Source organism: Akebia trifoliata, chromosome 3 (assembly GCF_017979445.1).
Source record: "Akebia trifoliata isolate Shusen 1 chromosome 3, ASM1797944v1, whole genome shotgun sequence".
Taxonomy (NCBI): domain Eukaryota; kingdom Viridiplantae; phylum Streptophyta; class Magnoliopsida; order Ranunculales; family Lardizabalaceae; genus Akebia; species Akebia trifoliata.
The window spans coordinates 12920080-12992168 of NC_141377.1; the positions used below are offsets into that span (position 1 = coordinate 12920080).

The window sequence follows — 72089 nt, forward strand, 5'->3', positions numbered from 1 at the left end:
TCCTATAAACTACGCCCGAGAAACGTGACTTAGTAAGTTCGAGTTCGAGAAACGAGACTCCAACTTTTTGAATCATAGAATGAATAGACTTTTTGAAGTGCCTACAAACCTAAGTTCCAGTCTGAGAAACGAGACTCCAACTTTTTGAATCATAGAATGAATTGGCTTTTTGAAGTGCCTACAAACCTAAGTTCGAGTCCGAGAAACGAGACTCCAACTTTTTGAATCATAGAATGAATTGGCTTTTTGAAGTGCCTACAAACCTAAGTTCGAGTCCGAGAAATGAAACTCCAACTTTTTAAATTATAGAATGAATAGGCTTTTTGAAGTGCCTACAAACCTAATTCGAGTCCGAGAAACGAGAAACGAGACTCCAACTTTTTGAATCATAGAATGAATAGGCTTTTTGAAGTGCCTATAAACCTAAGTTCGAGTCCGAGAAACGAGACTCCAATTTTTTGAATAATATATAGGCTTTTTGAAGTGCTTATAAACATAAGTTCGAGTCCGAGAAACGAGACTCCAACGTTTTAAATCATAGGCTTTTTGAAGTGCCTGCAAACCTTAGCTCGAGTCCGAGAAACGAGACTCCATATTTAATAGGATTGTTTAAGTTCCTGTAAACCTTAGCTTGAGTCCGAGAAACGAGACTCCAGCTTTGTTTGAATCATATTGAATTAACAGGATTGTTAGCGTGGCTACAATAGGTTCGAGTCCGATAAACGAGACTCAAACTTTTTCGAACTCTAAAAAAGAATTTCAAATAGGATTTAACGAAGTTCCTGCATTGTTATGACTCCAATTACTTTATTGTTCAACCTTGCCATGATTGCTTTCGTTGCATAAGCACATTTCAATTTTGAATCATTATTGTCAGTGAGAGAAGATCTCTGGGACCTGACACATTTTTACTCAGTTTCACACAGTACACACACCCACACTTACACTTTTTAGTCAAGGAGAATTCTTTAAAATTCAAGGATCTGACATTATCAGTGAAAACTCACGCTTGAGGACCTGACAACATTTTTGTCCGGGGAGAGTTTTACGCTCAAGGATTCGAACGCCCTGACGAATTGCTAAATCAAGCTGCAAAATGAACTGTCACTAGCTTTGGTATTCAGATATCGCATTATCTACCAAAATAGATTTGCTATCTAGTTTGCTTCAACCCTCTGCCAAAGAGGGGCATCTGTAGATACCCCATTTTTGCATTCGCCTGATTAATCAACTCGTCAACCTGATCGCAATGATTCCCAATGATGGATGTGTATTCCATTGCTTTATTTTGTTACCAGATGTGTTTCAGAAATCCGGATGAGGTATCTCGAACTGACAAAACTTTAGAAACCACGCTACGCTAGGAAAATACGACTCCAGAAACATAGAAATCATCATCTTGTAGACCAAAAAGAAGCTTCACAATAAAAATCACTAAAAATGACTAAATTACCAAAATACCCCTAACATCAAAACAACCCTAGAGCCTATGTTACGATTAGAAAAACCCTTTCGAACAGATAAAATAACAAATCAAAATCAAATAAATCATTTCGCCAATTTTAACAAAATTTCACACAAAAAATTTCATAAATGACACAAACTAATATTTCCATTGAATTCCTTACGAAAAATCGATTCTAAAACATCCTATAACATTAAAAACTGACTTAAAACGTGAAAAGTCCTCTCCGAGGGTAAAACGGTAATTTCACAATTTTCATAATAAAAAAATTCGAAATTAATAAATAAAATATTAAATAATTAAATTGAAACATTAATGAAATTAATTTAAAATTTTAAATTAAAAAATCGATCAATCGGGCTTTCAAAAAAAATTGTTGAGGGTTCGTGAGATATTTCTTTAAGGACCCCTCCATTTGGGGGTCCAAAGAATTAAAGATATAATAGAGGGGGGTTCTCCAAAAATTTAAAATCAATCAAGCAAGACTAAAGTCAATGTATTAAAGTTAATCAAGTAAGACTAAAGTCAAAATTAAAGTCAATTAAGCAAGACTGAAATCAAGATATTAAAAGTCAATCAATTAAGACTAAAGTCAAAACATTAAAAGTCAATCAAATAAGACCAAAAGTCATAATAGAGTTCTAATTAAATAATAACTCAATCTAATAGAGTTCTAACTTAAAAACAATTCTACCTAAAATAATTCTAATTAAAACACAATTCTACCTAAAACAAGTCTAACCAAAACACAACTCTAATTAAATACTAACTCTATCCAAATCAATCCCTAAAAACATCTATAAATAGAGGTGCCCACACCCTATTTTCGTATCAAATCATAAATCCTAAGGAAAGTAGGTCTAAAAGCCCCAACTCCTTACCTAACATCCCTCCTTCGATTTTAACCTAAGAAACACCTAAAAGCCTTCCAAAAACATCCTAAAATCCACAACAAATTCGAAGAGTTCAGATCCAAAAATAAGGAGATACCTTGCCTCGGAGATCCGAAATCAAATCCGGAAACAGAACGAAACAAGGGAGTACGGTACAAGGAGCTATTTTTGTCGAATCTGAGAGAACAAAGTCTTTGCTATCAGAAAGGTATAACTTTTTTTTATTATTTTTTATCTAGGTTTTTAGCAATGTAATTTATTTGGGAAGTTAGTAGAGACCGGCTTTGACCGGGGGGGGTTGGTGCCTAACACCTTCCAACCCCGTAACATGATCCCCGAATTCAGTTTTTTTTTCGGTTCTAGATTAATTTTTTATCTATTTAGAGTCATTGATCGGTTCCTAGACCGTAATAACTAGGTGGCGACTCCCAAACCTCAAGGGTCAAAAGCGGATCCGCGCACCCCGCGGATCGAGGGCACTTTCAAGTTTGTCGAATTTCTGTGCCCCCTTCTTGATTTTGCTCCAGAGAAGCAGCCAACGGCAGAAAAATGCTTGCAACATCCGTGGCTCAATATTGAAAATTCCACCCCAAGTGTGGAGGTTGGGGTGAATAAACTTCAGATTAAAATGGGTAAGTAAAGAAGGGATTCTGAGGATTTGGCATACACCACCTAAACTATAAGCATTCCTATTTCCTTCTGTATGGGTATTATTTGTTATTTATTTTTGGGTTTGTAAAGTTTAAATAAAGATTCATTTTTTATTGATGAAGGGAGTGTAGAATATCCAATATAACAAAGAACGAAATGGTTCAATGAACACAAGACTCATACAATGATAATGGATTTCGAGCACTAATGTTTGCAAAAGAGATGCTAATCACGTTATAAGACTTAAGCATTGAATTAGGAGGAATTGGTAACAATCCGAAATAAAAAGAACTCATCAAGTCGATTTACAACAAAATCAGTAATAAAAATAAACAAATTAAAAAAAAAAAGCAAATTAAAAATTGAAACCTTACTTGGTCGTTAATGGCGGAAAGCAAATGACTTGATCTGCCGTTATAGAAGAGGTCGTTAATGGCAGTATATAATGAGATGAGATTTGTTGTCTACTATTAGGGCTTTTCTTTTGGTTAGTTGTGAGGAAAAGATGAGAGAGTTGATCGTCGATAGTCAACCGTTTGATCGAACTTGCTGGAGAAGATGAAAAACGTAAAATGTTTCTCGATTTTTGTAACGTGAGGGATAGATGAGATAAGGGAGAAAGGTTGACAGTCGATCGGGTTGAAGGAGACGAAGCTGAGAGAGAATGGTTCGATTCTCTTTCGATTTTAGGTTATAACTTGGTTGGAAATTTAATTAAAGGTGAGGGGCATTTGGGTAATTGTACTTCAGTCGTTTTTCGGTAATGAGCTTCGCGCAAGAGCCGAATGAAGAAGTGGGCACAGAGAGACTCTTAAAAAGAGCAATTTTTTGGTTTTTTTAAAAATCTATTGAAGTTAAAAAAGCTGAAACAAACATGCATTAGTTGGCTTTTTAGGCTTACAAGCCAAAAAAGCTAAAAAAGCCGGCTTCACAAACCCAAACGAACAGGCCCTAACTTTTCTTTCCATTTAGTCATTGAATTTTGCGGGTTATCAAAATAGTCCATTTAGTAAATCCCTCTTTTCAAAATAGTCCCTAAGCCTCACTTTAGATATTTCTTACTGTAGACACCCGAATTTGAGCGGGCCCTCGACGTAAGATGCCCCCAAAAATCAAAAATTGGAATGGGCCCTGAAACCCAAACCTACACAAAACCCGTTGCATTTTCCATTAATAAATGTTCGAGGCCATTTACGTAGCCCATGGACCCGCACACCTCACCACTCTCATATATCCTTAAAATCAACCCAAACTATTTTCCTACACCCAATTCAACGTAAACCCAACTCAACACTATTCTATCCAAGCCCACAACCCTACCCAATCCATTATCTAAGCCCACAACCCTACCCAATCCATTACTAAAGCCCAAAGCCCAATCCACTACCCAAACTCAATCTAACCCATCATCATCTCATCAAACCAATCACCAAGAGATGACACATGTCATCATCTCCTTCCACCTCCCTCATCTAATCAACTCAACCCATAACCCTACCCTAACCTAACCTACTCCCCATCCTCTCATCATCAACAACCCATAACTCAACCCATAACCCTACCCTAACCTAACCTATTCCCCATCCTCTCATCATCAACAACCCACAACTCAACCCATACCCTATACACCCTAACCTATCCCTCATTCTTTAACCACCCACATCACAACCCATACCTATCCATCACTTCCCCTTAAAACACTCCCATAAAATCACCTCAACCCATACCTCCCATACTCTTCTCTTAATCATCTAACCACCATCACCAATCAACTAATCTCTCCATCCCTCCATTTGCCACATGTCATCATCCCTTCAATCCTCTCAAAATCAAACCAATCACCACTCATCTCTCCAAATCAAACACCATACTTCTTCAACCATCTCAACACTCCTTCTCCAAACAACTCCCTTACACCACCACTCCTCCCATCAACCATCACTCATCTCACCCCACCAAACACTCTACCCAAATGGATTTGGGTAAGATCCAAACCATTTGGGTTAAAACACAACCCATTCCATCATTACAAAAATACCCTCATTTTCATCTCAAATTTCATACCCTTCCTCTCAAACCCATGCCATTAACCACTACTCTCATCCTTCACCCCATTATACCCTTAAAAAAACCTCTCAACCTCTATAAAAACCCCTCCATTCTCCCCATACAACACCTAATGATTTTTGAGAAAAAAATCCTAAAAACACTACAACTCTCTACTTTACTCTCTTCACTACACTCAACCCTCTCTCATCTCATCTCAACACTCTACTCTCAACTCCACTCAATCTTCCACAACTTCAAGCAAGTCCAAGTCAACTCAAGGGAAGCACATTTGAAGATCAACTCGAGGACAAGGTGGGTTCAACAAAAGGAATACCCCCTCCACATCCCCTCTTCTACTTTCCCCTTTCTTACACATTTGCACCCACCACCATGGGCTAGATCACCAAAGGGCCCCTTCTACATAAGGGTGCCCTTAATGATTGAAGCCAACATTGAAAGTCCCTCACACTTGAGGGCACACATCGAACTCTCCTTCGATTCTATCTTTCTTTATTTTAAAAAATGACCGAATTCGAGGTTACCACGTTACGTGGATGGAGTAGGGTGCCTAACACCTTCCCTACTCCATAAATGGACCCCCTTACCTTGAATCAAAGGTTGGACCATGTGCATTATCCTACGAGAGTCATCACATCAAAAATAATTTAATTTTCAAAAAATGAGACATCGGGTGACCATTCACACCCAATTCCATATTTGAATGGTGGCGACTCCAAAACACCCCAAAGTGGAGGGATGTTTGAAAAACATTCGAAATCCCGTGTCCACACTTACGATTTAAATGTCGATATCGCCCTAACCATTCAAACTCACAATTTTTCATCACAAAAAATGGGATTTCTAGCATCCATCGAGTTTTAGAGATCCCATTATAATGAAAATGATTTGAGAAGGAAAAATAAGCCATTTTCAAGGGGTTTTTTTTTTTTTTTTTTTTTTTCATTTTTTTCAAGCATTTTGAAGATGTATGTAAAAAACTAGGGTTTTTCAATTGTTTTGCTTTCTTTTTGGATGAAAATCGATTGAGGATGGCTCTTTTGGTTTGAAATCATCTACACAAGTAGTTATGTCAAGTTTTAAGAAGATCTTTCTATGTATTTTAGTTCGAAAAACTTGAAAAAACAAAATCGGGTGGGTTTTATACCATTGAGGTCGACAATTGTTTTTTTAATTTATTGTCATGTTTATCAATTTTTTTATTATTATCGACCTCACCAATAATTAAAAAAAAAAAAATTTCGACATCGACAATAAAAAAATTGGTGATGTCGACAATAATTAAAAAAAAAAAAATTGTTGACCTTGATGCTATAAAACCAATTCGATTTCATTTTTTTTTTCCAAGTTTTTCCAGCTAAAATACAAGGAAAGATTTGATAGAACGATTTGTGTAGATGATTTCAAATCAAAAGTGCTACCATGATCGATTTTCATCCAAAAAGAAAAGAAAATAATTGAAAAAAATCATAGTTTTTTTATAAACATATTCAAAATACTTGAAAAAATTCCTTCTCAAATCCTTTTGATTGGAATGGAGTCTCCAAAACTTGATCAAGAGGTTGAAAATACAAATTTTTTGGACGAAAATAATGAATTTGAATGATTAAGACAATTTCAAAATTTCAATCATGAGAAATGTCTAGAATGGGGTTTAAGGACTGTTTCAAATAAAACAAATTTATTAAATGAACTATTTAGATAACCCACAAAAATTAAGAATTAAAAAAAAAATTAACGTTAGGAACTATTAAATAATTTTTTCAAAATAAAAAGTTGATTTTTTTCTTCTTAAAATATGTCGTTTTCAATCTTTTTTACACCCACTCATCACTTAAGTCTTCAAAAAAGAAAAATTAATGTTAGGAACTATTAAATAATTTTTTCAAAATAAAAATTTGAATTTTTTCTTCATAAAATCTGCCGTCTTCAATCTTTTTTACACCCACTCATCACTTAAGTCTTCAAATGCCTTCACCTCTAGCTACCCTTGTGAACCGGGTTCATTCTTGAGTGGTAAATCATGAATTGCGGTCCCGAATTCAAACCAAGTGAACCCAGCCAACATAGGATGTGATCAATGAGTCTTGTAACTTTTTGTGGATATTATTCTCCCGATCGTTGGCGAATAGAATATCTTTAAAAATTCGTGAAAATTTCAAGAATTAAAGTGATTTATTAATTTTTGTTTTGTTTTTTTGCCAAGTGCCACGCGCGCACGATAGCGTGCGACCACTCCTCTTCCCAGACACCTATATATATGCAACCTCTCTCTTTCCCGCCACCATCCAAACCTTCCCGCCATTTCCGACCCCTCTCTCTCTCTCTCTCTCTGGCTGAGTGCTTCGCTTGACCTCATCAATGGAGGAAAACTTAAAGGAGCAGGACAAACTACCCGAACTAAAACTAGGTGAAGTAAAATCCCCCATCTTTACTCTCTCTCTCTCTCTCTCATTTCTTCTGTAATGCCATTTAAATGTATGTTTGGATTACAATAAGAATATTTTGTCTTCTGTATCAACTGTAGATGCTAAGCAAGCTCAAGGTTTTATCGCATTCTTCAAAACCCTACCCCATGTAAGTCCTTTTTATTTTATTTTTTATATAAGGTTCTATTCACTTTGCCTTAACTTCCACTCTTTTTAATGCCCTACTATTAACTCTATCTATCCATCGATGCCTCAGGACCCCAGAGCTATTCGATTCTTTGATCGCCGGGTTAGTTTTTTAATTCTTACCAACTTCTTGAGAGTTCTATTGTCTTTTTCGTTTGTTACATTTTTTCAATTTCATCTTTAATTTGGGTAACTGATTCAAGGTATTGAAAAGTTATTTATTTATGTTTTAATCTGTGAGTTTCGTATAATGTACGTGCATTTCACTTCAATACTTCAAGGAAATCATACCGACCATTCGTATGTACCCCTAAAGTCCTAAACAAAGATGATCCTCACTCTGTGCCTCTTTTCTCAATCATCCATAAATGGAACCAGAGTTGTGTTGGCATCATTGTAGTAAATAGTTGTTTTATTACTCATAGTCAGCCTCAATCTTTGGAATAAGGCTTCGATGGCGATGAGTTGATTTTAACTCATCAAAGTTTTTCTACCATTTTGTTTTGAGCTATCTGGACTTTCACCTGTCTACAAAAGTCTCCGGGGTGGGTTTTTTTTTCTTTTCAAAAGCATATGAAGTACTCTCTCTCTCTCACACACACACACACACACACACACACGCACACACGCACACTTAACTTTTATCTTAGTTCCCTTACCAATTAAGTTTGTCTTCTATAATGGGTTAAACATGTTTTTCTCAGCCAGAATTTTGTTCTTGGAACTTCCACCAAAATTTACTAAACATGATGACTTTTCATATTGGAAACATGAAGGAAAATGAGCGACAAACCTATCAATAAACAATAATGAAAATGATCTACAATCTCACACACCTATTATGACTTGCTCAAAATTGTATATTATGATTTTTTTTCAATCAGGACTACTACACTGCTCATGATGAAAATGCAACTTTCATTGCAAAGACATACTACTTCACCACTACCGCTTTGCGACAACTGGGTAGTGGTTCTGATGGTATTTCCAGTGTGAGCGTTAGTAAAAACATGTTTGAAACAATTACTCGTGATCTTCTCTTGGAGAGAACAGACCATACTTTGGAGCTCTATGAGGGTAGTGGATCGAAGTGGAGGTTATCAAAAAGTGGAACGCCAGGCAATCTTGGAAGTTTTGAAGATATTCTATTCGCCAACAATGAGATGCAGGATTCCCCAGTCATTGTTGCATTACGTCCAAACTTCCGTGAAAATGAGTGCACTATCGGACTGGGTTTTGTAGACCTAACTAAGAGAGTAATTGGTTTGGCAGAATTTCTTGATGATAGCCAATTCACAAATGTGGAATCTGTCTTGACTTCTCTTGGCTGCAAGGAATGCCTCCTACCAATAGAGAGTGGAAAACCACCCACTGAAAGCAGAGCTTTACACGATGCACTATTGAGATGTAGTGTGCTTCTGACTGAGAGAAAGAAAACAGAATTTAAGTCAAGGGATTTAGTTCAGGATCTCAGTCGGCTCGTCAAAGGTTCTATTGAACCAGTTCAAGATTTGCTTTCTGGTTTTGAGTACGCATCTGGGGCTCTTGGTGCATTATTGTCTTATGCAGAATTACTCGCAGATGAGAGCAATTATGGGAATTTTACTATCGAAAAGCACAATCTCGACAGCTACATGAGGTTAGATTCTGCTGCTATGAGGGCATTGAATGTCCTAGAGACCAAAATGGATTCAAACAAGAATTTTAGCTTGTTTGGTCTGATGAATAGAACCTGTACAGCTGGCATGGGAAAACGGCTACTAAATAGGTGGCTGAAACAACCTTTACTAGATGTAGATGAAATCAATCGTAGGTTGGATTTGGTCCAAGCGTTTGTGGAAGATGCTGCATTACGTCAAGATTTGAGGCAGCATTTGAAAAGGATTTCTGATATTCAGCGTTTGATTCATAATCTTGAGAAGAGGCAAGCTAATTTGCAGCATATTGTAAAGCTTTATCAGGTATTCTCCCAATTCTTTCTATCTCTATTTTTTTGTGATATATTGTTCAGCAAAAGTCACCTTGTTCCCCAAGTTATTTCATAGAAAAATTTTGTATGAAGCAATCTTATATTAACCTATTAGAGAAAGATAAACCTATATATGTATGTATATAATGATTTTTTGATCTCGTGGTATCCTCACCCTTTGGGTGGGACTAATCCAACGGTCACATGCACCACCCCCTCGGAAAGTCCTACGTGCAACAAGTTGAGTCAAGGGTCAACAGGACCCTGGAGGGTGGCCCCAAGACATTCATAGCTTCGTGGGCTTTCGAACACTCGACCTACTCTTTGCTGAGGAGGTTATCAAGGCTCAGCTTGCCACTAGGCCAACCTGTTGGGGTTAAAAGATAAACATATACGGGGAGCGTTCGACTGATAAAATGGAGCCAAAACTTTTGTCCTAAGTGGGTTAGAAATTTCGGATTGAACTGATTTTTTGTGAGGATGATCTCTATGGTGAGGGATCATCCTCACCAAAAATCAGCCCAATTTGAAACTTCTAACCCAATCAAAATTATTTTAGAATTGTGCACCGTCGATTTTTTACTGAATTTGTAAACCACTTTTGATGGACTTGGAAGTTTCAGATTGGGCTGATTTTTGGTGAGGATGTTCTCCTCACCGTAGAGATCATGATCAATTCGAAACTTTTAAGCCATATAGGACAAATTTTGTCAACAAACATTGTTGGCCTAAGATTGTCAGCCGAACGCCCCCTATATATATATATAATTTTACTTGCTTTAACTTCTTTAATAACTTTTATTCCATTACCCGACCCAATGTTGCATGTCTTGGAGGTTCATGGAGATATTGAAATAAATAGAGATTCATTTTGAATGAGATGTGTCTATATGTCTCTTTTTATACGAAAGAATGTCAAGATCATCAATAATGATTAAATGTTGTTGTACATCATAGGTTGGTCAATAAACCTCTGATTTACTGTTTCCTCTACTTTATTTATTACTGTTGCACCTCTTAAATAGTTCTTTTATGAATGCAGTCAAGCATCAGACTTCCTTACATCAAAAGTGCGCTGGAACGGTATGAAGGACAATTTTCATCACTTATCAAAGAAAGGTATTTGGATCCCTTGGAATATTGGACTGATGATGATCACCTGAATAAGTTTATTGGTTTAGTAGAAGCTTCTGTCGACCTCGACCAACTTGAGAATGGGGAGTACATGATATCATCTGATTATGATTCCAAATTGTCTGCATTGAAGGACGAGCGAGATCTTGTGGAAAAGCAGATACACAATTTGCACAAACAAACTGCTAATGATCTTGATCTTCCTGTAGACAAGGCTCTGAAGTTGGACAAAGGGACACAATTTGGTCATGTTTTTAGAATTACAAAGAAGGAGGAACCAAAAGTTAGAAAGAAGCTCACTACCCATTTTATTATTCTCGAAACTCGGAAGGATGGGGTAAAATTTACAAATTCAAAGCTTAAAAAATTAGGGGATCTGTATCAAAAGCTACTTGATGAGTATACAAGTTGTCAGAAAGAGTTGGTGGTTCGAGTGGTTCAAACTGCAGCAACTTTCTCTGAGGTATTAAACTGTATGTTTTACTGGGAAACTTCTTTGTTTTTTCTATGTGGTTATTATTCTGGGATTCATGTGCAGTTTCTTTCATGTAGGTGTTTGAGTCTTTAGCTGTGGTTCTTTCTGAATTAGACGTCTTGCTTAGTTTTGCCGATTTGGCTACAAGTTGTCCTACTCCCTACATAAGACCAGACATCACTCCCTCTGTAATGATGGCCTTTCTTTGTCTCCCACTTTACATTATTTGCTGCAATTTGATTTTTTTGTTTTTGTATTTGTATTCATTATTAAGGAAAATATTCTTTGTTATGAACATGTTATACTTGGTTGAGGGATTACAGGATGAAGGAGACATTATACTTGAAGGGAGTAGGCACCCTTGTGTGGAGGCTCAAGATGGGGTGAATTTTATTCCGAATGACTGTACTCTTGTGAGCATTTATGCGATTTAGTGGAAATGATTTTTTAGTCTTTTTTCCATTGAAATGTCTTTAATCTTTTTTATTTTTTTCCTCTTATTTGACAAATCAGGTAAGGGGAAAGAGTTGGTTCCAAATCATCACGGGACCTAACATGGGTGGAAAATCTACTTTCATTCGACAGGTTTGATGTTTATCGTTTGGTGAATTTATATTAATTCTTTTTCCCTTTTACTTCATATCCTGTTTTAATTTTTTTTTGTAGACATATATATATACAAATATATCCATAGAAATTCATCTAATATATTATTTGCTGAGGCGAGAGTTGATAAAGTTTCTTTACTGAGAACCAGGATGAATTCTTTGTCATGCAATATAATGAATAGATCTAGGTTATTGGTACTTTGGGTATTGGTACTTTGGGTAAAACTTATTTAACAGTTGAAAATATTGTGTATTAACCTGTGATGCCAAGCTAATGCTTACTCCTGATATGAAACATATGTCAATATTGCCATATCTTCCAATACATTTTCCTTTTGCTGTTCTTTTCCATCCCACATTTCCTTCCTGTCATGATTTAAAATATTTCATTGGCAAGCTATGAAGGAATTATATTGTACTACAAAATTCCACATACATGTGCTGACAATCACTACTCTCAATATATTACTTCGGCAAGACATTTGCATCACATATATCATACGACTTTCATTTGGAGCAATGGATGCGAGTCAACCCAAATCACTGTACCATGTATTTGTCTGATAGTAGCTATCATATGAAAGGATGTGCAACAAGTTAAGTCTTCTTGGGAAGACCAATATAGGAAGTGGAAGTGGACTGTCGCATGATTTCGAAAGGGGCACTTGTTTTTTGTGCAGTTCTGTTTCTCACGTATGAATCTTGTGGTAAAAAAATGTAGTCCAGGACAGTTAAGTTGTGCAGTCAACACATTCTTGGTAAATACATTCTACTGAGATTGTATCTATTGGAATTTTTTTGACAAACGGAAGTGGTACATTTGAAATAGAAAGAGATGTAGAGAATTTATAAAAAAAAGAAAAAAAGAAAAAAAGAAAAAAAAGATATGGAGAACCACATAATAGTCAAGATAATCTATACTTGGTAGAAGATAATAGGTACACCAAAGCAAAAGATACATAATAGTATACCCATCCCCACATCAGTATTTCCCAATTAAAGACAAAATCCTCAAAGAAAATCCATTTGAATGGATCTTGGCCAAGGGAACAAGTATGCTTTTGCCATCAAAATGGATTTATGAAGGATCACATTCTTTCCCTTCAAATGTTTTGCTATGTAGTGTTGTCAAATGCGATCGCATATGCTATTCTCTATGAGTAAATTGCACATGCCATGATGGCATAGGTGATTTAGGGTTTTTGGTTCATTATGCAATAGCATACAAAAGTATGTGATGGCATATTACTCCAATAGGCAATGATTTGATTATTGGAGCATTAAATTGAAGTTTTTTTTTATAAAATCTATATTCTCCTACAACTTCCCTATTTCCACCCCCTATTCATGCATTATTCTAAGCTATTTCTTTTATTCTTTTACTCGCATATATTCTCTTTAAATTTATTTTTGCTTTATTTTTTCAAAATATCGAGTTTATCCATTCTAACATAAGATCATAGTATCCAATGATTAAACTATAAAAGTAGAATCCACTTTAATATCTAGAACTACAACTTGATAATTAAAGTAGGCCACATTCGTATCATGAATAATTGATATATTATTGACTATTTAGCTTCTTGAGTTCTTTGATTCTTGTTACTAAATGACTAATTGTAATCAATTTTATTCAATTTGAAAAATAAGTGCTATTCAAAATCCAAATATATTGTTATAGGTTTGTTTTTATTTTCTTATATTTTTTAAATATTTTCCCTCTTTTTTTTCTTAATTTTTACTGTTTTTATTTAATTATTTTTAAAGAAAAAATATTTTGTGCAATATGCAAACGCATATGCGCACATCATACGCTATTTGATAACATTGCTGTTATTCCTTGCTTTCCAGCTACTCCAATAGATTGCAAAATGGTAGCATTATTTAAGAATTTTGACTTCAAGATTAAATGCGTGGGAGGACGAACTAATAAAAAGGGATATAATCTAGAAAACAAGGTTCCAGATTATGCTTAAGGAGAATAAGTGAGACCAAATCTAAGTAGCTCGGAACAATGAATTGCGAGATCATTGACGATCTCACATCTTTTTTCACGACAGCTAAATCAACTACAACTCACTTCTTTGCAATTAGATGACCGCTAGTTATATTTTATCAAGTGTAGACACCAAGCAAAGTAGGTGACTTCAGATGAGCACTTTTACTCCCAATTAATATTAGGGTTGTCATTGGATTGGATCATACCCTAAATCAGATCTGTTCTGATCCAATAGCTTAGGGTCAAAATTCAATCCATTTTTATCGATCTGGTTCCAAATTGACCTTGATCCAATTTGAAATTGATCTGTTGACAACCCTAATTGATGACCTTGGAAAGTTGCATTGTTCGGTTGGGCGATCGTTGAGTGGAAATATTTTAATGAGAAATCTGTCACCTCTCCTCCTAAAAGCCTATTTGAGGACATTCAGACTTGCTGCAAATTCCCCCCAATCATTCATTTTTCTTACCCCTAGGCCCTGTTTTGGTCTCCTAGACCATCCAATGCCTATGTCCCACGGGGTTTGAAAAAAATGGGGTTAAAATCGTAATTTTATTTAATAATTTTTTTTGTAGAAATTATTAGAAATGATTAAAATCGTAATCAATTTTAGAACATAAAGATCTCTCAAATATTCACCCAAACTTAGAAGGGCATATATAAAATTTAAAGGCATTTGAGAGGGGGCGTTTAATCGCTTGAATATTGATGATTACATGGTTTTCAAATGTTGGTTGTATTGACTTACCAGCTTGCTTGGTAGTTGGTATTATCTTGCTAATAGAAAATATATATATATATATATATATATATATATATATATATATTTTTCTCTTTTTTTATTGCATGACCTTTTCTTCATATAGAAAATTGAATCACTTAGCTAAAGAAATTAATATAGAAAATTGAATCATTAATTTGCTTTGCCACTCCCTAGAAGGGCCAAATTCATTAATTTTACTCGAATTCCTAATCTACTAATCTTTTGGGGATACACACCTTTTTCTTTTGATCGGTAAGCCTGTTTTGAATGAGTTCAGTAACTCAGATGCACACTTTTCCTATTTGATGAAGTGTACTTTGGCTTCTCCTTATCATTTTCACCATGCAATATCGAGCAAGTGATTTAATACAAGTCATACTTAACACGTCTAGTTGGGTGATCGACCAGTTGTGGGAGGATTTATTCCATCCGCACATGAATTAGCTGTTGTTTCTTGGATTGGGGAATAAAATATGAGCTTAGAAATTTTTTTTTGATTGGTTGAACTTAGATTTTTTTTTTATGGGTAAACAAATTTTATTAAAAGCACAAACAAGTGGTCGAAGTGACCGGCCTGAGAAGGAGTACAAACCAGCAACACCTTAGTCAGTCACAAGGTGTCTCATCTAAAAGCAACCCCCCTTAAAATTCCAAATCTAACTTACACCAATAAAATAAACATCCTAAAATGCGCAAAATTAAGTCATGAAGAGAGCTATCGACGCTTTTGAAGATTCTCCTGTTTCTCTCATTCCAAGTATGCCAGTAGATAGCAAAAGGTAAAAGAGCCCAAAAAGTTCTTTTCCTACCAGTAAACACATTCTTAGCTCAACAAGGAAACAAAGTTTTAACTGAAGAAGGAAAGACCCAAGAAATTTTGGAAGGGAGAGGAAAAGGGACCGTATATTTGCTTCAAAGGGGCAATCTAACAGGATATGGTCAACCGATTCACCATTAGTGCCACACAAGGAGCAAAAATTTGGCAAAACAAAACCTCTAGAAATTAGATGATTAAGAGTAGGAATCTTATCCAGAGCTACTAACCACACGAAGAAAGATACATTCGAAGGAACCTTTCCCCCCAAAAGGAGAAGGCTGGGAACACCAAGAAGTTAGAGTGAGGAACCAAAACCGACCTAAAGGAACTTATAGAGCATTTCCCATCCTTACTGCAGGTCCAATCCCAACAATCTTGGCCAGACTGCTTAAAATGAATGAAATCGAGTTTGGATGTTAGGTCTGCTAGCTCCTAAATATCTAAGTCTTTGAATTCCCTTCTAAATCCCAAATTTCACGTGGAACCATTACCATCTCGAGTTAGGAAGGCTGAAATGGGCAAGCTCTCCTTTGAGGACAGTTCACGAACCAATACTTTTATTTTTTATTTTCCTCTCATAAAGATGATTACATTTAATCATGGAGACCAAAGTAAGTTTGGAAGACCTTGGAGAAGGGCCTTCATCATTTATGTAACATATGCTTCTTAATACCACTGAACTGATGGGTGATTGTAAATTGTAGTAGATGATACTTTTGCAATTGAGCAGCTAAATACTTTCATAAATATATGGGTAACATTCTACCTAGGATACCTAGATACTTTTGAGTACTTCACATGGCCTCAACACAATACAATATAAGTACAGGTGTTGGAAGCTTCATGGTAACTTGTAGAAAACATTGTCAATGTCTCTAATTGTATTCTCCATTATTTTCTGAATTTCTGACATTTTTTTTTGTTTGTATTTTTTCTTATAAAATATAAATTATATTCTGAATATAAAATTTGCTAATCTTAGAAGATCTGTTAAACATACTACTTCGACGGCTAAAGATGTATTTTTCCTTAATAATACATGCATCTCAGATGTGTTAGGAATATTTGTACGTGTCATGGATTTCATGAAAGGCCAAGTTGTATCCTTCCTTATCGTACCATTCCCATATATATTCATGTTCTATTTACTGGCATAATTCCTACGTCATTTAGAAATAATCCATTCATTTATTGCATTTGAGATAACTGGGGCAACCCAGCTACTAGGATGTAGTACAAATCATTATTCGAATCCAAGGTTTTTGCTTGACAAATTTTTGATATCTCTAAAATCTAATAATTATTTTTATATCACTTTAGTGCATGCCCAAAATGCATCAAAATGCACATAAAACTGCTGGATTTGTAAAATTCGACCACAGGTTTTCCATTGACTATGTGATTTAAAGTTTTTGAACCTAAACAATCTTCTCTCAATTTGAGATTTTATTTATAAATCCTTTCAGATTTTGGATCTTTCATAATATAGGTAATATGTTTTTGTAATTCATAATTGGTTACACATATCTGTTTTTTGACGCTAGCAGGTTGGTATGAACATCTTGATGGCTCAAGTTGGTTGTTTTGTTCCTTGTGATAAAGCAAGCATTAGTGTTCGAGATTGTATATTTGCTCGTGTGGGTGCTGGCGATTGTCAAGTGAGTATAGTCTATGTGCTGGCATTTAAAAGATTATCTTAATGGAAATGAACTTAATGAAAAGTTTATGTACTTCAAGTCTTTGGGTCAGCTTGCTATATGGTATGCATTTAATAACTTTTTTATATTTTCCCATACAAGCAGAATTGTTCTTGTTTTCATTCTTCTTGCGTGTCATTTTAAAACAATTTTTATGTTTATAGCACTCATACAACGGATGAGCATCATCTTTCCTCTCTTATATTGTTTAAGATTCTTGACCATCAATGCATTAATTATTGTTGTTGAGTGGATTGAAACGATGATGGCAGCTGTTGGTTTGAGTTTTCAAACCCAACTACTGGGAAATTGTTTATTATTTTATTCCTGTTATTCCATCCTTTTGGAAAGTGGGAAATTAATGTCTGTATGTGTATTGTACTTGTAAGATATCTAATGAACAAAATATTGTGTTTACAATGTCATGGTCAGAAAAATCTGAAAGTTTCTGTCCTTTTAAATGGTTCAGTATAAATTTTACCTCAATTTGGATGTACTGCATTTCTCATTTGGGTGTTTATTTTTTTGGTTTTGTAGTTCCGTGGAGTCTCTACCTTTATGCAAGAAATGCTTGAAACTGCTTCAATTTTGAAAGGAGCTACTGATAAGTCGCTAATAATTATTGATGAGTTGGGCCGTGGAACATCAACTTATGATGGATTTGGTTGGTCTTTTACCTTGCTTGAATCCATAATATATATGTATTTTGTTGATTCTATCTGCAAATTATGTATTTTGTTGTTTTGCACTTGTGAGACAACCTAGAGTTTATTTTCTAAAAGATAGCACCTACTGTCATTTTATTTTGGTAGGCACGCAAGTGAAGTTGGGTTTTGAACCCAGGTTTTTTGTATTTCCACTCACCAGCTTAGTTCCTACTATCTTCAGTTGTGATTAAATGTTGTTTATGTGTTCTATTGGCTTCATTTTTCACATTATTAATTTTTTTCACAATATTGTGTCTGGGTTTATACACATGATGTGTATAGGCATGCCGGTGAGCTCAATAACTGCAAGGAGTGTGCAGTAAAAAATAATTAGGAAAATTCTTTCAAGTTCAATTTTCAACAAAACTGGCATCTGTTTATGGTGAATCAACATTCAAATATTTTCAAATATATCATCTAGGAGGCATGGAATTCAATTTTTTTTTTACTGTGGCGCCATCATTTTGCATTTTCTGAAGATAATCTTTCCTTATGGTGATTGGATCCACCCTTGCCAAATATTATTTTTTGTTACATGGTCGATCAGTTTTGTTCATTTTGATGAAGAATCCTCTGCATCTTTCAGGCAGCATGTATGGTTACATCATACTGTGTCTGGATTTATCTGTTAGATTTTAGTTGCATTAGTTACTATTTTTTTTTAATCAAGTTTTATTTCTGTAATCAGGTTTAGCTTGGGCTATCTGTGAGCACCTTATAGAGGTGATCAAAGCACCAACTTTATTTGCAACTCACTTTCATGAACTGACTGCACTAGCTCACAGAAGTGTTGGTAGCGAGCCTTCTAGAGAGCCCATCCTTGGCATTGCAAATTATCATGTTAGTGCGCATATTGATACAACAAGTCGCAAACTGACTATGCTTTACAAGGTTGGTGCCTAGCGCAGAATAAGCTTATTTCATATACAGCATATTCTCTGTTTTCTGTTTTACATTTTGTGCAATTATTATTTTTAACCATGCATTTTGTGTGCACACACAGATCAATTTGTTTTTTGGAGTCCACACAAATTGGAAACACAAAACTCGCATAGGAAATCCATTTAAACCTTTTGAAACATTTTTCCATGTTGGGGCCATTAATGATATCATCCGAAAAATGATACCCTGTAGAAAAAGGACAGCACACACAACTAGGCATCCTTTTGTAAGAGCACAGGGAAAAGATGAGGAGATAAGCGATGGATTTCTCAATGAAGTTTGATGTATTATGCATCTGGAACAGTGGCTCATCTCGACTCCCAGCTAACATTATTCTCTACCTTAATGAAAATAATCACGGAAATATGCCTCTAAATCATGCTAATACCCAACTATCAATGGGGTTAGCCATTAAAAGCTAAATTCTGTTGGTGTTAATTTAGTTTCATTAAGAGAGAAGATAATCTGATCTTAGCCACAAACTTTTCTTTTTGATAAGTGGAAATATTATTGATAAGGGGACAAGGAGTCTTCAAAGGAAAAGATACAGCTTACAATTTCCCCCTACTAACAGTGTTCCATCAGAACAAGAAATCTTCAAAATTTAAGCATTGCCCAGGCGATTGCCTTGTTTGGTTAAGTCTCCTAGTGCCTTAGATATGGCTTAGGTAAGCACTAAGGTTAACTAATTTTTTATGCTTATAGTTAATATATTAGTTCAGTTATTTTTTTTATTAACTTTAATAATCTATTGTATAGTTTTTTTCTTTGTTGTTCTGCAATTGGAGGGATTTATTGTATAAAAAAAGAAAAACAAAACCTATGGGAAATCATCTCCTGCGTATAAGGTGTTTTTGTGAGCACTCCTTTTACAAGAGGGTCCAATTTTTTATTGCATTCTTAAAGGTGTGTCTATACAAGATATTCAAGTGGATGCTTTCTTTGTCTTTAAAGAGAGAATGTTACTTTCTCTCTACCCCTCATCTACACCTACAAGGCAAAATAGGGAGGGAATTGAGTGCTCTCCTTTGGGCAGTACTTTTTTGTTATTCCATAATTGGATGAATTTATTATAATAACGGAAATAAAATACAAAACCTAGGGGAAATCATCTGCCGCATATAAGGAATTTTCGTTTGGTGTTCTGAGTAAAAACAGTTTTTACCCCAAAATCTTGGTTTGAAACACTGTTTAGCTTCAGTTTGGGTCCTTCTACTGCTCCAGTGTCAAACACTTCTGTTGCATGTGAACTCATCCCGTAGTTCTCATCCATCTCTTCATCATAGTATGATGAAAGATCTGCTACATTGAATGTGGCTGACATACCATAATCTCCTTGAAGCTCAATTTTGTAAGCATTTTCCCCAGTACTTTGCAGTACCTTGAAAGGACTATCAGCTTGAGGTTTAAGTTTTCCATGTGCACTAGGCGGAAATTGTTCTTTACGAAGATGAAGAATCCATACTAAGTCTCCTTTAATTTTAGCAGGCTTCCTATGTTTGTTGGCATTTTTTTGATTTTTCTTATTTTGCTTGATGATGTGATCATGCACTTGCTCATGCAGTTTTTTAATATAATTAGCTTGATCCTCAGCAACACCACTAAAATAATAGGTAGTAGGAAGTGGTGCCAAGTCTAATGGACTAATAGGATTGCGACCATAAACTACTTAGAAGGGACTGCTTTCAGTGATTTGACTAGTGGAGCGATTGTAAGGAAATTTCACTTGAGCTAATGTGAGATCCCATTAACGAAGATTGCCGTGAACTAAACTCCTCAAAAGTCAGCAAGAAAGTATTTTTTAGCATTATCAGATCGTAAAATACAAATTGACAAACCAATTTGAGTTTGTATTTCCATATGAAAGACTTCAAAAATAGTAAACAATTCAGAACAGTCTTTCATCTTAAACAACCAAGTCATTCTTGAAAAATTATCCTCAAATGTAACAAAATACTTAAAACCAAGATGTGATGTAATTCTTATCAGACCCCGAACATCCAAATGAACTAAATGAAAAGGAGTAGACTCTCTTCTACTAACAATAGAAAATGTCGGATACCTTTCTTTATCGATTTTCTATTAGCAAAAAATCGATCTGATGCGAATTTCTCTGGTAAGGTTGTATCTAACCTTACCACATCTTTCACAACATCTTTAGTTTGTTCTTTAGCGGTGGGCTTCAATTCCACAACCTAGGAATAATAATGTTATTTTACAATTTAATGTTACATCCAACAAATCTCATATTAACATATTTGCATGAATGCCTTTGTAAATAGAAATTATAAATTAATTTACCTCATCTAAAGTACCTATCACTTCGTGTGCCCTACTACCTTGCATGTAGGTGTCGGGGCACCACTTCAATAATCTAGGCCGTGTAGTTTTCACTATGGGCCTAGCTCCTAATATCCATGAGATTTTTGAATGCTCACACCTAACATGGACATGATTCAATAAGTAATATTCGTACATTCGAAAATAACAAAAATGTATCATTGTACATAGTATAAGCAATATAAATATAAATAGTATATATACCTGTAAGGCATAAACGCATCCATAAAATCTGATAGGTGAGTTTGTTCACCTGTACAACAACATGCATTGTCATGTTAGCCGAATCCTTGTACACGAGTAGACCCCAAGTATGATTGTTGAACACTTCTAGATTGTCAACCAATGCCACGTATGACATATCTACGTGTCCACTATCATTTGGCGACAAGAAGGTAGGGATAATGTAAAGAAGTGACATTTTTTAGGTGGTATTCCTCACTTATCTCTCAAGTACGCATTGCTTTCAACAGATCCTTTTTGTCAATCATCGACATACCTTCAAAGAACTTATGCCTGATTGATCCATCATCTTGCTGGTTAGAGGGATTACAAGGTATATGTTGTTCCTAGCATCTCAAACCTATGATTAAGGCCACATCGACCAATTTGAACTTATGGTCTTCTTCACTAAGGGATGGGCTTGTGACGACGAAGTAACTCTTCAATGACTTTGGAAACAACTTGAATATGCTTTATTTTCCATGAAGTGATCGAAGAATTTATTTCAAAATTTCTCTTTCCTATTTACCTACTATTAAGAACTGGATTTGACACTACCTTTTCCCATTATTTTCTGATGTGTTGCTTACGGGATTCAGGTTTTTTCAGATCCCTTTCTTTATCGATTTGCTATTGGTAAAAAATCCATCCAATGCAAATTTCGTATAGTCAAGACACAAAAAATCTCCAAAATACTGAGAGAAAAATCTCTCTGGTAAAATTGCACAGTCCAAAAATCACACAAACAACGACAACCACCTTCTATTGCATGGAAAAAACCACAAAACTTAACTGCAACAACACCAAACCACCAAAATCCTTTTGCAACTTGATCACATGAGGGTGTGTACGCACCTACGACAAAAAACGATCATCTACATAGAGGATTTAAACACCAAGCTTCACTTAGATAAAAAAATCAAAAATTTCAAAATCAAGGGGAAGCACGTCAGAAAAGATGAAAAAGAGAGGAAAAATCAAACCCCTATTTCACTATGTGCTTTGATACCATGTACAATAAGAGTTTGAGGAATGAAGAGAGAGAGAGAGAGAGAGAGAGAGAGAGAGAGAGAGAGAGAGAGAGAGAGAGAGAGAGAGAGAGAGATGGGGTTATATGGACCGAAGGACCATCTATCTCTATGGACCACATGTCAACGTGGTGCCCAAATACACCATCGGGTGCCACATGTATGTAGAACATTAAATTTTATAAACTTTAGAAAAAACAGCATTGAAAAAAGAGATTTTTTTAACCATTGGATTTAAATTTTAGATCTAGGACTTCAATGACCGTCCAGTTTTAAACACAAGATATGCTGCCAAAAAATGCTTTTTTTGGGGGACTTTTTTTATAAGCCCAATCTAGATCACAAACAAGAGGCTGAGTTGTCTTTGGGACCAACAGGACACCCCACATGGCCCAAATGTGGACCTCGGTCCATGCTTTACATGGTCCTTGGTCTATGCAACATTTTCCCATATATATAACATCGAACATAAAATGAAGAACAATGCTGAAGTGACCTCAGGTTGGAACCTCATATCGCACTTCTTGACGTGAAAGTGTATGGGAACCATAGATGCTTTTCATCGAGATAAGAATGAAAAAGCATCTATGGTTCCTATCGACTTTCATGTCAAGAAGTGCAATATGAGATTCCAGCTTGAGGTCACTCCAGCACGACTCTAAAATGAAATTGCACATACCCCTACTAATAATAACTTATTACTCCTAACAATTCTATATGCTGCCTTGTTTGGAAGAACGATACCGAGAATGAAATCAATACAATGTTGTATGTCTTTCATGGGTGGAAGTTTGTGTAGGATCTTTTTTAGAATAACATCACAAGATTCTTGAGGGATTGGCTGCATAATGGAAGGGACTTCCATTTTCTCTTCATTTTCCTCCATCACCACAAGAGCATAAACCTCATTAGCTCCTTCCAAAGCTTTATCAAATTCATATTTAGAGAGTAAATTAGTTCCCTCCTCTTTAGAAGATTTAAGAATATTGTATAACTTGGCAGGACCTAATATGACTTTCACTCCATCTTTCTCAAAAGAGCATGAGTTTTTAAACCCATCATGAATAAACTTTCTATCATATAGCAATGGCTGTCCAAGAAGTAATTGACAAGCGTCCATGGGAACAACATTGTATCATACTTGGTCTTTATAATTCTTGTCGATAGAAAATTGGACTACACCTTATATATACTTTTATTTCACTTCCTTTGCAAAGCCACGAGAGTTTGTAAGGAAGTGAGTGCTCCACTGTTTTGAGATGTAATTTCTCTACCATTGTTGTGGACACCACATTTTCATAGTTCCCTCCATCAATAATATACTTTTCCATGAGATGTATTCCTTGTAGGCAAAATATTGTGTCGGAGCCAATGGTCTTCATCCACGTGGGCGATGCTTAGACTTCTTCGAGGGACTAGGCTCTCTACTAAATCGCCATAAGTGATTTCTCCACCATCTTCCAATTCTCATGCAGTTGATAAATTCTCATTCTCTACCTCCTCTTCCAGAAGAGAAATAATTTTGCGATTAGGACAATCGGAGGCAATGTGACCAAATCCTTGACACTTGAAATATCAACAAAAATTGTTAGTAAAAGAGTTAAGACGACTCAAACTAGCTACTCCATCATGCTTAGGAGATAATTTAGAATTGGGTGTCTTGCTTGTTGAAAAAGGCTTGGAGGTGGAAACATGTCCTTGATTAGAAATGCCTTTTTTATTCCAAATATGAGAATTACTTCCATGTGCTTCCTTAAGTTGTTTCTCTACCTTGATTGCTAGCTTGAAGACATCATTATAAGTTCAATAAGGTTGTAGCTGAACAGCGTTGCAAATCTCTAGCTGTAGTCCACAAAGATAATGGACAATGGTTTGCTCCTCTGGTTCGGAAATGTCACAACACATCATAAGATGATCAAATTCAGCTATTTATTCTTCCACGGGTAAATCCTTTTGCTTGAAATTATGGAACTTGAGAAAAACATCTTATTAGTAGTGCTCTGGTAAAGATTTCTTCTTTAATGCTTTCTTTTTTCCTATATAACAATTTTACTCCTTCCTTCACAAGCTTCTTGTTTCTTGAGATGTTCCCCCCAAATAGAGGCATGATTCTTCAACTTTATCGCAACTAGCTTAACCTTGCGACTATATGGAACATCCTTATAATAAAAAATCCTTTCAACAATGTTAAGCCAATCAATAAATTCCTCTGGATGCATCATTCCTTCAAACTTTGGAAAATCAACTTTGACATTGTAATCACGCTGGGTAACACGGTTCTTACTAGCTCGACGTCGTGGAGAAACCTTTTCATCTAATGCTTGACAACAAAAGTGATGGAAGGGGTTAACCTCCTCTTCATTAGATGCTTCTTGCTCTAGATCATGATGTGAATTATCACATTCTAGAGGTTTGTACCTTTGTAAACGCTACTGGAGTTGTTGCACTTAGTCTCTTCAAATCATCCATTTTAACGTCACGTATGTCTCATTCACGAATCAGAGTTTCTTCGATGTTAAGCATGCGCCTACGATGACAAGCCATCACGAAATCAAGGTTCTGATAACCAAAAATTAAAGAAGTGAGGCTGAAATACAATTGATAACTCAGTTTAGTTTAGCTCACCACCCGTTGGAAATCAACCAGGGATAAGATCAAGGAAACATAGAACTTCAAAAGCAAAGTGCTGAATTTTGTTCAATTTCTGTAAAAAAAAACTTCCATTTTTTTACAACAAGAGCTTAAATATATTAACTTAATCTGAAACGTAACCTCCAAGCAAGAGGAGTCTTAGGGACTTGAAATACACTTAATTTGACTCTAAACAACTACAACTACCAAAGCCAAAAGCTTGAGAAAGTATGCTGGACCTAAAGCCAAAAAGTAAATTTTCGTTTTTGCTGCCAGCTTAGACACCCTTTAGTGTATTGCCCATAACTTTTTCTACAGAGCTCCAAATGGCGCACCGTTTGAGACGTGGGAAAATAGTCTCAAAGAGCTTTCCAACCATATACGGCTTGCTTCATTTGGTGTTGTGAGTAAAAGCAGTTTTAATGATGAAGTTAGCCGCAAATCTTGGTCTGAAACAGATTCTTCAGCTTCCGTCTAGAGGGCTTTAAGCTTGTGGACCCATTTGGGCTGGGCTTGCGGATCCTTGTATCACTCCCGCGTCATGTGTGTTGTGTCTATACAAGATGTTCAAGTACTTGATTTTTCCCCATTTTTTTTCCTTTAAGAGAAAATATTGGCTTGTCTCCCCTTTTTCTCTCTTCTACAACAAGAAGGAAAAGAACAATGGGAGTTGGGTGGTCTATTTTGGGCAATACAGTCATTAACCATCAGTGGCAGCTTATTTGCTACTACCCTACGTGCAATTTGAGGTTCCACTTTATGCCTAAGAGCATACTTTGCTACACATAGACACACACACACACACACACACACACACATATATATATATATAATAATTCATTGTGATGTCAACATACTTCTCTTTCCAGTAATACTCTTAATTGTTGTCTTTTACGCTTTGTTTGGGTTGAGAGAAAGGAAGAGAAAAAAGAAACTCATTAAAAGAAAAGAAAAGAAAGAGAAAAGAATTCTGGTTTCTTTCAACCTTGTTTGGTTTAACAATAGAAAAACTTAAGTTTAGTCATGAGCATTTCTTTTCTCTCCATTTCTCTCCAATTTGGAGAAAAAAAAACAGGAAAAACTGGCCCATTTTTCTCTCCATTATGTTCTTCTCTCCCTACTTAACAATCCAAACAAGAGAAGTGGAGAGAAACTCACTCTTTTTCTTTTCTTTTCTCTCCATTTCTCTCAATCCAAGCGAACCGTTGGTAAAAAAGGTAAATGTATTTTGGTACTTGTACGATGACATTTTTATAAATGTCAAAAATCTCAGTGGCATCTTTGTAAAAGTGTTCATAGAATTTATTGTACAAGTATTGATTACATTAGCACTTTGTAAATGCATTTAATATCCAAAAGCTAAAATGCCCTTATTCTTTTTAATAAAAACATTCATTTAATATCCCCTATCTTTTTAACTAAAAGGCAAAATGATTAAAGGCATTATTACTTTTCTTTTCCAATGAAGTATCACACACACACACACCACACACACACACACACACACACACACACACATATATATATATATAATAATTCATTGTGATGTCAACATACTTCTCTTTCCAGTAATACTCTTAATTGTTGTCTTTTACGCTTTGTTTGGGTTGAGAGAAAGGAAGAGAAAAAAGAAACTCATTAAAAGAAAAGAAAAGAAAGAGAAAAGAATTCTGGTTTCTTTCAACCTTGTTTGGTTTAACAATAGAAAAACTTAAGTTTAGTCATGAGCATTTCTTTTCTCTCCATTTCTCTCCAATTTGGAGAAAAAAAAACAGGAAAAACTGGCCCATTTTTCTCTCCATTATGTTCTTCTCTCCCTACTTAACAATCCAAACAAGAGAAGTGGAGAGAAACTCACTCTTTTTCTTTTCTTTTCTCTCCATTTCTCTCAATCCAAGCGAACCGTTGGTAAAAAAGGTAAATGTATTTTGGTACTTGTACGATGACATTTTTATAAATGTCAAAAATCTCAGTGGCATCTTTGTAAAAGTGTTCATAGAATTTATTGTACAAGTATTGATTACATTAGCACTTTGTAAATGCATTTAATATCCAAAAGCTAAAATGCCCTTATTCTTTTTAATAAAAACATTCATTTAATATCCCCTATCTTTTTAACTAAAAGGCAAAATGATTAAAGGCATTATTACTTTTCTTTTCCAATGAAGTATCACACACACACACACACACACACACACACACACACATATATATATATGTATATGTATATCATCGATTATCATTCAACGTTAAGCTGAAAGACTGAGATATACATACGAGATGGTATGGTACTGTTCAATACATAGGAAAAATCATGATAAGTTTCCACAAAGATAAACATCAATACATCAAACATCAAATGATGTAGTCTTAGATACGATAAAATATAGTGTTTAGTGCAATAACATCACCTTTTATAACACATTTACTATAAGTAATTTAATTTTCTATTACCTATCGAAGAATAACAGTTCACATATACCCTTGTTAGGATGAAGATTTGTGTTAGGGGATGATAGATACTTGGGCTCACATATTCCCTACTATGACATATATACAAATCATATATCTTCATGAGTCAGACTTTATTTTGTGAGTCACTGCACATTGATATTCAGTGCTTGCATAATTCTAGATAATCCAAGTAGCCTAGATGTTGAACTTTTTTTTTAGATCTCGTATGTTAGATTTGTTTTATCACACAGATATTATGGTAGGTTGACATTTGTGCAACAAAATAAGATAATCATTGGTTTTTTTGACGTACGGTTAATATATTTTTCCATATTTTCCTTATTCTTATATGTCTAATAGTTCTTGTTTGTTCATGGAGCTTTTTACAACTATTTATGTCATCTATCTGATAACAATTTTCAGGTGGAACAAGGTGCTTGTGATCAAAGTTTTGGTATTCATGTTGCAGAATTCACAAACTTCCCTCAATGTGTTGTTACACTTGCTAGAGAAAAGGCTGCAGAGTTGGAAGATTTTTCGCCTATTTCAATAATTTCAAATGATGCAAAGGAAGAGGTCTGGTTGATAAAGATTTTTTTGTGGACATTACTTAATTAATTATGATTGATTAATGCTTGCTTTTGATTATATAATAATATAAAGCATTTATCCATTGAGATTGTTCATCTAGAATATTATTTAATTAATTGTGATAGATTAATGCTTGCTTTTGATTATATAATACTATAAAGCATTTATCCATTGAGATTGTTCATCTAGAATATTATGAGGTGAAAACTTTTACTTTGTTGTTAATATGAATGGTTGAAATTTTATCCATATTTAACATTTTGTGTTTGTTTTGTTGCTTAATAAATTATTTTTAAGAAAGGTATTAAATGTTAGTTTTTGTGTGCTTTGGTCAACCGAGATATGGAATATTTTATGAACTCAACTAGTGGAAATTAATAGATTTTCATGGAAATGATGAAACTTTCATTGAAACTCCAGTCATGATAAAAATATATAAAAATGCACAAACCATCAAATTATTATGAACAACCATATGAAGTATTAAACTCCTAAAAGTTGTGGAAATAAAGAACGTAAAAAAAGAAGAAGATGAACCCAAGATGAAGAGGGAATGCAATAAGATTAAACGATGAACACAAAATGATTCAAAACGAATAGGGAAGAAGATTAAATATGGGGGTAGGGGAATCTGGTTTGGGATTTAGATTAAAATAGGGTTACCTTAGAAGTTTGGGGTAAACTCAAAAAGGTTTGGTTGCAGGGTTTAATTATAGAATTTTGCAATTATGGTTAGGTTGGAGGAAAAGATTAATGGTATAGGTATTTATGGTTTAGAAAGGATTTAATGAATTTTTTTATATGTTCTAAGAAGGTTTCTTGTGAATCAAAATGGGTTTGGATGGGTTGATTCTTATAAATAAATGAAAGAATGGTTTGAAAAAGAAGTTAAAGATAAAAAGAAGATTAAAGAGAAAAAGATAGATTTACATCGGAATTATTGGAAATAAGGATGTTTTTTTGTTTTTGTTTTTATTCTTTTATTTCTTTGTAAGGGCATTTACGTCTATTCACTCTTTTATTAATATATATATATATTTGCCAAGCTCTCATAATGAGACTTGACGATTACTTTTCTGCAATTCTTCTTGGTATCAGAGCCCTAGATGACCTTTCTTCGATTTTTTGGGATCTTAAAGTCTTCTTTCCTCACTTTTCCTTTCTCTCTTCCTTCACCAACACCTTTAGATCTTGAGACTTAATAACCTAGCAGTAGCTTCGTTAAAAGGTCTCCCCTTCGGGGGCTTTTTTCTTTCTTTTGATTCTTATTCCCTTAATCACTTGTTGCGATAGGGTTTCATGGGTTTTTTCATATGCTACAATAGATTTTTGTTCTGTGTTTTCTGCCTTCCGATAGGGTTTTTTGCCTTTCATAGGTGGTTTGGTTTGATTTTTGCCTTTGATAGTGTTGCTGCTATACGAGAATATTTCTGGGTGGTACGAGTTGTGCGATAGGATTGTTGGGCTGTGTGAAGACCTGCGATAGTAGCAGAGCACGATTGGGTGAACTATGACAACAAGCACTGTTTTGTTGTCCTGCGTCAACAACAAAGTGTTGTTCTGTGACCTGTGACACTTTTTTGGGTTGTGTTAACCCTGCAAAGCAACTAGGTGTTGTTTTCTGTGAAGTGTGACACTTTTTGGGGTTTTGTTAACCCTGCGACAGTAACTAGGTGTTGTTTTTGTGACCTACTGACACCTTTTTGGGTTGTGTTAACCTTATGAACAACAACTAGGTGTTTTTGTGACTTGTGACAACATAAGGCATTGTTTTGTGGTCCTGCGACAACATGTGCTATTTTGTGACCTGCGAAAACAACTATTCTATGACCTTTATCAACAACAAGGTGCTGTGTGCAGTCCTTCGACATAATAACCATTGGTGCTGCTTGGTGGTCTACTATTAGGTGATCGACAACAACTACTAGGGTTGTGTAAGTGAATACGACAACTTTGTGGTAATTTTTTTACTACAACCACTGTTTTTTTGTGTCTAGGACCACAATGATCTCCCTTCAAACCAAAGTTCCGACTAGTTTATTCGTAGTAAGCAATGACATCACATCAAGAGACCAAGGACTCCAATACCATTCTTGGAGCAAACCTCTCAGCTCAACACATTACTAATGCCCCATTAGATGGTTGGAATTTTCAGTCCTGGTCTTGGTCAATTAGGCTTTATTTGGGAAGTAAAGGAAAATTTGGATGGTTTTTGGGCACTATTAATAAGTCACTTCCTACTGATCCCAAAATTGAACAATGGGAGATTGACAACTGCACTATCCTTGGATGATTTTTTAACTCCATGGAATAGCGTATCTACACCATGTTCATGTATCATGAGATTGTCTCTTCATTATGGTCAACCCTCACTTAGACATGCACATGCTCTACGAGCTTTATCGGGATATTGCCCAGGCTACTCAGGGGACTCAGAGTGTAGTTGACTACTTTGGATTCCTTCAAACTTGTTAGGAGAAGCTCTCTCACTATGAGTCTATAGTTGAGTTGTCTACAGAGGCAGCTAGGTTTGTGGTTACGCGGATTGCTAGACACTAGACATACCAATTTCTCATGGGTTTACGTTTTGAGTTCGAGGCACTTCGGACACAGATCTTTAACACTACACCCTTACCATCTTTATTTGAGACATTTGTGACTATTGACAGTGATGAGCATCGTCACTGTGTAGTTCTTTATCAAAATCAGGCCCTTGACATAATTTCTGCTCCAGCTACAGATCAAATGGTTCTAGTAGCCAATTCATATTTTTCTGACTCTTGTACTCAGGGATCTGGGAGTCGAGGTTGTGGAGGCCGTGGTCGAGGTAAAGAGAGTGGTCTTACTTGTAGTCATTGTGGGAAGATTGGCGATAAGGAGGCCCGCTGTTTTCAACTCTATCCCATCTGTTGCGATCTTCTGCCACTTCTTCTTTGGGACAGTTTGCTCCCCGTGCTACTATTGAGTAATCATCTGTTCCTCCTACTGATACCTTTGCTTTCCTTGGTACTATTGATTTGCAATAACTCTAGACTCAGATTGTTGGTAGTGTACGAGATCAGATCCATGCTCAGACTCACTCATCTTCGATTGTGGCCTCAATTACCATGCCCTCAAGTACATCTTCTACATTTCATATTACTCAATATGGCTCTGCCCCTCTGATTTGGGTAATTGATTCTGATGCCTCTGATCACATGACCGGTGAGTCCAGTCATTTTACCTCTTCTATTTTTTTTACTACTCATAAGGAGGTTTGTCTTGCTGATGGGTCCTTTACTCCTATCCACAGTAAGGGTACCTTCCCTTATCTTCTAGTTTTTCTCTTGACTTTGTACTTCATGGTCCTAACCTCTCTCTTAATCTTTTGTCAGTGAGTAGTATTATCAAATCTTTAAATTGCTTTGTAACTTTTTTTTCGTACTTACTGTATTATTTAGAACCTGACTTCGAAAAGGATTTTTGGCAAGGGGTATGGGAGAGATGGGCTGTACCTGTTTGGATCTCAGCCTACTGTTCCGACGTTTGTGCTTTCACTCTCTAAGAGGATTTATGGCATGCTCGTTTAGGACATGCTAATTTTCAACACTTATGCTATTTATTTTCTGCTTTAAAAACTTTTTGTAGTGGACACAAGTTTCAGTGTTCTGTGTGTAAGCTTTCTAAACATGTACTTATATTCCTCGCATGCATTGATTTAATACAATGTTTGATTTAGTCCATTCTGATGTGTGGGGACTTCCCCTGTTACTATTTTTAATGGTCATATATATTATGTTACTTTTATTGATGACTATTCTCGCTGTACTTGGGTTTATTTAATGTGTTTTCGTTCTGAGGTTTTTTCTATTTTTGTTAATTTTCTTAAAATGATTCAGACTCAATACAACATCACTATTAAATCTCTTAGGTCTGATAACAGAGGGGAATATATTTCTGATGGGATTCGATCCCATTTTCATGAGCATGGTTTGCTCCACCAGTTGACTTGTCCCTACACTCCTGAACAGAACGAGGTGGCGGAACTTAAGAATCGTCATCTTATGAACATTGTCATTGTCTTCTTAGAGGGATGCATGTTCCCAAGTTATATTGGAATATGGCAGTTCTCATAATGACTTCTCCTTAATTGCATTCCGAGTCACACCTTAGGTGGACAGGTGCCTTTTCATGTCTTTTGACTTGATAACACTTTTTTTCCCATTATACCTAGAGTTTTTGAATGTACTTGCTTTGTTCAAGACATGACTCCTCATTGTACGAAATTAGATGACAAAGCCATTCGTTTTGTTTTCTTGGGTTACTCTTTTATGTCAAATGGGTATCGTTATAATCTCCTTTTTCATCGTGTAATTCATTCTTTGGATGTCATTTTTTTTGAAAATGTTCCCTATTTTGGTGTTACATCTTTTTTGTAGGACCCTTCTCCTTTGCAGAATCCTTCTCCTACAGTGCTACCCTCTCTGTTTTTCTCTCCACCTTCATCTTCTTTGTAGGATCCAACTCCATGTTTATTGTCTCTGAAGGTCTATTCTCGTCGTCCTCTTCCCTCCCCAATCTTGCCAACTTCCTCTTTGGACTTAGGTATACCCAATCCTACTCCCATTTCTTCTATTTCTAATTCTCACTTGCCTATTGCAATTCGCAAAGGTAAGCGGGGGTGTGTTACTGATCATCCTATTGTCCAGTTTGTTTCTTATCAGGGATTCTCTTCTTATCAAGCCTATCTTACTACCACTGACTCTATTCGAGTTCCTTAGTTTGTATCAGAGGCTTTGCGAGACCCTAAGTGGACTGGAGGCATGACCGTTGAATGGATGCTTTGCAGTAGAATCACACCTGGGAGCTTGTTTCTTTTCCATTTGGGGAACGGACTGTTAGTTGTAAATGGATTTTCATTGTCAAGTATCTCGGCGGATGACATTGTCGATAAATACAAGGCCCGTTTAGTTGCTAAGGGATTTATATAGACTCCTGGCAAAGATTTGGATGCCATATTTGCTCCTGTCACTGAACTTTCTACTATTCGCCTCCTGATCTCTTTAGTAGTTTGTCATTCATGGCCTTTTCATCAGTTCGATGTGAAGAATGTCTTTCTGAATGGTGATCTGACTGAGGTTATTTATATGGACTCCCCTTCTGGGTTTCGTCTTCAGGGAAAGTATTCTAGGAAGGTATGTTGTCTTCTCAAATCTTTGTATGGTTTAAAGTAGATTCCTCGAGCTTGGTTTCAACGTTTTTATGAGGTCATTTTATCTATGGAGTTTTGTAGATGTCATCAGATCATACTTGCTTTGTTCGTAGAGGAGTAGATGGTCGTTGTACCATAGTTTTGGTTTATGTGGATGACATTATAGTGACTGAAGATGATACTTAGTGGATTGATAGAGTTAAGATGTTATTGGGCTGTGATTTTGAGGTTAAGGACTTGGGTCCCTTTAAATACTTCTTGGGGATAGAAGTTGTTCGCTCTTGCCGTGGTATTTTGCTATCTCAACTCTAATACACATTGGATTTTTTTTTAGGAAATTGATATGTTTGATTCTCGTTCTGCCTCCTCTTCTATGGATCAGAATCATTGCCTTCATGTCGAAATTGGTGACTTATTATCTGATTCTTCTTCTTACCAGAGATTCGTAAGCTGTCTGATAACTAATACAAGATTGGATTTGACCTTTGTGGTTAGTGTAACTAGTTAGTTCACGCATGCCCCACGTACCTCTCATTTTGATGCTGTTCATCGTATTCTTCGCTATTTGAAATCTCGTCCTGGTCTTGGCCTTTTCTACTCTTCCACTGTTCAACCACATTTGTCCTATTTCACTGATGCTGATTATACTGGCTCTCTTACAGATATAAGATCTACTTTTGGTTTTTTTACTTTTCATGGTGGTAACCTAATCTCATGGAAAAGTAAGAAACAAAGTGTAGTTTCCTGTTCTTCTGTTGAAGTTGAATGTCGTGCTATTGTCCTTGACACTTGTGAGCTTACTTGACTTAGATCTTTGTTGATGAAGCTAGGTTTTCTGGTTTCTAACTCTTCCACTTTGTTTTGTGATAACAAATCTGTTATCATGCTTGTTTTTGACTCAGTTCTTTACGAAAGAACTAAGCATATAGATGTTGATGCTCACTTTCTCAGGGAGAAAGTTCGATCTGGTGCTCTTCTGACAGTCTGTCTCTTCTTTAGAACAACTTGCTGATATGCTTAAAAAGTCTGTTAGTCTTTCTGTTACTAACTCTCAGCTTGTCAAGTTGGACTTAGTTGATATATTTGCCTCAGCTTGAGAGGGAGTATTGGAAATAAGGATGTTTTTTTTGTTTTTATTATTTTATTTCTTTGCAAGGGCATTTACGTCTATTCACTCTTTTACTAATATATATATATATATATATATATATATATATTTTTTCCAAGCTCTCATAATGAGACTTGACAATTACTTTTCTACAATTCTTCTAGAATCACCCCAATGATTTTCATGACAACACCTAGTTGATGCACCAACATTCAAACAAGAAACCAGTAAATTTTGTAAATTTTATGTCAAAAGCTCTCTAAAAAACATAAAGACGTGTTAAATACTAAAACAAAATCCTAAAGAACCAAATACCTAAGTACCCTAAATTAAAGCTAAATTACAAAAATACTCTAATTTTCGTAAATTTATCTCTCCTAAAATTTCAACCCTTATAAAAAGACATACTAAAATTACGAAACTACCGCCAAACGCCTATACTAAGATCCTCGGCTAATAAAACATGAAAGCAAGTCCAAATAAAAGCCTAGAAACCATTGTGTGTTTTCTTATAATATTTGGTCAACTTTCATTAGGCTTTTCCAGGTTAGTTGGGTCCTTCCTAGTAAGTTCGCTTCGTTGTTAGTAGAATGGACCAGTAATGCTTTCCACTCCAGAAAATGGATCCTTTGGGCTATGCTTCCCTCGGCTATTGCTTGTGGGGTCTGGAACGAGCGAAATAACAGAGTGTTCAGCAACAAGATCAGCAACTCCCATGCGAGGTTCTTGGAGATCCTGGGTCTTTTATACATGTGGTCTAAGCAGAGCATAGAGTTCGCAGGGACTTCTTTCGATGACTTTGTTTTTAGATGGCACTCTTTATGTAATCATTAATGTTGTACTTTTCTTTTCATTGTTGTTCTTCTTGAGGCTTCCTCGGCCTCCTTGTTTTTGCCTGCTTTTCTTCAATATAATTATACTTTTCAAAAAAAAAGAAATATGTTGAAGGGGTTCATTGTGAAATTGCAAATTACATCCTTGGTACAATTACAAAAATCTGTCTTCTCCACTCTTCAGTTTTGGTCTCACTTCCTCAATTCTCCCCCTCCGTTTCTTCCTCCTTATTTACATGCATCCCCTCTTAAATAGAACAAAAATTCCCATCTTAAAAGAAGTCCTAATTTGTTTAAAATAACAATTATTAAATTCATATGCTTCCAAATAATAACCACTAAAAAGAGTCTTTACAATTTGGGATTATCTTCCTAATTAACAAGATCCCGATCTTGCAATGTGGCTGATCCAAATAAGGAAAAATAGTATGCTTTGTGTTGCCCAATGGAATCATTAGGCTTGAACTTCATGGCGAGAACCTAAATACAGCCTACGATTTTCTTCATTGAAGGAAGATGAGCGACCTTCCAAAAAGAAAACTATATATGAAGGCTATAAAAATATTCTTAGAAACAAAGTGAGAAATAGGATGCCCAATACATGTTCATGTACCTTCATGAAGTGTAATTGGTACGTTGGTCTCACATGGGGCAAAAAGATGAGAATCCAAATCTGAGGGGCGTGGACCAGTGGTTGGAGGGGGAACGACCACGACCTTGTTACTCCTCTGATAGACCTCAAGTAGAGGTGGTCTAACTTCATCTATGGGCAGCCAGATCCTCCATCCTTTATTTTTCTTCGTCATACAATGTATATATATATATATGGGTCCCGTTCGCCACCCTTAGTTTTACCACACACTTTAACAAACGCGTTTTGTCTTACATGGGTTAGAAGTTTCGGAATGAGCTGATTTTTGGTGAGGATGATCTCTATGGTGAGGAGATCATCCTCACCAAAAATCAGCTCATTCCAAAACTTCTAACCCCATCAAAATTGATTTACAAAATGGACGGTCCACGATTTTTCAACGTGTAAACATGGGGCTAAACATTTCGGAATGGGCTGATTTTTGGGGAGGATGATCTTCTAATCATAGAGATCATCCTCACCAAAAATCAGCTCATTCCAAAACTTCTAACCCATGTAGGACAAAAAAGTTTGTTAAAGTGTGTAGTAAAACTTAGGGTGCTGAACATTTCCCTATATATATATATATATATATATATATAAGGGGAAAAAACTTCGTCCAGCGCGAAGGCTTCTTCTTTGAGGTTTGTAACCTCCCTGATTTTGATTTTAGCGGATTACCAGATTTTTCTCCATTCCATTTTTCGGGTTCTTGGATTGGTTTCCCTGCTTATTTTTCCTTTATGAATGATTGTTTCATTTCAGAGCTGGCCCCACAAGAAATTTCGTAGGGATGGGAAAAGTGGGAGCCTCGAGCTCAGTGTTGTCAAATGCGGTCGCATACCCCAAAAATGTGCTATCTGCCAATTTGCGATGGCATATTTTTGTGTGCGAGGGCGTGCTGTCAAACGGTCAGAATTATGACTGCTGGACACAAAAAATTTATTTTATTTTTCTTAATTCAATTGTCTAATATATTTTCTTACTGCCTCAATTCACGTCCTTTCTGGTCTTTCTCTTGTTTTATTAGAATGAATGCTCATGATTCATGTTAGGAGGTAACAAAGCTTTTTGGCAATTGCCAAGCCCCTGTAATGCAACAAAATTCACTACAAAGGTGAGTCCAGGGAAGCAAGTTAATTTTTTTTAAACTGTCACTCTTCTCCTATCAAAAAGGCAGGTTTGATTAAAAAGTGGGTAGAATTGTGCGCTAGCCACTAGTAAGTCCTTCCAGATAGAAATAGTGTGAAAAATCCATGAGAACCTTGAACTATGCTTAGAAAGCTATTTGGTTTTAGATTGTTGTTAATCTGCAGCTGCAAAATTACAACATATTTGGTCATTTCTATTAGACTATAAACTAGAAGAAATAAATAGGATATAAAATGGAGGAAAACATAATAATGTCCAACCAGGAATCAAACCCGAGGTCATACCGAATATAGGGTGAATTTTGAGTTTTCTTTCTTCTCATTGTGTATATAATCTTAAGTTGGTACCTTTGTAAAATGTAAATTTATGTGGTAATGAATAAGGAAGCACATTCCAGTTTATAGCTCATTTGGCCTGGAGTCATTTAGCTAGAACAAAATTTTCTTATCTTTTTTGTTTGAGAAGGATGATCCTCTTTGGAACTCTGCTTACTGGGTGGTGGTTGGGTCTTCTTATGATGATTTGATGCAGGTAGGATTTAAACGGAAGAGAGTATGTGGGCCTGATGACATGTCTAGAGGTGCTGCTCGGGCACACCAATTCTTGGAAGAGTTCTCAGCTTTACCAGTAAATGAGATGGACTTGAAGCAATCTCTGCAACAAGTGATCAAGTTAAGGAATGAGTTAGAAAAGGATGCAGCAGACTGTCAATGGCTCCAACAGTTCTTTTAGTTGTAGAAAAAGGATACCCATTGTCTTATGTTTTGAATGTCTATGGTAAGGCCTCTATATCTGTTGCTGTTTTTGTGTGTTTCGATACCATTGTCTTATGTTTTGGATGTCTGATGCTTTGTTCGTGTGTGTCTGACTATAAACAAGACGACTGCTTGTTTGCTGACAGATGGCATATAAAATGTGGTTAGCTGATATGTAAATATTCATTTGTTTCCCCTTGGTTTTGTTGTTAGTAATTCGAGTCTGAAACAGGCAAGACTGTCATTGGATCAGTTCAATCCAGAATTGATCCATTGACAGTTGGATTGGATTCAGGTCTGATTCCATAACTTATCGGATTGGCTTCAGATTAATGAGAGAATCCAAAAACAATTGACTCATTTGGATAAAGCAGATGATCCCGACTTTGTAGATACGAAATCCATCCATCAAATATTTCTATGGTTGTCAATTGGATCAGATTCTTGGATTGGAGTCTAAACGGAATGGGTGTAGGTCAGATCATTCCAGCTCGCTTTATCTCCTTTTTGTACTCCCACTTGTATTAATTTTGTTGAACTACCCACCCATGTGAACAGTAATTGTGGATAACATATGCAACAACAAAAAAAAGAACTAAATTTATTTCAACATTCTCAAACTCATAAAAAGTTGACCTTACAAATGGTGGTACAAAGGGAATAAGAACAGAGACTAAAATGCCATTTTATTTTCCTAGCACTTGCTATATGGCAAGTGTAAGAAATGCCCCATCTATTGAGGAATGCTTGTCTGTTATATGAGAGATCATCCTCACCAAAAATCAGCCCATTCCAAAACTTCTAACCCATGCAGGACAAAAATGGTTGGGCAAAATGTTTGGTGCGGAACATTTCCCATATATATATATATATATTATTTTTTTTTTGATGGTCAAACATCAAATTTTAAGTTTTTAGTTCATCCATTTTGCACCAAATTTCCATGCGCATTGTCATTACTGAGTTATTTCATGATTCAAAAACATTTGGTGGACCTTCCCTTAAAGTTTCATCTTTGGTGACAGTTTAAATAATAAAAAAAAGAAAAAGAAAAGTAACTGTAGTCTGAATTTTGCAATTTTTTCAAAGTTGAACTTGTTAAAAAGGTTGACAGAAGTACTGTAGTTACAATAATTATCAGCCCTTTACTTCATAATCAAATCATTCTAATGATTAAGATTTACTCAAAATCCAAAATTCCCCAATGTATTTCCCCTCTATGATTCAAGAATGGCACTTTCAAGATTATTAAAAGAAAGAAGAAAAATGTCTGTCTCTCTATCTCTTAGGATATCTGGTTACAGCTTTAGGGGTATTATCTTTGGCTTGGCAAGCAGTTTCACAATTTGATTGATAGAGCAGTCGTGGCTCCAATGTATCTTTGGCTTGAGACCGGAGAGGTTGTCTGTAACCCTAACCTGCCCTTCAATGTAAGGGGCTGCAGCAGAAGCCTTCTCGACTGTTGGGTTGGTCGGAAGGGTCCTTTGCCAGAGGTAGAGTAGGACCTTTTAGTTGGTGAATGTGCATGGTACCTCATTCACCTGCTGCTCATTGGCAAGAGCAACTCTTTTTTGCCTCTTGTTGAGAGGCTGTGTATTTGAGCCCTGAGGTTGGGCTTGGCCTTTAGACCTAGATTGTGACCCTCTTTGGGAGGGGGTGGATGATCTTGACATCCACGTCCTGGTCAATGGAGTTGTGCTGGTGGTGTGATTCCTAGGCATCTTGACACAAAAAAGCCCCGACATTACCTCTTCTTCCTAGACCCTAAGTTGTTGAAAGATGGAGTATGTGTGTGGGGGGGGTCCATGTCCAGGGGCAGGCAGATTTACAGTGGGGTATCTTGCCCCCTCCCGCACCCACCCCACAAGAATTTTCAAAGTCTATGGATTAGTGAGTTATTGCACAGATTTTAGTGCAGAAAAAAAAAATCTGCCACTATTGCCCCACATTTTTTGTTTCACTCTTAATTGCCCCCACAACTAATTTTTTTTTCACTCAGTTGTCCCCACAAAAATTTTCTACTCTTGGTTGCCCCCATGTGGTCAAAATCCTGGCTCCACCCGTGTCCATGCCTAAGCCCATAGCTTGATCTTGAAGAAAAAGTGCAGGAGAGGATGGATGGTAGGAGAAGCTTCTTGGGTTCGAGCAGGCAGTTGGGGTGGTAGAAGTTGAAGCGGATGGGGGATGATTCGGTAATGCATTTATTCAAAAGCTTGTCATGCAGAATGAACTAGAGGAAGAGGGCTGGTTCGATGGGGTTCTTGTCCTTGAGATAACCTGCAGCGCCAAGCTGGAGTTAGAAGACAAAAGGCAATATGAGTAAAATAAAAGGAAACAGGAGGACAGGGGAGGCTACTACCTGATGTGACAAGCTCGCAAACCTTTGATCTGTGCTCTTCGGTGTACACTGTTCCTTTGGGATAATTTTTTTATGGGGAAGTGCAATTATATATAACGAGGACAGATCTATGATTCCAAACTTGTCACGTCAGGATAGTGAATTGAGTTTGCCAAGTGGGGTAGTCAAATTATCACGATTCTTGAAATAAAATTTTTTAAGGGGTTCAGACTCGCCTGGCCCGTACTCCCAAGAGCTCTTCAGTCTTATTGGGTAAAGGAGCCACTTTTTGTCAGATGGGAGTTTGAAAACATGTGTGGACGGTCGAATCTGCAAGTCTCAGGATGAGAACATGTCAGATGGGGATGTGTGCTTGTCAATCTTATTGGAGAGAATCCCCATACATCCAAACTTTTGAGAGGAGGCATCGTGGAGGGTCAAATATGTAATCCCTAGGATGAGAACACGTGTCACATAGAGATGTGTGCAGGTCGATAGTAACATGGTTATGTCGAGCAAAGAGCTTCGAGAGGATGTCTTTGAACGAGGTTAAAGAGGACAGAATCAAAAGGCATAAGGTCGGGGGAGATTCCTTTGAATGGTGTGTCATCACACCAAATCCTTTATTTTTGGGATTTGAGCATGAAATCACAAGGATTTTATTATTAGAAGGGTTACAAAGAGATAAGAGATCGAAAATGATAAAATCCTAATTAAGGATACTTAATTTGAATAAGGATGGATCAGTAACGTCTAAAAAATGAGGATTCTATCCCATTGTCTATGAAAAGGGTACACTCATCCAAATCGAAGGTATGCAATTCTTTTGCACTAAAACCCTGTCAAATTTTTTCTGTGGATTGACTTGGGCTTCAGAGGCTTTGAGATGTAGACACACATAAGAGGATTCAAAGGAGTAAGGGAGAATCAACAAAGTGATTGCGATTCTTGAGGTAATGCAAGATTTTTGCATCTAGAAGAAAAGTGCAATTGATTAAATTTAAAATCAGCCCCTTGATCTCATTGGTTGAATGGTCGATTTTTTTTTTGAAGAATGTCTATTGTACTTTTGGTGGTCACCACCTGTCAATGAAATACATCTCTCTCACATCTTGCTCATTTGTGAGTTTGTCAAAGCTGATAGTTCATAAGATTGATCAAGACAAACACGATCTATTCCAAAGAGAATGTGAGGCAAGAATAAAGTAAAAATCATTTCCCAAGTCTTGAATAAAGAAGAGGATATCGTGAAGCACGAGTGTATGAATTATGGGGATTTATATAGGTAAGGTATACTTTTCATCGAAAAAAATAAAATACTAGTGACTGAAGAAAAAAAAATGTTCAAATACACTCTCTTTGAATTATTGAAATGAAATCATATATGACAAATTACCAAGACAATCAATTTTATAAAAACATTTTATTTTACCTTTGCCACATATTTTCTTGAGAAAGTTAGTGGTGAGTCAACTAATAAAATATATAATTTCAAGAAGAGTAGGGATTCAGAACGGTGTCGTGTACCAAATCCAGGTCAAGTGCCACCCCATTTTATGCCACATGGCATTTTTGGGTACCCACGGTCTGTATGGATATGTGGTCAATCCATTGATGAATCTACACACAAAAGATTAGTTTGATTGGTGATGTGATAGTAGCATTGTCTTAAGAATGAGTTTTAATTGTTGGATTTAAACATTTTTTCAATAACTTAGATCAAGTTGATACAATTTACCAAACACTATGATTTTTGATAGGTAGGTAAGTAGGTTCACCAAGGAATGGACCACATATCTATACAGTCAGTGGGTCCCAAAAATACCTCCCAAAAATACCTCATGATATAAAATGAGGTGCCACCTGACCTCGATTGGGTACGGGACACCATTATGTATCCCTACTATTTAAAAAAATGCATGATTCAATAAAATCAATCCGACTTATTGTATTCAACAAAATCAAACTACATGTTTTATTTAAAGACAAACCCCTTGTTGGTTGTGCACTCTAAAAAAGGAAGGTTGGCCATGTGTCACGGTCGTATTCTTTCGAAGTGAGGTCGTGCGGCGCAAGGGGGTGCTAATCCACAAGTAAGCCTGTAAAAATGATCGTATACCACAAACGTAGCTAGCAAACAAGTAAACGAGGTAACACGAAGCAAAGTCCAAAGGCAACTTTGTTGATATAATATTGATTACATGGGGTAATGTGTTACAAAAGCATAAATGTGAGTTACAAAGCAATAGATGATTCTATGACATGCGAGACTTCTATGTAGCTTGGCTCGAGGGTTTCAGTCAACGTGAGAGTAGGCCGGGGATTGGGGAGTATTAGACACCCTTCCTACAAGGTGTAGAATATTTCTTTCCTAGGTTTCCAGAATGAAACATCAAAAGTAGAGGTCGGTCATACTCCCTTTATTATAAAAATACCACTAAGCTAATAGATATGCCCTGGCATAGGGCTGACATGACTTCATATTGAGTCTTACATAGTGTTACATGGGTGCTCCCAGGTGACCCTGGGACGAGCTTACACCTAATTCTAGGTGATAGAATTTATGGCCGTCACAGACTCCCCTACCTATTCTGTAGACGTCCTCGTCGCATTGCTCTGACAAGCTCTTCAATCTTCTGTTTGAAAGGTTGTAGGTTCTTTGTACTCTCCTTAGTAGATTCACATTTTGGCATGTGCTTTTGTGTGACAAAGTACTCTATGTGTTGCTGCTGTTATTGCTGGCTTGAACTGTTGCTAAGTTGACATCTTCGAGAACTTTGTCGACAACACGTTTTGGCTGAATAGCTGAATAAGAAGATGTACGTGTTAGAATCCTACGCGTAGGATCTCTTAGATCTGCATGGTACGACTTGAGACTTCTTACATGGATGACAGGGTGAATGCTGGGTAACCTGTACGGTAACCAGAGTTTAGCAAATCTATACGTCCTTGGACTATGTCTCCTGTAGCCTGAAATAACAATGTGAGAAGTTAAACACTGTTGGCCTGTGATAATTTCAAAAAGACTATTGTTGGAGGAAGAGCTCTTCTAAAGGTTGAAATTGAACAAATTCACCCAATTTTCATGGTCAGCATTGGCAAGATGCGTAAAATACTCTAACACAGAACTGAATCTCTCTGTTGGCCAATTTGCTTGAAGATGTCCACTGGTTAGAAAGTCAAGCTAAAACCCAAGTAATCTGCATGGTCCGTTCCATAACTTCATTGTGACTCTTGAATCTCTGTAGTTGACAATACTTTTGGGCACATCCCAATTCTTATTGACATTCTGACCAAGTAACTGAGGAGCTTTATCTGCAACCTGGACTTGACAATAATTTGATTTCAAACCCAACTTTGAAGAATACTAGGCTGTCCCAAGTTTATCAAACAAGTCGGCAATCTGTTGGATAGGATACTTACTCTTGAGGGTGATCTTCTTTGACGCTTGATAATCGACACAACGTCGCAAAAACCCATAATGTTGCTTGTTCAACTAAGTTAGTCTTGGAGGATTCATCCTGAAAGGCCTCTCTGTAAGAGGTGTGGTACCAGGTAATAGTTCATTCTGATGATCTATCAACCTACATAGCTGTAGTGTCTTCGGAAGTTCATTCGCTATTACGTCATCAACTTCTGTCAATACTTGTGTAACCTGTGTGGGAGTTGAACTATGGTCCTGTTCTTCAGATTTAACTTGTAAAGTAGCAATGTACGGTTTTTCACCTTTATTCAACCATTTTTTTAGTTGAAGGGCTGCAATCAACTTTCCCACTTCCTTGCCTGTGGAGACGGGAATAAATCTTAGACATTCACCTAGCATACCCAATGTGTTGGCGAATGGCATCGATACAACCCTATTCTGTCGGAAGAAATTTATCCCAATGACAACTTTGAACTCATCGAGAGGAATTGCGAGTAAATCAAGCTTACCCTTCCATGTACCTACCTTGACGGACACTGACTTGGCCGAACTTTAGATAGGAGTAGCTTGTGAGTTTACAGCTTTCATGCAGCTTGAACTCTTATCGAGCCGGATATTGAGACACTTTGCCTCTGCAGGGGTAATGAAGCTGTGTGTAGCTCCTGTATCAACCATTGCCTGGGTGGTCTTGCCACCAACTTCAATATCAACATACATAAGATCCTTCCATTGACGACTATTATGAGTCTCAGATGTCTGCTTCATTGCATTCAATAGATGCATGGCTCCCATGTGAGGAGAATCTTCATGATCTCAGCCACTTGTACTCTCGTGACTAGGATCACTCTGGGAGGTTAGTAGTGCAGTCAGTTTAGTTCGCTATTGGCACTTAAATGTCTTGTGCGGCCCACCACACAAAACGCATACATGTTTGTGACGACGTTTGACTAACGAGGTACTTTTACTTTGTGAAGGGGAGGAATTCCGTTGAGATCCCTGACTAGAACTATGTCTGTGCCCTCTATTCTTGCCATTCGAGAACTTTTTGGTGTGCTTAGGTTTCTACGAGTACCCTTTTAAGTAAGGGTGTACATTTTGTTGGCTCCCTTCCACGTGAGTATAATTAATCAAAAGCTCGGCTGCTGTAATTGCAGACACGAGATCTTTCACACATTGCCTTTGGAGCTTTGTCTGAACCAAGGCTTGAACTCTTTTTGAAATGAGAATAGCTTGTATTTCTCTGACATGTCACGGATATCAAGCATCAAGGTGAAAAATTGCTTGACGTAGTTGTGAACTGTACCTGTCTGGTGGAGTTGTCTCAACTTTCTGCGGGCAATGAACTCCACGTTCTCAAGTAAAAATTGGTGCTTCAACTCCTTTTTGAGGTCCTCCCATATATTGATAGAACATTGGCCACTTTTCATTTTGGTGTACTTTGTTGACCACCATAGTTTGGCATCACCTGTAAGATACATAGAAGCGGTTGTTACCTTTACCTATTCTGAATCCGGACTAATTGCACGGAAGTATTACTTCATGTCGAACAGAAAATTTTCAAGCTCTTTCGCATCGCGAACACCATTGAAGGTGCATGGCTCGGGGACTCGCAAACGTGAGGGAGAATCATCACTACTGGTAGGCCGATCATTAGCGACGGCTCTGACAAAGAGACCTACCTTCGTAGTGAGCTCCGTGATCTATTCTTGTAAGTTGACTAGGGTTCCTCGGGTATCTTCCTCGAGGTCAACTACTCTAGCTCTAAGGGTTATAGATTCTTCTTCCAACGTGTTCTAACAACCATCTAATTGCACAATATCATCAACGAAACCAAATAGCATGGCCATCTTATCTTCGAGTACCTCAATACGTTCCTTATTTGTACGTGGTGGTGGTGTGTTTGGAGTGGGTTGGTTCGCGGTACTTTTTTCTCCTCTTGCCATTGTTCGCGTGAACTAAATGGAAACTGGGGGAAGAACTTGAGGTTGAAACCAATGTGAACTTGAACCAACGTGGTATGGCTACCAACTGTGATCTAACAATTGAGCTCTGATACCAACTTTCATGGTCATATTCTTTCGAAGTGAGGTCGTGTAGCGCAAGGGGGTGCTAATCCACAAGCAAGCTTGTAAAAATGATCGTACACCACAAACGTAGCTAGCAAACAAGTAAATGAAGCAATACGAGGCAAAGTCCAGAGGTAACTTTGTTGATATAATATTGATTATACTGGGTAACGCGTTACAAAAGCATAAAGGTGCATTACAAAGCAATAGATGATCCTATGATACGCGAGACTTTTACATAACTTGGTTCGAGGGCTTTAGTCAACGTGGGTGTAGCCTGGGGATTGGGAAACACTAGACACCCTTCCTACAAGGTGTATAATATTCCTTTCCTAGGTTTCCAGAAGGAAACATTAAAAGTGGAGGCCGGTCATATTCCCTTTATTACAAAAATGCCACTAAGCTAACATATATGCCCTGGCACGGGGTTAACATGGCTTCATATTGAGCCTTACATAGTGTTACATGAGTGCTCTCAAGTGACTCTGAGGCAAGCTTACACCTAACTCTAGGTGACAAAATTTATGGCCGTCACACCATGGTAGGTGGATAATTGGATAAGAAAAATTAGATTGCAATGAGAATATAGGCATGTGATGTTGGATTATTTTATGTCAGGCCTAACACATGAGCTATATGGGCAACGATGAGATCTTTTCATTATTTTCTTGATATTCTAATAAAAACCATAAAATGAGTTGAGTATGAATTTATAATTTGTACAAAAGGTGTTCAAGATGCATGCTAATTGATATAAATTTGGAGGAGGACCATGTTTTTTGGGAAAGAAACACGACAACGGATGCCCTTTGCTTTAGCTAGAATTCAATGGAAAGGGAGTGTTACATTCTTCAATTATACTTCATTATTGAGAAAAGAATGAGAGGACAATACGAGAATATAATTTTTTTTTTCAAATTTTCGTATCATAAGATTGTAAAATCATGTAGAACTTTATAATGTTAATACAAATGTTTTTTTTTTCTTCTTTCTTATCATTGGTATCCCCACTATTCGGGTGAGACTAGTCCCACAGTCATACGCACTGCCCCCTCGGAAAGTCTTGACTGCAATTGGTTGAGTTGAGGGTCAACCGGACCCAAGAAGGTGGCCCCAAGGAATTCATTGCTTCGTGGAGTTTCAAGTGTTAGAAAAATTGGATCTGATAATAATTAATTTTTAATTAATCAATCCTAAATGCAATCGATTAACCAACAAGAAACTAGATTAAACTTGTTAGAATTGTGCCTTGAAAAGCAATTTTTTCTTTTGAGATAGTTAATGAATTCATAAGTTGGACTTATTTCTTAAATAAGATCATCATTTATTATATCATGTTTCGAGTTCATGACCATTAAATTGATCAAAGAGTTAATAAATAGGTATAAGATACCTAAAGGTCCACATGATGTATAATATACTACCTAGGTGATTGGCTAAGGGCCAACACGAGAGATCTAGGCAAGCATTTTACTACACCTGAAATAGTCACGGCTTGCGGATGTAGTTGGGCACTACATTTAAAATTGACGCCACAATTTTAGTATGAACTCATAGAAATGTAAAGTATTTGAGTCTTGAACTACTATAGTAGTGACTGTATATACAACAGATGGGTGCTTAATTGTACACTGACTGATTACGCGTGAAGAGACAACTCGAGAAATCTACCATCAATAAGTTTGTCGCTCACTAGCCAATAAAGACAAACTAATCCTTAGACCTGAGATTCTTTTTACTTACTAAGTGTTGATCTATTAATTTTTATTGCACTTAAGTAGACACCAAAGCCATGTCTACGGATGGGTGTAATTGGATTAATAGAAAAGTACTTGAGTAATAGTAAGGTTTCAATATGGGATCTATTCCCATGAATATGGGTGAATGTCCAAGATTAGGGAAAGATACAAATCATATAAGAAAATCTTGTAGGTAGTTTTACACATGTTTTATTGAGAAAATATTTTATGAAGAAAAATATATACATGTACATGAGTTTTGTAAAAAAAAATTTAAAATGAGAAAGAGTTTCTCACATATCTAATGAATGTATCTAGAATCTCTAATGTAGTTCACACAACTATGGATTTGATAGTTCCTAGATTTCAATGGTTGATGTAAGGGACATTGTTGTTATGGAGGGAAATAATTTGTCAGGTATTTGTGGAAGGAACCACTAGTTAAATATCCATTTTGAGAGACCGATTACAATATGGATATCTCACATCACTAGTATTTCCTTGAATCAATTGAGGTATGGTCACTCTATTCTGTTTATTGTTGCCCATAAATGGATATACCAAATCAATATGAGATTGTACTACCAAAATTATTTTTTCCTTATTTTAATTCGCATAGAGAAATTGAATATCCCAAAATTTAAGGGAGCAAGAGTTGCTCATCTATAGAAGTGAATTACTAAACCTATATGTACTCCTATATTCGATTTTCTAAAAGTTAAAAAAATCAATATTTTTCTTGAATCATCCTTGGTGTGTACCAAGTGTTTTAGTTGGAGTGAAAATAATATAAGTCTTTTATGGGTCCATTTGATGGGCTGCATTTTGGATCAGTTATTTAATTATTAAATAATTAGGAAATCTAATACAATAGTGGGATAGTCTATGCTAGGCATTAATTACTGTTTTAAACAATTTCCTAATTGTTATGAAATTTTTTAATTCGTTGAAGCCAAGGGATTCACCTAGATCTCCTTATTTTTGTGAAAACTAGAGTGGTTCATTTGGTCCCTTATGACCTCATTGTGAAGGACTTTAATGAGATTAAAAATCTATTATTATGACCCCAATCAAAAGGAATTTTAATGAGATTAAAAATGATTTTTAATGAGATTAAAAATCCCAGGTTTTTAGGAGTTCCAATTAGATTAGACCTTTGGATTACTAAGGTGCTGTTTGTTAAACTGAAAAAAACAAGTGCTACATAGCATTAAACGCTGAAACTTATAAGCGTTGAATTTAAGTGTTGAAAAAGTTGTTTGTTTAGATGCAGAATCATGTTTATTACACATTGCTGAAATTGGTAAATTATTTTTTTTACCCTTACAATCATAGTATAATTGTTTGCATATTTCAAATGCCTATTTCTTATTAAATACAATAAAATATATTATTTCTTATAACATTAAAATACAATTCATTTTTAAATAATAAGTAAAACTCAAAATTTCAATTTATAAATAATAATTTTTATTTATAAAAGCCCACAAATTTTAAATTAAAAATAATAATGTCATACAAATCACCAAAATTTGAAATCAATATTAAAAGAACTTAATTTTTGATGAATAATTTTCAATGGAAATGAAGGATGTGTAATTATAAAAACACCCCACGAATTAATAAGGACAACCCATACCATAGCCAATTTTTTTTTTTGTCTTATATGGGTTAAAGTTTTTAGAATGAACGAACTTTTGGTGAGGATGATATATATGATCTAGAGATCATACTCACCAAAAATCAGCCCATTCTGAAACTTCTAACCATGTCAAAACTAGTTTCCAAAACAAAACAAAAAATGGATGATTTACGATTTTTAAACTTGTTTTGATGGGATTAGAAGTTTTTTGTGTTGAAAAATACAATAAACATGATATTCATGGATCTAGGATTTGATCTTGAACAAACAATAGAATAATCGAAATCGAAAAGCAATAATTGTAAAATACCTGGATTCGCTTTTCCGATAATCCGCAAAGAACACTTTGATCTTGATCTGCGAAGAATAGGTGCACTACCCCAACTCTGCCTACACTTTGGTGATGGGAACCTTCTATCTCAATGATAGAATAATCTGTGTGTAGAGAGGGGGGGACGGCCACCTATTTAAAATAAAGGATACTAGATTTTCTACCCATCGTAGAATTCTAGTATTAGGTGAATACCACTTAAGTTTTGATAGGATGTTCACTAACCCATCATATTTGATGCTGGTAACCAATGCCAGACTACTAACATGGTTTCCAATTTTATCCTTAATGTTTTGAACAAATTACAATCCAGTATTTATATAAAATTTGTATATGTGAAAAGGCCACAAAATAATTTTAATTACGAAAATAATAATAATAATAATAATAATAATAATAATAATTCCAACAATCTCCCACTTGGCCTTCACATATGCCTTTTGTTTAAAACGACTATCTGGATTGTTACCTTTTGAATAATCGAGTGCACTCTTTTGAAAAACAATTGTTCAAAATAATTCAGATAATCTTTAACTGTCACCTTCATTCAAAGATACCACTAATAATGGATCATGGATGTAACAAAGTGCTCATTTGTCGGCCCTAAGACAGTTCCATGGTCTCAAAACTAGTACCATCAATAAATTCAGGAGTTTACTTTTACGTGAACTTTCTTTGTGGTATTAGGGCAATGTACAGCCTTCAATGTAGTCTGTATGTACATTCCCTAGGTGTCCAGCTTCATACTCATCGTATGTCATTCTGATATCTTACTAGCAACCAGCTATGTGATATTCCATCACCTTTCTATCCAGAATGAAGACTTCATCAACGTGATGCCAAGTCACGTCTAGTCCAAGCATTTCTTTAATACTTTACGAGTACATCTACTCACAGGCAAACTTAACATGTGTACACAATAATGCATAAATAATGACTAGTCATAATTAATTTCTTTAAGCAGTAATAAATAGTCTATCAAGAGTATAAATAAATCAAAACAAACATAAAATAAATTTAATACTTAAATAACATGAACAAATGACATGATAACTCCCATACGAGTTACATGTTCCTTGAAAATCTTTAGCGGGAATCCTTTTATGAGAGGGTCAGCTATCATATTGCTAGAATCTATCTTGACAATCTCGATCAATCATTTACGAACCTTTTCACATACTAAAAGGTATTTTATTTCGATGTACTTGTTTCCTCTGGTTACTCTTTCATTCTTTGCAAAATCAGTAACAACCTAATTATCACATAAGGGATGAGCATCATTGCTTACTAGCAATATATCATCAATATAAATCACAAGAATGATGAATCGACTCCCACTCATCTTGCGATATATGATGACATTTTCTTTAAATCCGTATCTAGTCACCACTTGATCAAATTGCAAGTACCACTGTCTTGATGCTTGTTTCAACCTATTAATATTTTCAGCTTACAGATAACTTGAGAATAAGTCTTATAGAAATCAATACTTGACTTTTTCATGAAACCCTTTGCTAGAAATCTTATTTTACATTCTATTATCTTACAACTTTCTGGAAGCATCGTTAGTTCCTATACTTCATTCTTTTCCATAGATCTCAATTCTTCTTTCATTGCTTCCTGCCAGAATTGATATTCATTTGAGTCCATTGCCTCTTTGAATGTTGAAGGATCATCTACATCACCTTTTATAGCATCTCCTTCCTGAAAGTATACCTCATAATCATCTGTAATAGCGGGTCTGCGTTCTCGAGTAGATCTCCTAATGGGAATGATTGGTTGTGGAACTGGAACCACCACTACTTGAGGATTGGGTTCTGGTTGGATTGCTGCATCTTTTATAATAACTGTACGGATAGGTGATGCCACCAAATGAGGTAAAGGTTGCAGAATAAAATATATTGGTAGATCACTATGTTTCTCTTCAAATATAACGTTCCTACACTTTTCACTCCCACTATTTTGATCATATTCAAGAAACCTAGCAAATCGGTAACCCTAATAACTTCAAACTTCCGTTGCTTAATCATCTTATCTTTAAGACAATTCATACAAACATCAAAAATCTGAAAATCTAGAGGACCTAGAATTCTTTCCTAAAATTAAGGATTCTAGTCTTTATTAGAAATGTGATCTAATTTAAAAAAAAAAACATAATGCAGAAGAGTTTTCTGACGAACTAGAACGCTTAGACCCCTGAACATACGAATCAATAGATAAACATAACAGAGAAGAAACAAACAAATTATCCAAAGATAACTGATAAATATCATCTAATAAATAAATAAATAAAACATGTCCAACAATGTCCAATCTATAAATGGAAAGAATGTTTCTTCTAAAAGACGAGATGTAGAAAATCTCCTCTAAAATCAAAGAATGTCCTATATCGAGAATGGGAGGATAAGCTCCAACAACCTCAACCTACAATGCCTCTGCATTCCTAAGAGAAGTCTATCCTCTGGTTTGAGGTTTCTTTTGTTATCGAACGCCTCCTAGATTCTTTTGCAACCAGTTCTTATACGCAAAACAATCTCTCTTCATGTGTCCCTTCTTCTTGCAGAACCAACAATCTTCATTATCTATTTTCCCAATCTCTGTCTTTTCCTTGATTATTTTCTGATTCTTGAAATCCTTGAACTCTTTTCCTTGTTTGAAATTCTTGTTGTCACCTTTCTTGAAATCTTTCTTGCTATTTGGGTGAACTGCCAAGTGAGCTGACTCAACCTTCGATCCCTTCAATCTTTCTTCCTCAGTAACACAAAGAGAAATCAACTGATTCAAGTCCCATTTAGTTTCTTGTGCACTGTAATTGACTTTAAAAGTATCAAAAGATTTAGGCAGAGATAAAACTGCCATATGAACCAAAAGATCATCTTAAAAAATAATCCCTTGTTCACGGAGACTTATGACGAGCTTTGACATCTTCAGAATATGTTCCCGCACATTTTCGTTACCATCATACTTCAGATTCATTAGCTGACCCAAATACTCATACTGAACTGATCTCTTTGTTCCCACAAATTGTTTCTTGATAACTTGCAACAGTTCCTTAGCTGTATCTGTGGTCTGAATACCACCTCGAAAAGTCTCACTAATAGATGCTCGAATGATCATCATGGACAATCTATTAGCCTTTTCCCATTTAGCAAAATGAGTTCTTACCAACTCCGTAGAATCTGGAAGTGGAGCTGGTGGGATGTCCTCAAAAAGAACAAAATCAAAATCCATGCATCCCAACAAAATATCAATATTCATCCTCCAAGATGAATAATTAGAGCCATTAAGAGGCTCAATCCCTGCCAGACTCTTTTGAATCAATGACCCATCCATAGCTGCAATAAGATGTGGTCAAACATTAATATATATATATACACTGTGGGATTCAATTCTTTCAATTCGTACCAGGGGTTTTGGTCGAATCGTATCAGAGTATTTTATTAAGGGTAAAACTTTCCACTCTGCAGGTACAAACAAGTCGCATCATCAAGACTCGCCTTTGGGCTGAGATCTCAATATACTATATGTTCCCTAAAATTGCGTTGGAGTTCGCACATAGACCTACCCACTCATGTTTCAGTTCAATCCAGACACTATCCACACCTTTAGGCAAGAGGGTTATCCTTCTCTCCCCTTCACACTTGTGACTATTCTATTCACTCAATCTACACAAACATCCCTAAATCACCTTTAGGCAGAAGTTAGTGATTTCATGCAAAAGAGTGCCACAAAGTGATCCTAGTGAGACATTAAGTCTCAGAATTCAAAAACCCGTAACTTCCATAGAACGGTCACCTTTAGGCAGACTACGATCCTATTTCCATCACGTTCCTTGAACGATCACTTAAAATGTCTTCCTAAACCCCTATAGGCAAGACCTATACCCTAATATATCTAAATTTGCTTTCTAATTATTCTAGTTTTTGCATGTGGGTACATTAAAATAACAAAATAAATTATTCAATATAAAAGAAAGTAATTATAGATATATTCTCCAAAAGGGTACAACTTAATCTGAACTTTACTGATATATGTTGCTGTCAAAAAATTATTTTAACATTTTTATTGAATAGATCTCGAAAAAATATTCAAAATGGACTCTTGTTTTGTCTAAATCGGAGTTAAAACGATTTAATTATGATTTTTCAAAGTTTTTAAAGGAAAAACCCGGTTTTCTATGGTCTGATTCATGTTTGAACCACTGAACCGGTTCGGCTCGAATCGGGTCAAATGTTGACCCAAACGGTTCGGTTAAGTGAGTCGGTTCGAGTCTGAAACGGGTTTAACCCAACAGACTTAATTAAATCATAAGTTATACTATGAAACGGGCTTAGCCCAATCTCAATAGATAAGCCCAAACGAGCTATTAATATGGGCTTGGCCTAACTGAGAATCAATCGGTCTTTAGCCCAAACGAAAATAATAGCCCAACATAAGAAATATTGGGCTTGACCCAAAGCCGAGTATTAAAGCCCAATTAAATTACAAAGCCCAAATAACAATCGGGCGTGGCCCAATAAAAAAACTCGAGGCCCAAAAAACTAAAACAGTTCGTCTTCTTTGTCAAGAAGACCGAACCCTGTAAAACCCTAGCCGCGCCGCCACCCGATCGCAGCCGTCCATTCGTCGACCGGCAGGTCTGATCGACGGTGTCAGACGATACAAACGGCCACCGGAAACTGTCCGGTAGCGTCCGATTAAAACCTCGCGACTCAGATCGGCAGATCTGATCGACTGAAATTCGAAAAACGAAAACCTTTGTTTTATTTTTATTCTTATTCGATCTTAACAGATCTAGATTTCAGAGTTTATGAGGAAAAATAAATAAATAAATAAATAATTTGGGGTAACAGATCTGAAATCTCTTCAATTTCAGATTCTTTCAATCTCTTCGTTTAGTTTATTTATTCTATTTCATAATCTCTTCGACTTCGGTTTGTGATGGCTTCGATTTCTAATGATTACTAACATCACAAGAAAACGATTTCGATTTTGATTCAATCGAACTGGATTTGATCGAACGAGATTACAATGTTGTTTTCAATTTTAATGGATTAACATAAGTCGATTGTGTTCTTGATTTGGAAAACAAAAAACGCAAATTTTATTTTCAGATAAATCGACTTTAAATAAATAAATAAATAAACATTTATTTTCATCAGATTTAATCGAGATAAATCTATTTTAACTGAGATTTAATCAAAGTTTTTGCACAAGAACAAATCCAAACAGGCTCTGATACCAATTGTTGAAAAATATAATAAACATGATATTCATGGATCTAGGATTTGATCTTGAACAAACAATAAAATAATCAAAATCGAAAAGCAATAATTATAAAATACCTGGATTCGCTTTTCCGATAATCCGCAAAGAACACTTTGATCTTGATCTGCGAAGAATAGGTGCACTACCCCAACTCTGCCTACACTTTGGTGATGGGAACCTTCTATCTCAATGATAGAATAATCTGTGTGTAGAGAGGGGGGGACGGCCACCTATTTATAATAAAGGATACTAGATTTTCTACCCATCGTAAAATTCTAGTATTAGGTGAATACCACTTAAGTTTTGATAGGATGTTCACTAACCCATCATATTTGATGCTGGTAACCAATGCCAGACTACTAACATGGTTTCCAATTTTATCCTTAATGTTTTGAACAAATTACAATCCAGTATTTATATAAAATTTGTATATGTGAAAAGGCCACAAAATAATTTTAATTACGAAAATAATAATAATAATAATAATAATTCCAACATTTTGATGGGCTGATTTTTGACGAGGATGATCTCCTCATAGTAGAGATCATCCTCACCAAAAATCAATTCATTTCAAAACTTTTAACCCATATAATACAAAACAATTTGGCATGGTGTGAGTTTCTTAATTTGTGGGGTGTTTATATACTTATACATGGGATATAAGATGTAATATCCTTTTAAGTATAAAGGCATACTTATCCATACCTAAAAAACGAAGGGTATACTTTCCTGTGTCGAAAAAAGCTAAGTGCTTGCTGCTTCAGCACTTTTTTTCAGCATTAAAATAGTGCTGAATTTTTTTCACTTATTTTCAGCAATAAGCGTTGAAAATATGGAATAAACAAATGCACTATTTTGACAAAAAGTGCTGAATTTTTTTTTCAGCAATAAGCGCTGAAAAATATTACAAATAAACACCACCTAAGTTCATGTGAATTAAGTTTCTAGTTTGAAAGTGACTTATTTTTCTATATATTTTGGCGGTTCGTTTTTTCTTGAACAATATACTTCTTTGGAAAGAAAAAATATTTCAGAGAAAGAAAAAGGGACCAACCTACGATTGGAGTTTTTCTTTTTGTGGAAATTTTGTTGAGTTGGTGGGAGGTACACCTATAAACTTGATTGCGAAGTGGAAGGAATCGATTTAAGTAGCAGAAAACTCATGAGACTTCGGAGAATTTGAGACATCAATTCATTGGAGAGATACATCATCAATTTCTTGATTCAACAATCCATCGAAAGGTATAAATCTGAATTCTTCAGTTATAGATTTTTTTAATTAATGAAGATAAATCCATAAAGATCTAATCAAGATTTGGATCTTGATGACTTTCTTGCACATAAAGATTTCGTTTTGAACGAAATATTTTATATTTTATTTTCTTTTTCCGCTAAATTCGTAAAGTTTTTCATCAAAACTAACATGGATTGAAGATATCAAAATAAATCAAAGAGTGGCAAAGTCCGCAGCATTGAATCCTTTGGTTGTCGAAATCAACAAATCAATTTGTAGCAATTGTGTTTAACTTTGATAGTACGTATTAACAACCATGCCTTGGCAATAGTGTAGAACAAACCAGCAACTACCCGGCAACAACAAAGTATGCACATCGAACAAATAGTGTGATCGGTAAAGATACTCGAGGCACTTGCTGTGCATGCTATCCTAAAGGAAATTATCGGCCTGCTCTATGCTTCAGGGTTGATCGATTTTTCCTCCCAGGATTCAATAGGTAAACCTCGGTTACAAGCACAATAATGTGGTAAAAGGACTTTCAGAGGTACTCCATTGATTGAGAAATTTTTTATTTAACACAAAGGAAACGAAGAACTTATCTATTTGATTGTGAAATTAGAGGATAATGAAGAATTTAGAAAGCTGTTTGTGTAAAAGCTTTGTACTGACCCTGTTTAAATAGAGTTCTAGACTTTGAAGGAGTCTATTTTCTCGAAGATACTTCCAACTAAATCCCCCAAGACTATCTCAACGTGTTAAATATGTGGGATACGTGTTGGATTCGTTGGACTCACGTTGGGAAAGATCTGCTACTCAACGGATAATAAGGCCGAGTTAAAGATTGATAAAAAAGAAAATAAATACATTGAAATTTTTAATAAAAAAGTAGGAGAGATGCCCATAGCCCTGGACTCCAAGGGCCTGCATCCTACCCCACTGGGCTCATCCTAACGTGCATGCGTGCTTGTCACGTCCCGAAATTCTAACATGAATCTCGAGGATTCATCAGTCAAAATCTTGAGGTATAAGATAAACACACACACAAATGATAGATCAAATAAAAACCATAATACATATAACATGAGAATATGCGCAATGAAAACGACTCATCAACAATTAATTACATCAAATCCACAAGCCATAAACCAATCTCACCATAACAATCTCCCAAATGTATTTAATTTTATTATAATTAAAAAATCACATACTTTAATACTTTTGAAAATGTTACATAATCTATAGAATCCCTTTAAAACATGGGGTTGTCATTTTAGTATACGTGGGAAGTTGATGTTTATTTGTTCCGGAGCTAGCTCCAAAACATGCTCGAATGTCTAAATCCACACAAAATATATGATAAAATAAATTAATAAAAATGACACAAAAAGATGAGTTTTTTGTACAAAATTGAGAAAAATGAGTTAACAAACTTGTAAGGCTTTAGTGGATCCAAAAATGTTATAAACAACTTTATTTATTTGCTTGACGGCATTTTCAATCGAAGCCAACAAATAATAAAAAAACAATAATTCCTCATGGATATTTGTTAAATTTCAATATGTCATTAGCAAGATAAACATACTCCCAACCGATTGAATTACGTGTATTTGGAAAGAAAAAGTTAGTTGAAACATACAACATAGACACCTTAACAAATACTTTATCAGAGATAGCATCTTCTCAATTTCGTTCCTTCTCAGCCAGTTTTGGTCGTGAGGAATATGTGTGAATACAGTACTTTATAAAGAAAAAGGCCTAGTAGTATCACGGCCAGAAGACCTAGAAGAAAGGACTTCAAGGTCTCCAAACTTAAGCCCTAGTATCAAGGTCATGCCCATTTTAGGGATTGGAATCTCATGTTTTCCAATCTTAAACTTATTCAGAGCAATGTGACCCCTTAGTAAACCATCCACTATATCTCCAACAAAAATATGATTTTCAGGAATTCTAAAAAAATGAGAAAATATGGTTTCTTCGAGCAAAGTCCTTTTTTCTTCGTTCAGACGATTGTAAAATATTACAATCTTCTTCCCTTCATACTTGTTATATGTTCGTGGGTTTTTTCCTTTTCCTGCTGCAAGAAAAAATAAAAATCGATTATAATGAAGTGCAATATCATTTTACCAATGTGCGAAACTATCTTACCAAAGTGCAAATACATTATAAAATGTTTTACGAAACAATAATAAAGAAACTGTAAAAAAAAGCTTAGTAACTTTATATAAAAGTGTTGTAACTATACATTTTACGAAACAATGATAACGAAACTCTAGGAAGAACGTTTAAGTTTAAAAAGAATTTATAAAAGCATAATAACTTTATATTAGAGCTCTCTAAGCACTATACTTCTCTGAGAACCCTAAGCAAAACCCCAAATAACCATATGTAAATGTTTAATGGAATCAAAACATATGCACTAAATTTTTACAAATTGCTTTCATCTTCTTTTGTTGGTTGTCCTTCTTCATCTTTCCTCTGTGCATTGATAGTCTTGTTAATTCAAATCTTTAAAAAATTTATTTGAATTCAATTCAAACCTTAAATGAGTTCAGGAAACTTATCAAAAGATAATAAAGAAGATGAAAAGGGAAAAAAGAGAAGATTAATTCTGATTTTTAAAACTAACGTGATAGAATAATAAGTCATGTGGCTTAGTAAAACTTGGTAAGTTCTTTAACTCCTCGATGTAGCAGCAACCATTAACTGCAATTTAATGGAAAATTCAAAAATACATTCTTATTATATTTATACTATCCATATTAATCCTTTGACCATGGTCAGAAAGGAGGATTACCATATGTTGACTCAAATCTAAGGGATCTATTCTGAAAAAGAATCAAATTTAATTCAAAATTTATCTAACGTGTTTGGGGATTTGAATACATGTCTCAAATATGATGTGATGTTTCATGATTTGAAAACACATCAATTGATAAAGCCCTTCTATACAAATGAATGATGTGAGATAATGTGCCTCTTTACAAAAGATTAACGCTATGGTATAAAAGAAATAAATAGCTGTAAAGAGGTGTTTTTTATTTAAAAAAATTAATATTGCATCTTCTTATTCTTTGTCTGAATTTACAGATTCTCCATCTTGAATTTATGTCTTCTTCTTCTTTTGATCGAAGTTTGAATCTTAGAAATATGTTCTTTTTCATTTTTTCGGTTTGTAATCTACTCATAATGATAAAAACAACGGTAAACATTTATTATTTATAATACAAAAAAAGTGTAATAATTACACCTGCAGTGAAAGACAGTAGCAGGTTCAGCATCAGAATGGTTAAAGGGTAGTTTCAGTATAGAACTTACTTTTTTGTTGATGTAGCAACTTTGAAGGGTAAACTGCCAATTTTAAAGAGGGGTAGCGTTCAAGGGCAAACTTTTTAGCAAACTTTTTGGTAAAACATTTTTCAAAACATGGGTTAGAGACTTTGGAATGGGCTGATTTTTGGTGAGGATGATCTCTACAGTGAGTTGATCATCCTCAACAAAAATCAGCCCATTCCAAAACTTCTAACCCATGTTTACCAGTTGAAAAATCGTGGACCGTCCATTTTTTGTAAACTGTTTTTGATGGGGTTAGAAGTTTTGGAATGGGCTGATTTTTGGTGATGATGATCTCCTCACCATAGAGTTCATCCTCACCAAAAATCAGCCCATTCCAAAACCTCTAACTCATGTTTTGAAAAATGTTTTGCCAAAAAGTTTGCTAAAAAGTTGGCCATTGAACGCCCCCCTTTTAAAGAGATCAAGCCCAAACTCCTAACTTGTGAAAGTTAGGAGTCTAAATCCCTAAAAACCCCATACATATAGGGAAAAGGCTGCAAAGATCAAGGGACCATGTAGAGTATGGACCTAGGTCCTCATTCGGGCCACGTGGACTATCCCATTGGTCTAATTGACAACTTAGCCTCTTGTTTGTAGTCTAGATTGGGTTTATAAAAAAAATCCCAAAAAAAGGTTTTTTTTGGAGCAAGATCTTAAGTTTAAAAATGTACGGCTATTAAAATCCTAGATTTAAAATTTAAATTCAATGGTAAGAAAATCTCTTTTCTCAATTCTAGTTTTTTGAGAGTTTATAAAATTTCATACTCCATATGCATGTGGCATCTGATGGTGTATTTGGGGTGCTACATTGACATGTGGTCCATAGAGATAAATGGTCATTCAGTCTATATAACCGGATCTCAAATATATATATACATGGGTCCCGTTCGACAACCAACATCAAGGGGTCAATACTTTGTCTTTTATGGCTTAAAAGTTTTTGAATAAGCTGATTTTTTTTTAGTATGATCTTTACAATGAGGAGATCATTCTCACAAAAAATTAGCCCAATCCATAATGTCTAACCCCATCAAAAGGTGTTTACAAATTAACGGTAAAATTCGACAATCCACAGTTTGTCAACTTGTAAACCACTTTTGATGGGATTCGAACTTTCGGAATGGGACAAAACATTGGCTGGAGAACGCTACCTCTCTCTCTCTCTCTCTCTCACTTTCTATATATATATATGGGAACAGATCAAGGGACATATGTAAAAACAATGTAACATTAATAAATTTTCAAAATATGGGTTAGAAGTTTCGGATTGAGTTGATTTTTTGTGAGGATGATCTCTATGATGGGAAGATCATCCAAAAAGAAAAAAAAATCAGTTTAATCTGAAACTTCTAACCCTATTAAAAGTGATTTAGAATGTGGACCATTGGTTTTTTGCCAATACTTGTAAATCACTTTTGATGGATTTAGAAGTTTTAGATTAAGCTGATTTTTTGTGAGGATGATTTTCTCATCATAGCGACCATCCTCGCAAAAAAGCAGCTCAATCCAAAACCTCTAACCCATATTTTGAAAAACCATTGTTTTTACATATGTCTGAATTGCTCCCTATATATATGGGGAGCGTTTGAAGGCCCTAAAGAGAGCCAAACATTTTTCAAAATAGGGGTTAGCAGTTGTGGAATGAGCTGATTTTTTGTGAGGATTATTTCTATTGTGAAGAGATCATCCTCATAAAAAATCAGCTCATTCCAAAATTTCTAAAACTAGTTTACAAGTTGAAGAATTGTGGATCGTTCGATTTTGTAAACCAGTTTTGATGGGGTTAAAGTTTCAGAATGAGCTGATTTTTGGTGATGATGATTTTCTCATCATAGAGATCATCCTCACAAAAATTCAACCCATTCTGAAACCTCTAACCTATACATTGAAAAATGTTTGGCTCTCTTTAGGGCTTCTAAACGTCACCCATATATATATATACCCAGGTATCCTTGTAGACAATGGACCAGGCCCATATATGGGCTTTGCTTAGTCCATAGACCATAGACCATTCTTGTCCAAGGACTAGTCTCAGGAAATGTACAACACCCGCACATTACATGCACTAGGTAAGTGAGGGTGCGCTTTTGCAGGTGGCCCCTGAGGAATTAATACTCATATTGGGTATCGAACTCACGACCTGCAGGCATTAATCGCTTATCGATTTGAAATTGCCATTGAGCCAACCTCTCAAGGTTATATATATACTAGCGGATGCATGTGCATTTGTTCCTTACACTTTTGAATATTCTTTACTTGTTGAATGGATTTTCCACATTTTTAGGAGTGCGATTTTGGAGATGCATGGACTCTGTTGTTGGTGGATTTCATGGGACGATATGTTTACTAAAAAAGTAAAATGTTCAAACTAAGTTAAATCTTTTAATGCCTTTTAGTTATGAGAAATACTTTCCTTACCAAATTAATAAGGGTCCATGTGGATACAGGAGTCAGAAGTAATTAGAACATAAGTATTCTAGAAGTATTTTTTAAAGTACTGTCTGGAGTAGTTCTGACAAATTTGTGTTTAGATGTAGGTTTTGAGAAGTACTTCTGACAAAGTTTTGTGTTTTAATGAGTTGACGAGGGATATATCTAGTAAAATGTAAAATCTCGCGAAGGTATAACTAGAACCGCAATTTATATTTGACGGACAAAATTGCTCTGTGTAAAAATAGTTTTGAGAAGTACTGGTCTCGGTACTTCTTTCAGAAATACTATTTGTACTCTTTTGCGGAATTACTTCTCCAAGTGTTTATGTATCCAAACGTTTGATATAGTGCTTTTGGCTTCTTGCAAGAGCCAAAAGCACTTGATGAAGTCAATCCAAATAGGCCCTACGATTTCAAACGTTATTAAGGATGTTATGCTCAAATGTGTTACCAAATTGGAAATCCAAAATCATAGCCATGTAGGTCTCATTGGAAACTCAGATCCAAAAAAGAAAATTCAAAAAACTAATCTTTTGTAGACTTGATCCATTAACAAAAATTACATAATATACCCAAAAACAGATTTGGGCCTACATCCAAGCATATGGAGTCATTAACCTCTCAGCTTTAATTAAAAAACATAAGATGTGAGAAGTTCAGATATTTAAATATGGAAAATATTCTTTTAGTAAGAATATGCACTATCTAAAAATTCTCGTTTATGGAAGAAAATTAGATATTTAAATATATAAAATATCCTTTAAATGAGGAAAGAATACCAAAGTTAACACGGAAGTATTGTTCAAATTGGAATATCAAAATATCCTGATAATGAAAAACATGATCAAATGTCGATTGGTGTGTCTATTTCTACCTTTTGTATCTTGTCACAATTCATCCTGTATCAGATCTGTGTATCATCCTGATAAATCAATCTATTGTTGAATAATTTCAAAATAAAATAAGTTTTTTGGTTTGTTTTTCTTAAGTTAGATTTTTGAGGTTTTTGTGTATATAACTTTTAGTTTCACATTCACAAGTAAGAAAATTGTGTACCTTATAAGTAATAGTCAACATAGTTGATTGTATTTGTGTCATACCTTTAAGGCTTTGATCCAGTGCTTCGAGGTGGTGCTTTGCACGCGCACGTGTAAGTGCGAAAGGACGATTGGGCGTTTAGGGCGCATTGGACACTTTGAGGCGCACTTTGCACTTTGCACGTACGCATCGTTACGAAGAGCTGAGGAGCTTTAAAGTTTCCGGGATATGAAACCATCCAATGGTTGTGGTTGAACGTCATGTATGATGGATTGGGTGCGATCAGCACCGCACAATCAAATTAGTATCCGATCGGAAATCGATCAGCTACGATGGATCGAAATAATACCGGATCGAGAACGATTCGATGCGTTGGATCAAGTTAGTACCCGATCAGAATCGATCAGGTGTGTTGGTTCATGATTGGTATCCGATCAGGAATGATCGGATCTGTTAGATCAAATGACAACTGATCGAACGCGATTAGAACCACTAGATCAAACATATTCTACTAAAAGATGTTGGTTAAAAGGCATGAGACACATACCTTCGATAGAATGCAATCTAGATCGTTAGATCTCAGATCAGATACAATCTAACGGTTATTAATCCAAGAGACATTAAATCACGACTCTTGGTCAATAGACACAAAAATGGTTATAAAAAACCAACCAGAATCTTGATTTCTTCACTGAAAATTTCTGTATTCTCATCTCTCTAAGCTTAAAATCTAGGTATCATATTTCTTTTTTTTTTTTCGAATGTTCTAGACTAAATCGGATCGTATATAATCTGATTTAGTAAATTAAGTGTAAGGTTTCTTTGTATCCTGAAGGCATTTGTTCATTGATCTCTTGTGTACTTTGTTTCAACCAGTAGGAGAGAATATTTATCTAAAAGACATTGAATCAGATTTGATCCTAGAAGTTTTTTTCTTCCTTCATCGAATTTCTCCCGTTATTTTCCAACATCTATAATAAAGATATTTCACCATTTGCATCAATCTGGTTGTATCTTATCCACACACTGATTTACCATGAGAAGATTTCACCTTGCGCATGAGATCTGCTTCAATCTCCTCCAGATTTCATCTTTTACATCAGATCTGCTAGTATCTCTTCCATCCACATATCGATCATGAAGATATCTCATCTTTTCAATTAATGCTATTGCTATATGATGGATACATAGGTATGTCATCACTGAAAACATAGCTATCTCATCGATAATTTATTAAAAATAAGGGTATAATTGAATTACTCTTAAATATTTTTATATTTAAAAAAAAAATTTGAAGAAAAAAGAGAATGAAAAGTTGTAAAGAAAAAAGTAGATAGAATCATTAAAAGAAACAAAAGTACATAACTAACACTTGAAAAAGAAATTAAAATAAACAAAACAGATATGTATGACTCGATTCTCTATGATTAAGGATGTTGTTAAGTAGAGAATTTGTGGGTTTAACCAGGGAGGTTACAAGGCGTCTTTAAAGCCATTTTTGGTGGAGGAGTCAGAAGGTATTCCTCTCCTCAGGTATGGAGGGAGCGTCGGATTTAGGTTGAGGTCATTTTGCAACCTTTGGTTTATGTTTTGCCAGGAAAAAGATGAAGAATAACAAATCTGAGAAAAGTATCGACGTGTGTGAGAGTGAGAGAACTACCTTTGAAGATCTATTCTCAAGTATTTAAAGGAAGTTGCAAGTAGTTTAGATGGTTTCAAGAAGTTTTAGTGGGAACTGATCCCAACCATAGGATCGGTGTTAACCCCATCTCACATCGGTAAATATGTTTATATGGGGGAATAAAAATGTGTTTTATATGATAGATATTGGGTCTCATTCAACTAACGACATTAGGGGGACAACATTTGCCCTATATGGGTAAGAGAGCTGTTTTTATTTATTTATTTATTTATTTTTGTGAGGATGATCTCTATGTTGACGAGATCATCCTCACAAAAATGAATTCAATCAGAAACTTCTAGCCCCATAAAAAATGATTTAGAATTGTGGATTGTCGACTTTTTATTGTTCATTTATAAATCACTTTTGATGGGGTTAGAAGTTTTCAGATTAGACTGATTTTTTAGTCATACAAGATAATTTTTTTCTTCCAACATTGTCTCCCTATCGTTGTATGCAGAATGCCACCCATATATATATATATATGGTCCCTACTCTTTAAATACAAAATCCAATGGTTGAGATTTATCCTCAGGATAAATATCTACAAATTTTGTATTATTAAAATACTCATAAATCTCAACCATTGGATTTTGTGTTTAAAGGGTTGGGATTATGTGTATTTTTGATAAGTCATTCTTAGGAATCAATGGATCCGAACCCTTATATATATATATTGCAATCGCCCATTGTAATTACGGACTTATTCTATTAAAAATCCCCTCACATAACATCCCTAATGTATATCGATCAGAAACTGTGAGTTACAGAACTGAAATCGAAGCTCTCATCCCCTCTCTCTCTCAAAACCAAGTTCTAGTTCGAACTCTCTCTCTTTCAAGTTTTAGCTCGAACGACCGTCAGATCGAGTCGTCTTTTATACTATCTCTGGCCATCGTTGTCTCTCTCTCTACCAAGTTACAGGCGTCTGTTCGACCCTCGTCTTCTTCACACACTCTCAGGTTCATGATATTCACCAATGGAGGAAAACGATTGGGTTTTTTTTTATTTTTATTTGTTGATTGTAGTTGTTGAAATTCTTATCAACTTGTATTAAAGCAATTAGGGGTGCAACTTAATTTGGTTCAAACCGAGAACCGAATCAAACCGTGAAATTTGGATTGGTTTGGTTCGGTTTAGATTAGTATCGGTTCGGTTTCGGGTTTAGAAAATAAAAAACCGATGAATTCGGTTCGGTTCTCGGTTCAGGTAATATAAAAAATCGAATCAAATCGAAAATCGAATTATTATTAATTTAAAATAAAATATTTAATTTTTAATTTTTATAAAAACCAACCTAAACCTCATCTATCTCGTCTCTCTCTCTCGTCTCTCTCGCTCGTCTCTGTGAAATGCGACTTGCTGCCAGCGGTTGCCACCGACTGTTAGCCTGCCATCGGCTAATCAATCTTTTTCTCTCTCTCTCTCTCTCGTCGTCTTTCTCGCTCGTCTCTGCGACCTGTCGCCAGCAGTTGCTAGAGGCTGCAAGCCTGCCACCGACCGACCGATTAGTCTTTCTCTCTCTCTACGGCTGCAGCTGCAATTTACGATCAAAGTGTAAATCTCTTAGCAACCCATGGAATCGAACCGAACCAAACCGAATAAAGGTCGGTTTGGGTTGGTTCGGTTCTAGAACAATTCGATTCGGTTCTGGTTCTCATGTGATGGAACCGATCTTGATCGGTTCGGTTATGATTTTGCTCTAATATGAACCAACCCGAACCAAGTTGCACCCCTAGAAGCAACCACTTTCACCACCATTAACGTGTTGATATTTGTATATGCACATTGAAAATTTTGAGGTTCGTTTTTTTCCTTCATTTTCAATTTGGCTAGGGTTTCAATTTATACATGACCTATTGATTTTAGGTCAAAATCGATGTGAATTATGTGATACTTGATGTTGATCGTGATCAACTGTAGTCAATTGCTTTTATTCTAACTATAATTTGAACACAATTAGGTTATTTAAATAGATCTTGTTCTTTTTAAATGGGGAAATGAGGGTTTGAGAGAGAGGTTCTGTAATCTAATTTGAACACAATTAGGTTACACAATTCTAACTGTAATTTGAACACAATTAGGTTATTTAAACGATCTTGCTCTTTCACTTCTCTAGAATATTTCTAGGTTCTCGAGGTTAACCAATAGATGCCCTCTTTTGGTCTTTTTTGGGGTATCTTCAGGATTTATTCTAGTGATTTCCCGAGGATGGTCATCGTGAATGATGCTACTATTCTTTTATCTAAAAGGTGATATACAAATGTAGAACTAGAAAATGTAGAATACAATTGTAGAATTAGAAACTAAGAATAGATTGATACCTTTTCTACTAACTCTTTGATCATAATAATGTTGATCTTAAGAATGAGTAAGTGCCCTTATTACCTTTTCTATTTTTGTTGATGTTTTTCCCCCATATATCTATCTTACTGGCTCAAGGAATGGGGTGGTGCTCCCTCCCTATTATCAATCAAAGACCCACAAATCGAAATCAAGGGTATGTCAAGTTCAAGATGAGGGTTGGAATCTATAATCTTCACCAAAACTTGAGGGCGTACAAAATAACACATTCATTTTATGTAGAGTAATGATTTCTGCCCCCCCCACATGGTATACTCAAAATACTCTCTTGATGTGGCATGTGCTAGAACCATATATATATTTTTTAATATTATCGGATACACAACTACACATGTATTATCATTTACGCTCAACTTGGATTTTGCTCGACTTTGTTTAGTTAAGTTTCAATTTTATTTGTTTGATTAGTTATTTATTTGAAATATTCTATTTTTACAGGTATGTAGGATGACAAAGTTTTATGTCGTTTTTATTGGACGTAGACCTGAAATTTACACAACATGGGAAGAATGTCATGAGTATACAAATAGATATAAGGGTAATTGTTTTAAAGCGTTTGGGACATTTGAAAAAGTCGAGAGGCATTTATTGACTTACAATCAACTTCACCATGGAAACCCAACACAATTCCTTGAAGAAAGTCAAGGGCAAGAGAAGAAGTTACAAATTCTTGAAAAAAGTCAAGGGCCAACAAAGAGATCGCATAACTACGAATGTCCGTTGTTTTACATAATTTTTCTTTTTACTGTATTTATGGTTGTGTTAATGATGTATAAATTTATCGAAAAGAAGTTTATTTGTTGCTAATTATATTTAAAATACTAAGTGTGGTTGATAACAATTAACAATACAAACTGTCTAAGACCCCTTTCTCCAATCAAAATCCTCAATCCCACGTTGAACTATTTCTTACTTGTTTCAGTCTACTTGACCTTATTTACGAACTAATTGGGTATTTTCCTTTTAACATATATTCACCCCTTTGACCGTGATTTGAAAACCCTTGATTTTTGTTATATGCATTTCTTTCCAAAAATAACACTTGATTTTTTTTTTTTTTGGATAGGAAACAACTGTAAATTATTTGCCAAAGTGATAATGTAAAGTTAAAAAATCATTTACTTTTATTTTATTTCTTTGATTGATGATTTAGAAAACATAAGGTGGATGGAATATTGTAATCAACCAAATCTGTGGTGAACTTTAAGTTAGCATTGGAACCCAGAAGTTGTAGATGGGGAGGCTTATGATTAAAAATAATTAATCGTTCATGATCAGCATGGCAACGTGAAGATAAGATTCATGTGAGTAAACACTAAAGACAAAATCTCATGCCTTGTTTAAAACTTAACTAAGATACACGTATAGAAAACTCATAATTTTCGTAAGTTATAGCACACGAAATAAGTAATAGAAATATATTCTCACAATGGAAATACTTGACATGACGTATTATGTTATGATGAGAGTTGTAGTGGGTAAAATAATTTTTTAATCTCAAGAACTCAGTTATGATTTTCTTCTACAAGAGAAGAGAAAATACACAAGTCCGATCAAACATCACATATCTCGCATTCATCCGACTCCGATGAATCAGAAATGGGGAAGAGGGTGCAGATCCCAACCATATGCCCATTAAGGCACACATAAAAAAAAAAACTTGGAAATGGCATCAATATTGAAAAGTTGCACATCTTCGGTGACAATCACAATCCATCACCATGCAAACATCATTTATGAAATTTACTCAAAACTCCCAAGAGTCGAATTAAAAGAAAGGGATGGACCTAGTTCTCTGCAATACATCAATAAGTATCCAAAGTTTGAAGTAAAATATGGTCATGTTCCCATTTTCAATTTTCAGATATTTAGGCTTTTGATTTTTTTCCTTTGACTTCTGTGGTAGGGCTGGTTTGGAATGGAAGGAAGGTGATACTACCCATGAAGGGTTGTAAAACTGCTAGAATTTCGACACCATCTTCCTTCTTGTAATTCTCAAGGACACATCAAATGGTCCTCTCCGTTGCTGTCAGAGTAGAGTTCAATAAGTGAACATTTTCCAATCAAGCATATTCCAACGTGCAACCTAACGCTCTTACAAAGTAATTCTCTAACTAGATATCATAGAATCAAAGACAAACCGTAAGTTTCATGTACATGGCTTCTAAAGGCTGTAGACGTATTCTTCATTTTTTTTTTACCTATGAAAAATAAGAATATGAAGCATAAAATAATCATTGAAGATGTCACCAGGAGCCTCCTTAAATTGGACACGAATCTCTACTTTTCTTGAATTTCATAGTTGAAACAATGATTTAATATTCAATGAACTCATATTAAGTTGATGAATATCAGAAAGTGGATATTTTGTTTGAGAGATTGAAAACTGTAAAAATCAAAAAAAGGAAAAAAATGGTATGAAACGATAAAATATCATAGTCACACCCAAAGAGTGATGTTTGTATTTTACATTATTGTGTTGTGTATAGGTTGGTGAACGGATATCTAGGGATAATGTTACTGGTTGCATGTTTATTTATTTTCTGTTAGCACGAGGCACTGTTTACTTTTCCATTCCGTTATTTATTTTAGGCCGGGTGGCCACATTTGCATAATAGGAAACTGGATATCCATTATCAACCTTGTATTGTTAATTTCTCTTTTATTTTTAAATGAAAATAATATATATATGTAGCTATTTTATAAGCTATTAAAGAATCTGTGAATGCCTGAAGGGATAGTGCGTCATATCATCCGGAGTGGTGTATTATCCTGTGATGTACGGTAGGAATCACTAAGCTTATACGTCGTATGGGACACGTATGAGAGTGAAGTCACAACTAGAATCTAGGTTTATTACTCTCTATCTTTATCAGTGAACTTGTAATGTAAAGGTGGTCATATACAAATAGTTTGTATGTTTGGGAATCACATGAATGCCTGATAGACATAGACGAAGATGATTAGTCAATGATCACTGACAATCTATAATAGTCGAACATTCTGATACATCGAAAAGAGACCCATTGCTTACGGTCACGTCAAAATGCTAGTCTGAGTAAGATAAATGGTCCCGCAAGTGTGGTAAACAGCAACCAGCCACAAAATCAGGAACTAATACTTTATTATGAAACATCATGTGCCGAATGGGAGCGATCCAATCGTGAATCCCAACTCTCTTATTACACTACTTCACCATTATGTATTATGTATCTATTGCCTTATTTTGATATATATATAAAATGAACTACATGTTTAATGTTTCTATTTAGTCAATTAGATTTGTATAAAAAAAATGATATAGTGGGTACTGTTGATTAATGTAATGTGAATTTTAAAATTTTTAACTCATCCCTGGTTATATGTACCAGTTAATCGTAGTTTCTTCTGTAAAGCTTTGCATATTTTAAAATGATTCAGTATGTTTATTCGTTCATGTTAGGAGAGGTTATTGACAGCAATTGTTTGCTTCCCTACTGGGTAACCATTGTTACTCACCATTTTCTTATCCATTTTTTTAGTTTCAGATTTAGAGCTTGGCGAGGTAGGTATAGAGCATGAGTAAGGATCATCTAGTGGGTCAGATAAACAACCACAGTTTGTCACCTGGTGAGTATTGGGACTATATCCCCTAGTGGTGTCGATTTGTCCAGGTGTATTATAGATTTTGTATTGAGCGTTAGGACTTTTGTTAGAGTGAGGAGTTTTGTATAATCCTATATTTCGTTTATCCTTCCGCACTCTGATCTATCGTAAGTTATTAGATGTATATAAGCTTCCACTAGTTATTATATTTTGTATGTATATACAAGATATTATGTATGTCGTTTATCAGGTGCAAATTGAACGCTTTGGAATACTAACATAAATAGAGGAGACCATGCTGAAATTTCGAGGTGCCACCTAGTGCTTCGAGATCTGACATAGGGTTTTGTGTTAGTGTTTGACGGGACGCCACATTTTGTATCACTCGATTGAAGTTCCTACAATACAAGTCAATTTAGTAACCTGTTGACATAAGTAACTAATTCTCATTGCATCCGACTGTTCATTCTCATTGCCCTTTGTTTGTGAACCCGTGATTTTGATTTTATGATTGACTTCTTGTCTCCATTTTCTGAGAATATAGTGGGACGGTATAATATCAATGTCATGACGAGCAAAAACCTTTAGCAAATGTCGACAAAGTATTTCAAGAAATTCAAATTTTTTGCATTCACAGGTACCCTCGTATGTTTTCAAATTAAACTTTACCATGAACTCTTCAAGTGCATCATATTTACTTTTTACCACATACAATTGATATCCATTATCGATTTCCCGTTCTTTTTCAATTCTAAATTGAATCACTTTGACCTATTCTTGCTTAAATTTTTCAAACACATTTTTGGTGTATAATTTACCGCGTGCTTTAAAAGTAACTTACCCTTATTAACACATCGAAACTTATGCTCTGAAATGAAATCTTCTTTGTTTTCTGCATCTACATTCCTTTGCAACGCTTACTCATGCTTAATAATAAATTCTTTGAGATTTGACATTGAAGTAACAAACCCATCGAAAAAGGCATTGATACTTTCACTACGACCGGTGATATTCATACCAGCAAAAAACGTTTGGCGATTATAGACTAGTACCCATGACTCCCTTATTTCAAATAATTGTTGAAGCCATTCATTATGTTTCAATCTATTTTTCACGATCACTAACTTTAATTACTTTTCAAAGTTTTTAATTGTGTATGTCGATCATATACAATTTCTCATTTTACCTTTGAAGTTAGTATCTTGAGAGTATATATGAGATAATTTCTCAACGAACTTCTTCTCGATATGTCAAATACAAAGACAATGACGGGTGTTGGAAAACACTTTGGCAATTGCATTATGCATTGCCAAATCTTGGTCTGTGATTATGAATATTGGATGACGTCCTCCCATTGCTTTTAGCCAAGTCTCAAACAACCATATGAAGGCTACATCTGTTTCATCTTGTGGAAGAGCACCCTCAAATTGTATTGACTGAATGTAATGATTTACTTCAGTAAATGGGATGAATGACATATATACTTGTTTGTCTGATAAGTTGTGTCAAATGACACCACTTCCCCAAAATATTCATATGCCATTCGTGATCGAGAATCAACTCAAAAAAAGTTAATTACCTTGCATTCGTCATTGCATTGTATCGCATAAAAAAGAATTATGGATTTTCAGCTTGTTTCTTCTTGAAATAATTCAATACTGATTGTGCATCACCCCCTTCTAACTTCATGTGTCTAACATCTCTCAAATAGTTATAACAATCTCTGTTATTGAAACCGATTGCGTCCCCACCTAAAATTGATGATACTTTCCCAATTGACATATTTTCTCTATGAAATGCTTCAACTAAATTCTTAGCTGCTTTTGGCATGATTCGGTTTGACCTCATCTTCATTCTCCTAGCTGGTGTAAC

At 35.5% G+C, this 72089-nt stretch overlaps 1 protein-coding gene across 1 annotated transcript; it reads left to right on the top strand.

The window, feature by feature from the left end:
- The first annotated feature begins 7032 nt into the window (after positions 1–7032).
- On the top strand, positions 7033–37934 carry MSH2 (MUTS homolog 2). The gene is made up of 13 exons (XM_086433941.1): positions 7033–7486; positions 7604–7653; positions 7762–7794; positions 8576–9652; positions 10703–11257; positions 11347–11457; positions 11593–11682; positions 11783–11854; positions 17005–17115; positions 17692–17818; positions 18550–18752; positions 27902–28054; positions 37516–37934. Exons 1-13 carry the CDS (start codon positions 7438–7440, stop codon positions 37714–37716), a joined length of 2832 nt encoding a protein of 943 aa, XP_086290067.1. The 5' UTR covers positions 7033–7437; the 3' UTR covers positions 37717–37934.
- The last annotated feature ends 34155 nt before the right edge of the window (positions 37935–72089 follow it).

Coding starts and splice junctions, on each gene's coding strand:
- MSH2 (XM_086433941.1), top strand. CDS start 7,438: ATGGAGGAAAACTTAAAGGAGCAGGACAAACTACCCGAACTAAAACTA. Junction 7,654..7,761: donor TCTTCAAAACCCTACCCCAT/GTAAGTCCTTTT, acceptor TCGATGCCTCAG/GACCCCAGAGCTATTCGATT. Junction 17,819..18,549: donor ATCAACTTATGATGGATTTG/GTTGGTCTTTTA, acceptor TTCTGTAATCAG/GTTTAGCTTGGGCTATCTGT.